A 72,089-nucleotide genomic window follows, 5' to 3' on the forward strand; every position below is an offset into this window, starting at 1 on the left:
TTTAAGGTCTATGACCCAACATTTCAGGGAAGCTGGCTAGCTTTCCAGGTATGGTTTTCCTCCTGTTTAGTGGGCCATACATTGAATTAAACAGTAATTGGCTATCATGCATCTATTTAGAATGAATGATTACTTTTTATGATTGAATTTCGCTGTAATATGGGATTTTTTTTCTTTAGGCTTTCAATTTGCTTTCTGTTATTCTAAACAAATATTCTTAACATATTCAGGTAATGAAAGACTTACTTTGTTGTGCATGTGTGTGTGTGTGTGTGTGTGTGTGTGTGTGTGTGTGTGTATGTGTGTATGTGTTCATTCATATATGTATATGTGTAGGAAGAGACCCAAGGTTGATTTCTAGAATTTTAATAATTCTTCTGCCTTATTCATTGGTTGAAGGTCCTTCAATCAAACACAAAACTAATAGACATAGCAAGTCTTTATAGCCAGCTTGGGGATTTATTGGATCCTGCTTCCAAGGCCTGAATTATAGGCTTACTGCCATGCCCAACTAGCATTCAGATGGGTTATAGAGATCCCAACTCTGGTTCTCATGCTTCAGTACCAAGGACTTTACCCATTAGGCTACCTATCTTACTTATCACTAAGGGTCTACACTTTTATATTTAAGAATTTCATATGTGCATATAATTTGTTTTAATCAAATCTTCCCACTTTATCCCTCCAATTCTTTCCCACCACCTCTCCCTTTAATTTTAAGTTTTTTTCCCTTTAAACACTTAGTATCCATAGTGCTTACCCTGTATGCATGGGTATGAGATCCTCTACCAGTATGGGTGGCCTCTCAGAGACTACATGCCTGAAGAAAACAGTCTTTCATTCCTCAGCAACCAACTAGCTTTCAGCTAACAGAAGAGCATCATGAGCTACTCCCCTATCCATGCTGAGACTGTTTTGACCTTATACTCTTATGTGCATGTAGTCACAGTCACTGAGTTCATATCTGTAATGGCCCTATTATATCCAGGAAATAGTGTTTTGCTGCAGCCACCACTTTCTCTGGTCCAAGAAGCTAATTTTTATTATTACCATTCACCAATGGCTTAATTCATATATTTCTAAACTTTCCTCAATTTTAACTAGCTTTCTTTAAGATTCTGATACATTTATTTCCTAAGATGAAATGATTTACGTTGGACACATGTCATAGGAAGTAGGAATTTTAAAAATTAAATTGCATTAGAATTTGAATCTAGAATGTCCCCATAAGCTAAAGTATTGAATATTGTTCCCCAGGGGGCAGTGCTATTTTCAGAATACATGAACCATTTAAGAGATGAAGCCTGGCTTGTGAAAGTGAGCATTGTAAAGGCTTTTTAAAAATTATACCTGTTTCTGTTTCTAGCCTGTTTTAGTTTGATTCCTGCCTTGTTTTTTTTTTTTTTTTTTTTTTTTTTTTTTTTTAACCGTCTTTTTATTTTTATTTATTTATTTTTTAATACATTTTTATTAATTTATACATATTACATCTCAGTTGTTAGCCCATCCCATGTATCCTCCCATTCCTCCCTTCCTCCCACTTCCCCCCTACTACTCCCCTCCCCTCCCCTAAGTCTGTGTCTGAGGGGGACCTCCTCCCCCTGAATATGCTCATATGGTATCAAGTCTCTCCTTGGTGACCTATTATCTTTCCTCTGAGTGCCACCAGGCATCTCCGTCCAAGGGACATGTTCAAATATGGGGCACCAGAGTTTGTGTGAAAGTTAGATCTCCTTCTCCACTCAACAGTGGAGAATGTCCATCGGCTAGTCCGGGTAGGGGTTCAAGGTTTTTACTGCCTATTTTTTCCTTGGCTGTCGCCACAGTTTGCAGAGGACCCCAGGGCCCAGACTCGCCTATAGTTTTCCAGGACCCACTGGATCCTTCCATTTCCTCTTTCTCCCAGGCTTCTCCCATCTAAAGTTTCAATAGGATGTCCTCCCCTCTTACCCACTATTCTGGTAGGTACAGTTTTTCATGGGGACGTACACCTTGGACTAGTGTCTCGATATAAGTGAGTATATACCATTTAGCTCTTTTTGCTTCTGTGTGAACTCACTCATTATGACAATTTCTAGTTCAATCCATTTGTCCACAAATTTTGGAAATTCCTTGTTTTTAATAGCTGAGTAGTATTCCATAGTGTAAATGTACCACAGTTTCTTTATCCATTCTTCTATTGAGGGACACGTAGGTTGTTTCCAAGTTCTGGCTATTATGAATAAGGCAGCTATGAACATGGTTGAGCATATGTCCCTGTTGTGTGGTAGTACATCCTCTGGGTATATTCCAAGGAGTGGAATAGCTGGGTCTTGAGGAAGCCCTATTCCCATTTTTCTGAGAAAGCACCAGATAGCTTTCCAAAGTGGTTGTACTAGTTTGCATTCCCACCAGCAATGCAGGAGTGTTCCTCTTTCTCCACATCCTCGCCAGCATGAGGCGTCAGTTGAGTTATTGATCTTAGCCATTCTGATGGGTGTAAGATGGAATCTCAGTGTCGTTTTGATTTGCATTTCTCTGATGACTAAGGAGGTCGAGCATTTCTTTAAGTGTTTCTCAGCCATTTGATATTCCTCTGTTGAGAATTCTCTGTTTAGCTCTGCGCCCCATTTCTCAATTGGGTTATTTGGTTTGGTGGAGTTTAATTTCTTAAGTTCTTTATATATTTTGGATATTAGACCTTTGTCAGATGAAGAGTCGGTGAAGATCTTTTCCCAGTCTGTAGGCTGTCGCTTTGTTCTCTTGACAGTGTCACCTGCCTTACAGAAGCTTCTCAGCCTCATGAGGTCCCATTTATTAATTGTTGATGTTAAGGCCTGGGCTGTTGGTGTTCTGTTCAGGAAGTTGTCTCCTGTGCCTATGAGTTCCAGACTCTTCCCCACTTTTTCCTCTAACTGGGTTAATGTCTGTGGTTTTAGGTTGAGGTCTTTAATCCACTTGGACTTGAGTTTTGTGCATGGTGACAAATAGGGGTCTAATTTCAATTTTCTACATGTAGACATCCAGTTAGACCAGCACCATTTGTTGAAGATGCTGTCGTTTTTCCATTGAATGGATTTGGCTTCTTTGTCGAAAATCAGGTGAGCAAATGTGTGTGGATTCATCTCTGGGTCTTCAGTTCGATTCCATTGATCCACTAGCCTATTGCTGTGCCAGTACCATGCTGTTTTAATTACTGTTGCTCTATAGTACAACTTGAGATCAGGTATGGAGATTCCTCCAGCGGATCTTTTATTGTATAGGATTGTTTTTGCTATTCTGGGCTTTTTGTTTCTCCATATGAAGTTGAGAATTGTTCTTTCAATATCTTCAAAATATTTAGTAGGTATTCTGATAGGGATTGCATTGAATCTGTAAATTGCTTTTGGTAAGATGGCCATTTTTACTATGTTGATTCTTCCAATCCACGAACAAGGTAGATCCCGCCATCTTCTGATGTCATTTTCAATCTCTTTCTTCAGAGGTTTAAAGTTTTTTTCAAATAAATCCTTCACTTGCTTGGTTAGGGTTATTCCTAGATATTTTATATTGCTTGTGGCTATCGTGAAGGGAGTAATTTTTCTAATTTCTTCCTCTGCCTGTTTGTCATTTGTATATAGGAAAGCTACTGACTTTTTTGAGTTTATTTTGTATCCTGCCAATTTGCTGAAGGTGTTTATCAGCTGTATGAGTTCTCTGGTGGAATTTTGGGGGTCACTTATATACACTATCATATCATCTGCAAATAGGGATAATTTTACTTCTTCCTTTCCCATTTGGATCCCCTTGATCTCCTTTTGATGTCTTATTGCTCTGGCTAGAACTTCAAGAACTATATTAAAGAGATATGGGGAAAGTGGGCAGCCTTGTCTGGTCCCTGATTTTAGAGGGATTTCCTTGAGTATCTCTCCATTTAATTTAATGTTGGCTATTGGTTTGCTGTATATAGCCTTTATTGTGTTTAGAAAAGTGCCTTGTATTCCCGATCTCTCCAGAACTTTAAACATAAATGGGTGTTGGATTTTGTCAAACGCTTTTTCTGCATCTAAAGAGATGATCATATGGTTTTTCTCTTTCAGTTTGTTTATATGGTGGATTACATTGATGGATTTCCGTATGTTAAACCATCCCTGCATTCCTGGAATGAAGCCTACCTGGTCATGGTGAATGATGTCTTTGATATGCTGTTGTATTCGCTTTGCGAGTATTTTGTTGAGTATTTTTGCATCAATGTTCATAAGAGAAATTGGTCTGAAATTCTCTTTTTTTGTTGGGTCTTTGTGGGGTTTAGGTATCAATGTGACTGTGGCCTCATAGAAGGAGTTTGGTAATATTCCGTCCATTTCTATCTTTCGGAATAGCTTGAATAGTATCGGTATTAGCTCCTCTTTGAAGGACTGGTAGAATTCTGCGCTGAAACCATCTGGCCCTGGGCTTTTTTTGGTTGGAAGACTATCAATGGTTGCTTCTATTTCTATAGGCGAAATAGGGCTATTTAATTTGTTTATCTGGTCTTGGTTCAATTTTGGTAAATGGAATCGGTCGAGAAATTTGTCCATTTCCCTTAAATTTTCAAATTTTGTGGCATAAATGTCTTTGAAGTAGGTCCTTACAATTCTTTGTATTTCTTCGGTGTCTGTTGTTATGTCTCCCTTTTCATTTCTGATTTTGTTAATTTGAATAGCTTTTCTTTGTCTTTTAGTTAGATTGGCTAACGGTTTGTCTATCTTGTTAATTTTCTCAAAGAACCAGCTCTTGGTTTTGTTGATTCTTTGGATTGTTCTCTTTGTTTCTAATTTATTAATTTCAGCCCTGAGTTTGATTATTTCCAGGCGTCTACTCCTCTTGGGTGTTTCTGCTTCTTTTTTTTCTAGGGCTTCCAGTTGTGTTGTTAGGTTGTTTATGTGGGATGACTCCATTTTCTTTTTAAAGGCACTTAGTGCTATGAATTTTCCTCTTAGCACTGCTTTCAATGTGTCCCACAAATTTGGGTATGTTGTTCCATCATTTTCATTGAATTTCAGGAAGTCTTTTATTTCTTCCCTTATTTCTTCCGTGACCCATGTGTCATTAAGTAGAAAGTTGTTTAGTTTCCACGTGTTGGTATGCTTTTTGTTATTTCTATTGTTGTTGAAGTCCAGCTTCAGACCATGGTGATCTGATAAGATACAAGGTATTATCTCAATCTTCTTGTATCTGTTGAGGTTTGCTTCGTGACCAACTATGTGATCAATTTTAGAGAACGTTCCATGGGGTGCTGAGAAAAAGGTATACTCCTTTGCGTTTGGGTGGAAAGTTCTGTAGATATCTGTTAGATCCATTTGATTCATGACATTGGTTAATGAGGTTATTTCCCTGCTTAGTTTTGAAATCAAAGTCCTATCCTTGAGTGAAAGTGGGGTGTTGAAGTCTCCCACTATTAATGTGTGGGTATCGATAAATGGGGCAAGCTTTGTTAATAACTCTTTTACAAATGTCGGCGCCCTTGTATTCGGAGCATAGATGTTCAAAATCGTGATGTTTTCCTGGTTGACTTTACCTTTGACCAGTATGAAGTGACCATCCTTGTCTCTTTTGACTAATTTTGGCTGAAAGTCTATTTTATTAGATATTAGAATAGCTACCCCAGCTTGTTTCTTGTGACCATTTGCTTGGAATATTTTTCCCCAACCTTTCACTCTGAGGCAATGTCTGTCCTTGTGGTTGAGATGTGTTTCTTGAATGCAGAAGAATGTTGGGTCGTGTTTATGCATCCATTCTGTTAGTCTGTGTCTTTTTATTGGAGAGTTGAGACCATTAATGTTGAGAGATATTAATGACCAGTGATTGGTAAGTCCCTTCATTTTTGGTATTTATAACAATCGAGTTTTTGTGAAGTTGTGATTTTGCAATGGTGTAGTTATTTATTTCTTATGTATTTTTGGTAGTAGTTTGACCAGTTGGGGTGGAGTTTTCCTTCTAGTAACTTCTGTAAAGCCGGATTTGTTGCTAGGTACTGTGTGAATTTGTTTTTGTCGTGGAATATCTTGTCTTCACCTCCAATGGTTATTGATAATTTTGCTGGATATAGTAGTCTTGCCTGGTATCTGTGTTCTCTCAGCGTTTGCAGAACCTCTGTCCAGGCCCTTCTGGCTTTCATGGTCTCTGCTGAGAAGTCAGGAGTGATTCTGATAGGTTTGCCTTCATATGTTACTCGTCCTTTTTCTCTTGCCGCTTTTAATATTTTTTCCTTGTTCTGTATATTTTGTGTTGTTATTATTATGTGGCGGGAAGATTTTCTTTTTGGGTCTATTCTATTTGGTGTTCTGTAGGCCTCTTGTATGTTCGTATGCATCTCCTTCTTCAAATTGGGGAAATTTTCTTCTATTATTCGGTTAAAGATATTTTCTGGGCTGTGGAGTCGGTTGCCTTCTCTTTCCTCTATCCCTATTATTCTCAAGTTTCGTCTTTTCATGTTGTCTTTTATTTCTTGAACGCTTTGTGTCAGGAACTTTTCAGATTTAGCATTATCCTGGATGATTGTTTCCAATTGTGCGATTGTATCTTCAAGTCCTGATATTCGTTCTTCCATTTCTTGCAATCTGTTGGATAAGGCCACCTCTGAGATGTTTGCTTTCTTTTCTGATGCTTCTCGATCACGTTTTTCTTCCGTGCGTTCTTTTATGATTTCTTCCATTTTTATCTTCAGGTCTTGAACTGTTTTAATAATTTCCTTCATCTGGTTATTTGTGTTTTTCTGAAATTCTTCAAATGCCTCTTTATATGACACTTTTAAGTCATCAGCCCTCTTGTTTGCTTCCTCCTGCATTTGTTTACAAAATTTATTTGTTTCTTCCAATATCATCTTATTTAATAAGGATTTGAGGTGGTTTTCATGAATATCCATTGTTGTTGGGTTCTCCAGGTTGTTTCCATTAGGATTGCTGGGATCTGGAGATGCCGTCCTGTTTTGGTTTTTGTTAGCATTCTTTCGTTGTCCCCTTGTCATTTTGGTGACTCTAGTGTTGGGAGGTGTGAACCGTCTTTTTAAATGAGAGGCCAGCTTAGACCACTCCAAAGTCGCCAGCGCCAGGCGTCCGACTCGGAACCGGCGTCTGCTCCAGCGGCGCCGAGCCTACTCGCAGCTCCCCTGATTCCTGCCTTGTATCCTGTGAACAAAGCTCCCTAGAAAGCTTCTGCTACCAAGGACTGATCATCTATTGCCAGAAATGGTTGTGTCTGTCTGAAGACATGAGCCAAAAAAAATGTTTACTCTTTTAAGCTGTTCTGTAACATGTCCTGTCACAGCCACTAGAACAGAAACTAGTACGTACAATTTTTTAAATCATGAACTATGTTTTATAGAAAATATTGATATGAGCAGTATAAGAATCATAATTAAATTTATTAACTGAATATTCTGCTATTTAGCTAAAATTTTAGAATTTTAGCCATTGTATCTATATTTTGTCAGTTCCAGAAGAAGCATCAGTGTTTAGTTGAATGATAAAAATTAGGTGTCAGCCTTAGGCAAAGCTGGTGTGTCTCATTTACTCCCACCTATTACCAACATTTTATGTTGATCTAGACACTGTCACTTAACAAGGCTAAAATTCAATCAGAAAATTAGAGGGCATGTATGCGAGGGGTCCATGAATGCTCTGTTCAGTGCTGCATTGTCCTTAGTGCACCTGGTAACACTGCAGCAAAGTGCTATTCAATTAGTTAGAAGTGAACCAGGCAAACAGTTACAGAAATGGGTAAAATCCAGGCAAAAGCGGACGGAGCATTTATCTACTACTCTTAGAGCACGATGGGACTGAATAGCAACAGTCTTCAGAGGCGCAATAAAAATAATTTCGATTGACATTCTTTTGATTCATGTGGAATATAATAGTAACTTTGGTGTGTTTACATGATGACAGAGGAGGAGGTAACATCCCCTACCTGGTATATTTATGAAGGTTAGTATATTGTAAATGGGCCAAAAGCCTACGCCACATTGTTTTAATCTTATTTATTTTTCTAAACAATTAATTTTCCCTGTTTTATTTTTAAAAGTCATCTGGCACCTGTCAGTCTTTCTGTTTTATTTCTTGTGGTTCTTAGTGACCCTGTTTCATGAAAAATTTCAATTTTACTAGCCTGATAATTTTTAAATATGTGTCTAAGACTTCAATGATTTAATTAACTCCACAGTATAAACTGTTAGCGACAGGAGCGATTTCCTTCATTTGTTCTCCTACAACCAGCCATTAAGTTTATTCCTCATTCCTGACATTAACAGTTACTGAGAATCAAGAGTTCAACTATGCTCCAAAACAAAGTGAAAAAAGAAAATCCACTGAATACTCTCCATTTTCTTAGTAGACACATTCACAGTTAAATAGACAGCAAACTGGAGTGGAATGTAATAAGCTCTACATTGAAATAGAGTTCAGAAAAGTTGGCTATTAAATTGATGAAAAAGAATATGTTGTTATGTAAAAGGAAAAACAGTGTTCTGGAGAAAAATAAGAAACATATATAAAATATTGAAGGTAATAAATACTCCCAAACTATTGGCAAGTAGCTTGCTTCATCCAGTATGCACAAAAGGTGGAGTTATTTAATGATACTAGAAAAAGAGAAATGTTTCTTGAACCCCTTTATGTGATGCATAAATCTTCTCCTGAAAAGATTTTACTTTTGTTATCTATAAAAATCTCTTTTGAAATCTTAATTAAGAGAAACTGTCTTTGAAAATTGAGAGTTGTAATATTAAATGCACAACAGAAGTTTTCTTTCTTGTGTCCTGAAGGATCTTTTTTAGTCATAGCCAAGCAGTAATTTTCTCTGGTTACAGTTTTTGTTTCTTTGTTATATTTAAAGAATGTTCTAGGTTTTTACACTGAACCTACATGTGACAGTCTTTGGGAAAGAAACTCTATTGCCATTAGAAAAATTATTGAAATAAGGCTACTAATGTTCAGATTGATCTTTCTAAATATGTTATCCAAACTTTCTCCATCTCCTGTGAAGCTCAAATGCACACCTGAAGGCCTTTTGTATGAAAGCCTTTCTTACGTGACACCAAGTTTTGCAATACTCAGATCTTTCCGCTGAAGGGAAAAACACAACTAAATGAAGATACTTATTTCTTCAAGTCCTCAGGACCATCAGCAATATTATTAACCTTTATTTCCCAGTAGTACCTAACCCAAATACCATCCTGTTATTAATTTCACCACAAGCTGCTGGCCTGTGTAGTGTTTCTTAGCTCGACTCTTCTCAGTACTTTTCCTGCACCCTTCATGAGTCAGGAGAGCAGTCTATCTTAACAGCAATGACCTTGACACTTAGCTAAATAACTCTTCCTTTTTCTGTCTCTATCTAGACAAAACAGACAGTTTTCTGTTCTGATTTAGTGCTGATACAAATGGTGGGGAATCTGAGCTATTTTCTTTAGAGATCAAATAATCTTTTAAGTAAGGTTTCTATTCATTTACTCTCAAGGAATATAATGTTTAAGAAGGCGTGTTACAATGATGTTAAACACAGGTGATTTTGTAGGTGTGAACCACGCAATGAGCAAAACAGCATTTCCTGGTAATAAACGTCGACTATATAGACTCATTACATATGATAGGTATAAAACTGATACATATTTAATGGAGACTGTGAAAACTCTTTATAAATTAATGAAATCATTAGGAGGACAGTGTTTTTCCTGGAAATACCTAAGTGAACAAGTATCCTGCAATCTCAGCACTAGAGCAGGTTTTTTTTTTCTAGAAATCCTTGTACACATATGAAAGAATTGTACAAATCTTCGAGTCTAATTCAGTTCTTTTGGAAGCACCAAAAACTATCACTTAATGAAAAAAGCTGCAAACCTGCACCTCTTGTTTACTCAGGTAATTAAGTTTTGTTCCTTATCAAGTCTGTGATGGGATTGAAGACCAGATAGTTTAGTTTCACAATTAAGCTTAGTTGTTTTGGGATTAAGATGTTTGTAGGTCTAGATAGGTGTTTTATGATAGATATTGATTTATATTCAGAATTTTAGACTCACCAAGATAGGAAATATGTTTTCTTCAATGTTTCCGAATACAAATAATCAAAATACTATGAATGTAACAGTTATATAATTCCTGATTGTTTTGTGGCTCTTCTTGTTGGCTGTAGTACATTGTTATGTGTAAAAAGTTTTAAAACGCACCACTTAATAGCTGCCAAATTGACCAGGGTGAAAAGCTTATGAATTTTTTTTTTACTAGATTGGCCACAGTTATAAAACTTGTCATTGATTCTGCTAAACTAGTTCTGAATTTCCAGTTGGACACTCTGTTCCTCCCTAACTACAGACATCACTAGTGACTGAGGAACATGGATGACAAACATCATCCACTTGACTGAACTTCTGTGAGATTATGTTACTCTTTTCCTGTAGCATGAACACTCATTGTTGCATCCTAAATTCTGCCACTCTTTCCTTTTGTTAAATGTCCTCTTTATATGTATTGAAATGACACTGTGTTTTATTCACGGTGTGTGCCACTTTGATGGCTAATCTTAGTTGTCAACATGACTGCATCTTGAGTCAACTAAAGTCCTAGCTACTACATACTTTCCTAGGGAATTTTCCTGACCAGATTATTTGTAATAAAGAGACCCTCCCTAAGAATGGTGGCAACCTTCTGTTGCAGAAATAATGAAATGACATTGAAGAAGGTTACTTCGATTCTTTTGTCTCCTTGTTCTCACCTTCTTCCCTACTCCAGTGTAGACAGAAGATAAGCAGTTCTCCTGAAATTCTTCAGGTCTCTGGTACCATATTGGGATTACTGAAAATCTAGGCTCATGGACTGAATAGTTGGACTCTCTGTCTCCCCACTGTAAGACAGCCAATGTTGGCCTAACCCGACTGCATCCTATAAAGAAACCAGTTTAATAAATCCTATTAGCTCTAAGAAAACACTTGTTGATAACCATTTGTATTGCTATATATATATATATTAAAACTTCTTTGCATGTTAGAATTAATCTCACTTGTCAATGGTAGATAATATCTTTAATATGTTGTTGAATTTAAGTGACTAGTATTCTTTTATTTTTAAGCTTGTTATTGATTCTTTGTGTGTTTCATATCATGCACCCTGGTCTCACTCATTTCTACATTCTCTTATATCTACCCATCCCTATTGTCCCAGGAAGTCCCCCAGACCAGAAAATCCACATTTTCTTTAGCAATCTTATGAGCCATTGGACATAGACACTAACCCTTGACGTCGCATGGCAATGTACCATCTGTGGCAGCATGTATGACATAATATTAAGTTTTGTCTCTAAAACTGATGACATACCATTTAGGGACACCAAGTATCAGTATCTGGTTGACACTCTCTCTTGAAACAATATAATTTCTCTCCTTTCTGGTCTAGAGTAAAATCTCTCTAATAACATTATTTGGTTGGCACTTAGGTTTCTCAGAATCCATCATGTTTTAGAGTAAACTCCATAATAACGACCCACCCATTTTTGTATCACACATACATACATTTCACGGTTTATTTTTCCTCTCCAAATGACAGGTTGAAATGGTGATGTTATTAATTTTTTAAATCTCAGATGCCCATGCTTGTGAAGGTGATAAACACATGTTATTCCTTAATATATTTTATCTTCACCACAAGCTGTAAAGGTTCTCTATGATATAGTGATGCACTGTTACCCATGATTCATTTATCACTTTAGAGCTACATGTTCTAATATTCACAATAGCTATATATAATAACTCTGAAACATATGCTTATTGGGTTTTATTGTATCTACCATTTCTAATTTTCACAGCTAGACACTATGAACAATAGGAAAGAAGACTGTAGACTTTATAAGCTTCTGAGTTCCAAAGAAGTTATATATATATACACTGTGCATAAGTTTTGAGGGTATTTGATAATTTCTGAGGGTCAGAGAGCATATTTCAAGAGGAAATAATGGCATTGTCAATAACTAGTGAGGTCAAAAATGGTAGGAGAGTGTGTTTCTACACCATGCAATAAAATCAGAAAACTTGAATGTTATACTTAGTGACCTATTTTCTAAAAACAGTTCTAAAGAATATAATGTTGGAAATATTAATGTTCTGGCTATGGATAATATGCATTATGACAGGTTGGCATAGTAATAAAGTAAGAACATGTGTGTTGGATTGAAGGATGGTCTAACAGTTTTTAGTCATATTAATCCAAGTTTATTACTATTTTCATAATGTCTGTAATGATATAACATATCTTATGAGTTTTTATGTAGATTCTAGTTTTGAAAACAATATAGCTTACTTTTCATAGAAAAATAAACATATTTTAAATAAATTAACATTATGTGAGTTACCTAAATCTATAATAAAATTGAAAAGAATAATTTAAACAACTGCATGTTTTAATTTCAGAAGACAGAAATGTCATCTGAAAAGTCAAGTGTCTGTGTTTTTGGAAGGAAAAATAATCAGTTAAATGAAGAATGTCTAAAATAGATTACTCTAGGTTATCTGAAACAATAGATGCATCTGAAGTTGTGATTAGAATTTCAGAGGTTGGAAAGATTAATAATTTTTGGAATCTTATTAATATAGACTACCATTGAATTTATACATCTCTATTATATTTCATAGAGACTGACAAGGTGAATTATATTCATTTTACTAAGCATTAATAGGAGTTTTTATACTTAATAATTATTATTATCAAATGAGAATATTTGGCCATTTGACAGCAGCCATCCATGAAAAACAGAAGTAACTAAATGAAAACAAAGAGTATGAAATTTATATATTGGAGAAATGTTTTTATACTACATATAACATTTTTTCATGTATTAAATATAGTATAGGAAAAAATCCTTGACAAAGAGAATAGTTCTAAGTTTTCTAATGGATTGCAACAATTTCAGAGGTCAATGGCTACTATTTCATAGTCATGTATATGACAGAAAATGAAATGCATTGAGTAATTATGAAGCCATTGCTTATTGATTTTTCTGACTGTCTTCATTTGACTTCGAAACAAAGTAAGAGGCCTTGAGAACTGGCCATGCAAATAGTTCTTGGTGTGCATGTCAACAAAGGCTAGAAGCTAGATATAGGAATACAAACTGTATCCCTCCTTATTTTAATGGTATCACATAATTTATGTACAATAGAATTTAAGTACGAAATATTCCTATTGTTATCATCATTTGTATGCTTTATCTGCAGATGGGGGTACTGTTTTGGGCAGCTATAGATTCCTAGGCAAGAAGGTGGATTGCTATAATTAGATCCTATGGAGCTATTGTCCTTGGCCCTGTTCCTGCCTTATGCTTGTCTTTCTTGCCAAGACAGAAGGTGTTTCAGCCACACGTTCCTGTCTCCATGTTTTTCAACCTTAGCACATGGATCCAAATGGCTAGAGATATAATTCCTTGAAAACATGAGTGCAAACAAATCAGTCCTCCTTTATGTTGTATTCTAACACTTTTTATCACAGGGACACAAAAGTATGACCTAGAAATTTGCACCAGACCAGTAAAGTTGTGGCTTAACTTGAGTTGGCTGGGTGGTACAAGCTAGTGTCCAAAGAGCTATATGTGTACAAAGCACAAACATAGCTTAGTGGGTGATTCGGGCAGAAGCCAGGCCATAATAGTGTACTCTGGAAGAGTGTACATATGTTATGTTGGTACTTTTCTGAGGTTGTTGTTTCTTACTTATTCAAGTAACTTGCTAATGTTCTAAGTGGCTTCTCAGTGGGTCCATGTCACGGGTAAAAATAGGCAGAGCTGCCTGGCTGCTTTTTTGGAGCTACAGTGGAACAGTTTTTTTTACGGATGGGTATTAAGATTCTTCTCAGGGTTGTAGGTCAGGGTTTTGGGCCATCCACCCCGCTGAGGTTCTGTTAAGGTAAAAAGGCCCCCAGGGAAGGTCCAGAAATAGCAATGCCATGCTATTTGACAACAGTGACTAATTGCTCATAGGACACTGCGTTGTCATGGTCTCAAGATAGACTCTATGTGCAGAACATTGTCAGTGGAGGCCACAGTGTGACTGTGAATTTTACAGGACAATATACTGGTATGAATTTCCTAACAGCATCTCAAAGTGACACAGGATATTTGAATTCTTTCCATAAAAATACATTATGTGCCTGTGATTCTAAAGATACTGTAGAGAGCCTCCTGTTTACTTATTCTTTACTAAGGACAGGGTAGCATTTTTTTAATGTTTGATCATAACAGCAGACATTTTGACTGATGTTTTGTGATTATCCCCTTTCCCTTTAAAAGACCATCAACTATCTCTCTGGCCAGTAGTATCTCTTCCATATCAATATCACAATCTGGCACTATGCCTAGGATTCATCATTTGAATAGTCGTTGTTTCTTCCTTGATTTGATATTCTGTGAGCAACTTGATTCAACCATCACATTGACATCAAATATATTTCTGTTTAGCTATGCTATTCTTCAGCTGCCCTCTTACTGCCAAGTATGATCTTCCCCAGTTTGTCATTATTGCTTTCAGAAAGCCGAAAGTTGGCTGATAATGCTGTGGGTTGAAGAAAACAGGCTACTAGGTCAATGTATTTTTTGTCTTGTTTATTTAACTTAATATTAACGTGGTCATCTCCAGCTGCATCCGTTTTCCTTCAAGTTATATAACTACATGATTCATCAGGGCTGAAAAATTCCATTGTGGGTACATATCATATTCTTTTTAAAAAACTGTTTTTAATTTTTGAGATGATAAACAGTTACCATTCTCCATTCTCTTCCATCTAAACCCTCCCATTTATTTCTCCTTGTTCCTTTTCAGATTAACGGTCTCATTTTTGATTGATTGCTACTTACATATATGTATATATTTATACATTCCTAAATATTAGGTCCTTAAACTGTATAATGTTACTTGTATGTATTTTTTTTTAGAACCAACCCTCTGGCATTGGAGATAACAAGCTGCCGTGCTCTTCCTTGGGGAAGACACTTTTTCTTGCTCTCAGCATTCCTTATGTTGCCTGTAATTATTGTTGTAAGGTTGAGGCTTCCTTAGGTTGTTGGAAAAGCAGTCATCTTAATTGGCCAGTCTAACCATAGAGTAGACTCTGTCTTTATTTGTGGCCAGCTTCTTAGGAATATTGATTAACAAATGGAGATGAGAAAGTTGCTGTGACTTCATTGACTTACCTAGGTGCTGGGGTCCAGTCCCAGGGTAAGGTGTCAGAGCCTGAAGAAGCATGGTTGCAGAGTGGTGAAGGAGATAAGGAAGAGAGGAAAGGTAGGAATGAGCCAGGCATGAGCACTGGAAGGAGTTTTGCAGTCTGACTGACTGGCAGTCGGAGTGCTTCTTTATTTATACAGAATGCAGCAGGCAGAGATAGATGGGTGTTGTTCTAGAATACAGATCATATCATGTTTGTGCCTGAACACATGCTTTAAGTTCTGTTTGGTTAGAAGTTAAGTAAGTCATCATTGATAAACCATAACAGAACAGAATTATCTTTTACAATCATTTCCCCCCATCAACCCCACAAACCAACTTTTAACAATATTGAAATTTCAAGAGCATACTGTATCAAAGATGACAACCTCTTCTCAAGCTGGTAGCTCTTGCAGTTTCAAGGGCACTACACAGAAAGAAAATCTTCAAGCCATCCTGGGAGGATTGTCTTCTCCCAAACAGTATATTACCAACTTTTAAATTTAAAGATTCTTTTTTTTTTTAATTTTCTTTTTTTTTAATTTTATTTTATTAATTTATTCTTATAACATCTCAATGGTTATCCCATCCCTTATATCGGTCCCATTCCTCCCTCCATCCCTTTTTCCCCTTTCTCCCCTCCCCTGTGACCATGAAAGCGTTCACTTACCAGGAAACTGAGACAGAGGGGAGGACATCCTATTGGGACTCTAGATGAGAGAAGCATGGAAGAATGGCAAAGTAGAAGGATCCAGAGGGTCCTAGAAACCTACAAGAAGAACATTATGATAGGCAGATTTGGGCCCAGGGGTCCTGCTCAAACTAGGGCACCAGCCAAGGAAAATACAGTCAGTAAACTTCAAACCCCTACCCAGATCTAGCCAATGGACAGGACATTCTTCACAGTTGAGTGGAGATTCGGGTACGACTTTCACATGTACTCTGGTGCCTCATATTTGACCATGTCCCCTGGAGGGGGAGACCTGGTGGCACTCAGAGGAAGGATAGCAGGCTACCAAGAAGAGGCTTGATACTCTATGAGCATATAAAGCGGGAAGAAGTCCCCCTCAGTCACAAGATTCTTTGACAACAAGACAAGTTAACTCCTGGCAACACCCAGCCTACCTCAAAGAAGAAGTTGAGCATCAAAGAACTTCCTTGTGGAGTTGGCTTCAAATGTGGCAAATGAGCCACAGGGCAAAAAGTCCTTGTTTCTGCCACAGATAGAGTTCTGGCTAAAAATGGGAAAGTTTAGATGCAGACAGAGTCGACAGCCATACTCTGCCAAGACCAGTTAAGCAAATACTCAATATTCCTGCCTTGCAAATATGTCTGTCAGATATATGGGCCACAAGGCTGAAGATGATTCTCCAGTGTTATAGAGAGTGTTCAGTGATTGTTGAGGTAGTAAACTGTCTCAGTAATTATTTTTTTTGAAAGCTGCTAACCTGCACTGCGGGTTCACTCAGGTATTTAAGTTTTATCCTTCTCAAGTCTCTGATGGGTTTGAAGACCAGATAAGTTAGTTTTTCAATAAAACTTAGTAGGTTAGGAATTAAGATGTTTTTAGATCAAGAAGGATGTTTTAAGTTAATAGAGATGAGAAGTGATAGATTTTACTCTCCACCCAGAAATTTAGACCCAACAAGATAGGAAAGATATTTACCTCAAGTTTGCCAAATACAAATGGCCAAATCACTATGAATGTAACATATATATATATATAATTTCTGATTGTCTCATGGTTCTCCCTGCTGTATATAATTTATTTTACCCATGTGTAATAATATAAACATATATGTTAAAAAGAATCATAATTAAAAAAAATAAAAATAGTCAGAGAGAAAATTGTCATTAGGCCCAAGAAAAGTCTTCAGACTAAAGCTGTTGCAGTTATTATTCAATATTTTAGCATAACACAATTTTTACATTTTATATATTTGTAGAATTTATTTATATGTCTAATTTGCTTATATTTTGTTCCTGGGTTATATGACACTTCAGTAACCCCGTATGAGTTCTTTTTTCTTTTTCTTTTTTTTTTTTTCTTTTTTTTTTTTTTTTTTTTTTTTTTGGTTTTTCGAGTTCTTTTTTCTATGAAATGGAGATCTTAATATTTTATTCTTTATCCTTTGTACACCTCATTCTTCGTCCATTAATATAAGGAAGAGGCTTTTAATTTGATATGTTTCCAACTCTAGCCTACTGAAAATTGTTTACCCTTTTAAGTTTCCTTTGTTTTGATGATATTATTGCTGAGTAAGGAACATCCTTGGAGAGGGCATGAATTATGAATAAGAAAATTTCCTCAGTCCAATATCCCCAAGTTGTACAAATAATAAAAGTGCCTCAATCATGCAACACATAGAGATCAAGGCCAAAAAATGGGGGACCATACCACAGTGATTACATCACTCAGCTCAGCCTTGCTGGAGCTATGCCAAACAACTGTGCTGGCTTTGTGACTTTTGCTGTTCCTATTAGATATGGTTGTATCATTTAGTAAATTAGGAATTGTTTTTAACTTTCCCATCTCTATTTTGTGTATATTTACTCATTGGTTCTCTTTGTAGCAGTGATTTTTATTTAGTTTCTGTAATGGTGAGTACACAAATGATGTGTTATTTAGGTATTTATAATTTATCTATTCTATAAATTTCTATGTTCCACAAAGACTTATTGAGTATTTGGATTGCCGAAAATATCTAAGCTTAATTTTACTTCTTAATTAGAAAAATGTATCTGTTTTTTTTTTATCTTAAATATTTGACAGTTCATTTCAGCCACTACAGTATGAATTGCCTCTGGTAAAATCCTGCATGTGCTTGAAATATCTATATTGGCCCATTGTTCTTCTTAAATATTCAACCATTAATTTCAATGTGTTCAATATAAATGTCATATCACTTAGAGATTGCTGTCTAGCATCCAATATCTCTAATTCTGAATTTCAAAAGTACTTGTAAATAATCACATGTTATCATTTAAAGCATTAACAACTTCAGATTGCAGAGATTTGTAAGGTCTAAGGAATCAAGTGAAGCAGTTTACTCAGGAGAACCTCCTGGATAAAGAAAGGTTGTGTGATTTAGTGGTTTTCATACCAGAGGAAAACATCTAGGACACACTAAGAAGACCAGTCTTAGTTCAAAGAATTGACAATTACAGTACTATTTCCACTTTTTCCCCACTCTTCATAAAGCATACTGATTTCATCTATATTTATTTTGACAAACAGTGCTTTCCATGATTTTAAAATTCTGGTAGTATTTATGCCTTGCAAGAAGTAAACTCAGAAGCTTCTAGTAAAATATCACAACAACAATAACAACAACAATAAGTAAAAAACCAAGAAGAGTTGGTGCCAGATTCTTCAATAGAAATCAAATCCAAATATACCAACACTAGAAAATAAGTATGCTTACATTAAGCCGGACTCCTCAATCTTCATTGTGAGTATGGCTGTAATTTATAGACTGACATCAACTTACATGTACAACAATGATCATTTGTATATTAAGTGTTACTTTTGCATTGAAGTCTGTTTCTGAACCTGCATTGCACAACTGGATGTGTCTAAAAAATACACTTTGGGATAATATCTTAATAGTCCACTTAAGTTAGGAGGTTACCCTGAGTGAAGCCATGTGACTCTGCCACATTTTTATGATGAATAGTTTATCTTCCCCACCTTTCAAACATTTAACGTTTCTGAATTACCTTGGTGTGCTGTTTAATGTTTTGACAAAACACCATATTCATTTGGGAGAGATACTCTCAACTGAGGACATGCCAACATGAGATTTATGTATAAGCCAATGTGTAGAGCATTTTTATTAATAATTGATATGAGTGATCAGTTCACTGTAGTTAGTGCTACCTCTGAGTAGATGGCTCTGGGTGACATAATAAAGTGAACTGAACAAACTATGGACAAAAGCCAATTAGAAGCATTCTTTCATGGTCTCTACTTCAGTTCTTGCCTTGTTGAGTTCCTGCCCAGAGTATACTCAGTGATAGTCTGTGATGTGTAACTGTAAGCGAAAATAAGCCCTTTTCCCCCAATTTGATTTTTGTTCTTTTTAATGGCAACAATCCCTTTAATGATGGTGGCTCCTCATTACTTCTTAAAGGTCCACTCCAACTCTGTATTATTACAATAGGAAATGAATATCAACAAGGTTTTTGGCAGCAGCAGTGTTCAAACTATATGACTTGATTATTGTTAGCACATAATTTTCTGTAGATGCCCACACATACACTAATATGTCCATATTCTGCATAAGGTAAACAATAAATACTTTTATTATATTTATATATATATATATTTATATTATTCCAAATATACACAATAAACCCTCTATAGCAAGAAGAACCACGACACAATCAGAAATTTTATAAATGTTACATTCATAGTGTTTTGGCTATTTGTATTTGACAGCCTTTAAGAAAACACCTGCTTTTTGGTAATGGTATCTCATCAAGCAATGGAAGCTATAAGTAAGATACTTGATATTTTCTATACTTTCAGGTATCTGTTGTCATATCACTCCATCTTTGCACTTTAATAGTTTTTATTTTTGTGGTTTGTAGATTTCATATCAAGTTCAGATCTACCTCCTGAACTAAAAACTTACAACTGCTTTACCTGTTCAAACTGTACATATATTACATATAGAGAAATGTCTGTAAATCTATTAAATCTATTCACTATATATCTAGCATGTTTAAGTTTCTGTCTCTTAGCATGCTACATAATAATCATTTCTATACTAAAAAAATCAACATACCTTCTCTATTTATTATTTGTATTGTTGCTGTGATAAAAGTACCCTGAAAAAAGCAACTTGAAGTGGTGGCTTATTTAGGCTCATTGTTTCAAGGGTAGACTCTACCATGGAAGGCACATCATGGTGGCAGCAGATTGAGGCAGTTGATCCTATTACCCATGTAGCCAGGAAGCAGGAAGAGCCTACCTGGGACATGAACTCTGGTGCCTGTGTGATTTGATCACTTCTTGGTAGAGAGGCCATGTGGGCACACAGAGGAAGGGAGTTCAGGCTATCAGGATAAGACCTGATAGGCTGTGTTCAGCTGGAGTGGGAGGAAGCTCCCCTGTCAGAGGTCTAAGGGAGGGGGAAGGGTAGGAGAGGGAGCCAGGGAGGGTGGAAACAGGAAGATAAGAATGAGCGGATTCCAATCGGGATGTAATATGGATACATTATAATTTTTAAAAAAAGAGAAAAGAAAGAAATTTAAAAAAAAAACTGCGCTCTCACTTTAGATTGCAAGCTTCCTCCACTCAAATTAAATATCTCTGTGTATAAAAAATTATGGAACCAGCATAGCATTTGACATGGAAAATAATAAGATGGAAAGAATGTTTATGCAAGAGTAGTTAGGCATGGATAGAAAATAAACTAATACATGGACACACTGACATTTTGGAAGGTCAGAGGGTCCGTATGGTGAAGATTTAGAGAGATGTCTCCTCTCTACACATGCTTTTACACGTAACACATTGGAGTTCCACAGCACTCAGACCTGCAGAAACACATTTTCCTTCACAGTGAGCACAATAAACGCTTGGTTGGTGGTGCACATTGTGGAGAGACACTTTGGGAAGAAAGACTTACATACCTGAATTTCAAACACTGTCGTTGCTTTTATTTGACCAGTGTATGTGGGGGGTGGTAAGCATCTGGTGTGACTCTCCTAGGTCATGGACACAGAAGGTTTAATTTTTTTTGTGTGTGTGATCTGACACTCATTTCCCAAGCCTACTGACTACCTGGCTGCTTCCCTTACAATGTGTACCGCTCATTAGGCCTTGCACACATAGCCCCTTCCTTTCTCTCATATGCGACATTTTCTACTAGCTTTGATTTTTGTCTCTGTGCTGTTCTGCCTGCCTCAGTCTGGCCTGCCCTCTCAGTGAGATTCTTGGCTATCCAGTGAGCAGGCACTACACCTTCTCTTACATATTAGAGTCTACTTTGAAAAGAAACTTCTTTTTCGGGTCTGGCTGGCCTTAAATATACGGTGCTCTTCCTTTCTAGAGTTCATCTTAGAACATTTTAATTCCACTTTTATCTTTTTACATACCACTCAGCAGGCAGAGGACTTCTGCTAGTTTGAGTTTGGATTTTGTCATTCTTTACACCACAGCTTTTTGGTAAGTTCCAATTATAATCATAGTAAAACCAAAAAGGCAATTGTTATTTGGTCTTCAACTAATTATCATGGTCCACTGGCGGCTCTCTTTGGAGAGATGACTTCAAAAAGATGTTCTTATGCCCAGTTATAAATGTTGCCATCTATTTTTCTTCGGACACATTTTGTTCAGATATGCACATCTCTCTGCAACTCATTTGCTTTACTTTTATTCTAAAAGTATCTGGAGGAATTTTCATGGATAATGAATAGAGTGTAGACATTGCTGTGGCCCCATGCCAAACACACTGCCACTCCCTTTCTATACACATCACTTTATGTTTGCTTCAGTAATTAATAATTAGCTTTACACTTTTGTTAAATTTTGTTTCTTTGGTTATCATTTATACAATTTCACTTTATTAATTGCCCATTAGAGTTATTCCCTTGTGTCTAATTTATCTACAATATACCACCTTATATCAACTGTAATGAAAACTTGTGATGTATTTCTCTGAAAACAATTTAAGTGATGTTAGTGCCTTAATAATCTTCTAAATTTTAGGTGGCATTAATTAAATGATGCTAAGGTGAGTTCACGCCTTATGAATAAGCCTGGCAGAGACATTGGGCTAGAAGACCAAAGATGAGGCACCAACATTATAGAGAGTGTTGGGTGACTGTTCAGGTAGTAAACTGTCTCAGTCATTTTTTTTTTCATTTTGGAAGCTGCTAAAATGCGCTACTGGTTAACTCAGGCATTTAACTTTTATTCCTTCTCAAGTCTCTGAGGGGGTTTGAAGACCAGATAGTTTCGTTTCAAAATCAAGTGTAGTTATTCAGGGGATAAGATCTTTTTAGATCAAGATAAAATATTTAAGTTAATAGAGATGAGATATGATAGGTTTTGAATTTTATTCAGAAATTTAGACCCAACGAGGTAGGAAAGATGTTTATTTCAAGGTTGACAAATACAAATAGCCAAATCACTATGAATGTAACATTTATATAACTCATGATTGTTTCATGGTTCTCCCTGCTGCATGTAGTTTGTTTTATTCATATGTAATAAAATAAATATGTATGTTAAAAATGATGCTAAGAGGAAGGATGACGAGTCTACCTGGCCATGTTAATGATTTTTCTTTTTTATACTAGAGGCAGATTCAGGGCCTTTCTCATCCTAGACAAGTTCTTTTTTCCTGAGAGCTTTCTTAAGCGCTATGCATTATTTTATGCTTTGATGTTACCACTGTTAATTAACTGATAATAAGTATGTAAAAGCAAATAATTAACAAGAGATAGGGAGTTTTGTTAATAATAGTAGATACATAAATAAAAAGGAGTTTTATATCTATGTTTGCCTTTAGTTAAAAAAAAAAACCCAACTACATATCTGTTGCAAAGTGAATTGTATTTTATGCTGTAAAATATGTACCTACATATAAATTGAAAATTTTTTCCATTATTAAAATATGTTTCTGAAATGTCAGAATGACTTATTAGGGACCTCAATTTAAGTAGATAATGGTATAAGAAGGATGCTACAAACAGAGATACCTGGATAATAAGAAGAACAGTCCTGTTCAATGATTGTAGATCTTGAAAGCAAGTACTCAAATGTGGCCAGTCAACAAGAATATTTACCAAATCAAGCAGTTATTATAGCCAGGCAATAAAGACATAGCTATAGCTACTTCATTAATTATCGTGCAAACTCCTTTGTTTGAGATAATATGGACTATGTTGCAGATAAGTATTTATTTTAGGTTATGTATAATTTGAAACAGAATGCAATAAATAAAATATGCACTTACTGCAAAGAAATTATTATTTAAATTTTTATTTAATACCACAGTATGTTATAGCCAGGTATTTTAGAATTTTAGAGTTATTCTTTACAAAAATGTGATTAAAGTTAGATGTTTTTAACCTTCATTATTAAAATAAAGTAGTTCTATGGCATATGTCACTTAGAAGAACTTTAGACACAATTGAAATTGCAGAAAACAGTAGGTGCTGTAGCTTTAAATGTTTGGGGTTATGAAAGTTGGAAGAGAAAATAGTTATGTTGCTTTCAAATGTACTTAGGATTTGTAGACAAACATATTTTTGAAATAATATCCACATTGGTTATTAAATATAACAAGCTACAGAATATGTGGTGTGAGGTACAAAATTAATTTATGGAGATTCAGAAAATTCAGATCTTAACCAAAATTACATAGGAGTTGTCTAATCTGAATAATTTGTAAATGAACCAGCATCCAGTGCTTGGAGAGACTGACAGGCATGCAATTATATTTCAGGAGAGGTTGATTGGCACTAAAAAGTATTGCAAGTACATAATGAGAACAAACTTCCTTGATGAAATAAACAAACGATACTTAGTGTCTTTCAAGACAATAGGATGTCTAATTGAATGATGTGCTGTTTCCTGTGGTAGACTATATGAGCCGGTACAAAAGTTTTCTCTTTTTATGCATCAGAATTAGACTTCAGCTGCGTATTCTTAGTGGATTAATGCTGGATTAAGAGGAAAAAACTCAGGGGTTTAAAACATTTCTATCATGGAAATAGTGTAAGTCAAACAAAACTATGATTAATAGTAAGTAATTCCCTCCTACATGGAATTGAAAAATGAAGTATAAAAGTACCTTCTATATTTAACAAGGAAATATGAATTTAGTAGATATTTGAGTACTTGAATTGACAAAAGCACTTCAGGTTGTAAAAACTTACTGGTCAAGGAATTGAAAAGATGATTGTTCACAGTCTTTTGCCTTGTAAATATGTATGAAATGACATTAGATAGAGGAAGTTCAGATATGAAAGTATCTCCTAGCTTAAAAATACCATGACTCTTAGACTTATTGGACAATAAGGACATAACTAAGATGCATGCATCTATATGTTTGGAATACAAGAAGATCAAAAGTTTTATATATATATATATATATATATATGTGTGTGTGTGTGTGTGTGTGTGTGTGTGTGTGTGTCTCAAAAAGTTGTTAGATGATACAATTTTTTTCAAACAGTTGTCAATTAGGCAGTGCGTTTTCTTCATACCAAAATACTTGTCTACCTGTCTCTTAATCCAGGAATTTCCCTCTTATGGTTAATAGCGAAATATGTAAAAATGATGCGAAACAAAAGCAATTCAAGAACTCTCAGACAACGTAATGATTCACATTCCATCTGACAAATGCATTATGTGGTCATATACAAGTTAGAAGGCATAACAGGAAGTAGAGAGAATGTGGAGTAACAGAGAAGAGGAAGGGCTAGAGAATTTTTTTAAAAAATGCTGAATGATCTGAAATGCTATTCAGTAGTACATTAATTTTAGTGTCATGTTTCAGGGCAGAGGGAAATGAAGGCAGTATATTAGAATCTATAATCCATACAGTTTTGTACTCCCAGGCATGTGGCCATGAAGCAGTTGAAGGTAATGTTCTCAATGTCTTGTAAGCATTTAAGTTCTGCATCAATTTTACCCATTAGGAATGCATTCCACTGAAACCGTCACAAAATCTCAAGGACTCTTTTGTGCAATGAAGATCTGATATTAATGGTATATATTTTTGTCTTCCTTATATTTGTAGTTCTTTGTGGTAGAAATAAAGCAGGCTGTGTTTCCATACTTTGAATTTATCTTCCAGTCAACAACAACAACACAACAACAACAACAACAACAATAATAATAATAAACTTTCATGCCTGTCAGACTTGTTGACTATCAAATTACTTGGAGGTATAGGAAACACGTGGCTCATCTTTGGCATCTCAGCATCTGGCTCATCCTCTGACCTTTAGTAAATGCTGAGTTGATGGTGTTTACCATCCAGTTCTATTAAAGGAACAGTACGAATACAGAGGGCTCAGTTGTGTCACACAAGTAGCATTGCCCATCTCTCCTTTCCTCTCATTTTATTGATTGTTCTCTGAAACTGTCATACGTGGTAATGTGCACTTTGACTATTAGAACAACCTCAGGCTCCCTCTCACTTCTATTAATCTCCTTTTCTTTCAATACAAGTATCCTTCTCACTTTTATGACATCTGGGTGCCAATGAGTTTAGAACTAGTCACTTACTCCTTTCCCAGAATCCATTGGTAGCCAATAGTTTAGCAAGGTTGGTAGGGTCCTAATCAGACCTTTCCTGATCGATGACTGACCAAGGATAGGCCTAGTCGGCTATGGGTCCTTTGTAGTCGGCCTCATATGGAGTGAGATCACGATTGCATTAGCTCTATCATGCCTAGAAGATAGCATTTCACATTTCTCCTCCCTCCTTGTGTTCTAGCTCCTTCTCTCTGCTTATCTTTTGCAACATTCTAAGAATACAGAATACTGACATGCACTCTCTTCAAAGTTTCACAAAACCACATAAACACATTTTTTTTACACTATTCATATAGCAAAATAAGCAATACAAATCAAATGCCTGGTTGAGTATCTGGGTATAATATGTAGTTATTATTATTAATATCATTAGGTTATTGCAAATAATGGTACAATACGTTAGTTTTTATGATTATCAACCTAATTAACTCAAAGTATGCATTATTAAATCTAATGGAAGTTCTTCAATTTTCTCACTGCTTTCTTTACATCGTTACAATGAGAGGCATCTAATGTTCCTCAAAGCCTGTCCTATATTGACTTGTAGCTTGTATTTTGGGCCCCATCTATACTTTCCACATTGTTATTATGTCAGAAGCTTATAAGAGTGGGAAAAGAGAGGAAAGAGAGACTACTTTGGTTTCATTTTTTCTAACTTCTGAAGACAATCTATATTTTTTTGAGCCAGGAGAGAATGTGCGAACAGTCCCTGAACAAAGGTGAAGGACCAGGGCTACTTCTGAGCATCCTGCATTTCAGAGAGGTTCTCTTCATCAGTCTAGCCAAAAACACCAGTGGCACAGATTTTGTCAAGATACAGTACTGTCCTGGACTCTCTTGTATTTAAAACATATTGAGAAGTTTGCATTGGTTCATCTCTGTTTTTTTAAAAGAAATTTTGTCTCTATGGAACATTTTTAAGCAATAAATATACTACCTCATCTCATTTAAATTTCTTAGTATCAGCTCAGATGGCATATTTTGAAAATTCTATATATCTCTCCTTCACTTTATATCATTTGAGTTACATCATTTTAACACACTGAAATATACTGAATTTGAGGGTGCATACAATTCACAACGTTATTATTGTTAGTTTTTTTGTTCTATTCTGTCCCTAGAAATATGAGTTCAACTGATATCTCTTTTGGTAGAATCTAGAGCATTTAGAGCATAGTAGATTTTTAAAAACATGGTGAATGAATAATAAGGGAAAGATGAGTTGTGTTCTCATAGTTAACTGATCCCAGTGATTGTCCTGTATCTATATTGTCATATTATGATGTTTTGAGGGTTTTATTTTTCTTCATTTGACTTATACTTCTTCTTGCTTATAGTTGTTCTTTGGAATATAGAATACCTGCATTTCTATTTTCACTAACATTGCCAGTATTGGTGTTCATAACTTCAACCACTTAAGTAGAAATGAATGCTGCAACACATCCTCTGTAGTTTGTTATTATGCTGCTGCATAAAGCATCAGTAAAATTACTCTCAACTATCAAGTTTGAATCCTGCTTTGGATATTATTTTCCGGGTTGACTAACCCTTATACTTTATGTCAGCATATGGTTTCAAAATAGGGATATAACATTTTTCTTAAAATAATAATGGGCAAAAGTTTGACTGTAAATATAAATTCAAATTATCAAGATATCGTCTTCACATTGAAGAAAATTTATTCGGACATATCTCTTGGGATGTCAGTTAAATTATATGGGCCACAAAAATTATTTTTTTTCTCAGATATATTTTGTTTTTAACTACTTGATTTAGGAACCCAGAATTACATATTAGTTAATTAACACTAAATGTTATGGTTGATAACATGGGTAGAAATTGAGAATCTTAATCACTTTGAGATAGAGAATAACACTCAACTTCTGGAATGTGAGTTTATACAGGAAGATAATATGAAGTTTGGATCCTTGGCCTCCTTGGTGTAGACAAACCTTAACTTCTGGGAGTTGGATAAAAATACCAAGGCAATTTTAGGTCCTTATTCTCATTTTTGTGAGTATTATACATATTGTATGTTTATATATGTACATGTAAATGTAGGTGCATAAATATTCTATGTGCTACTTAGAGCTTGCTTGTAGTTTTCCTTTAAATATCTTAATTATATTTATTACAATAAGATCTCGAAATTTAGATAAAGTACACTTATTCAGGATTTAAATGTTCCATGAGTTCAGCATGTATTTCTCCCAAGGGATACCTTTGTATAACACATAGCTGTGAGCATTTTTTGGAGTTTTAAAGAACTGGTATAATTTTATATTTTTACATTTTTAATTAATATTAAATTACCATATGTTATTCTTACAGTAATGTAAAACTGTTTATATTCATGGTTTCTACCTTTGTGGTTATGTGATGTCTCCTGCTTGAATTTTCTGCAGTTGCTGATAAAAAAATAGTCATATATTGGCATATGTCATTTTACTTATTCCCAGGAGAAAAGGTCTGTTACTGAACTGGGAAGCTTGCTGTTCCTGGACTGGCTGCTGGCTGCCCAACCTCATAAGCCTTTGTCTCCCTTTCTACACTCACCACATTGCTGGGGTTACAGGAGCACAGTCAGCCTAGCCTTTTATGTGAGGACTGGGCATGTGAAGTTAGAGGTCCTCATGCTGGGGGGAAAAACACCTTACCACCTGAATGGTCTCAGAGTTTGGGTATGATTACCAATTATCCTCTATAGTATTTCTCTAGTTTGCACATTTAGTGCATTACCTCAAAGCACACTACCCAATATCTTCAAGAGTAAGTTTATATTAAACCTGAAATAACATATCATAGACCCATAAATATGCTCAACTATAAAGATTTTATAATTAGGCAATTCCTACGTAAATACTTTTTGGAATTGTAATTGATATTGATTAATACCTAAAAATTCAATTCAGTCTGTTTTTGTAATATTATATTTGTCAATATATAAATATAATAAAGTTCTACTTTTTTATGTCTTTATGAATGTATCTTTTTAGTGCTTTTCAAGTTTAAATGACAAGGTTTTACTTATAGTTAGCTGGATACATTATTTTAATTTTTAAAACTGATATGTCACTGTATTTTTCTTTTATTTCCTTGTTGTTAGTATGTAGAAATTTAAATGAGTTATTAAATCTGCTATCATACCATTTTATTAAATTCACTTCTTGAAGTAATTGATTAGTTTGCTTTTGTAGAATATTAAGAGCACAGTAATATTGACCTTTGCTTGTATTATAAACCCATTTATCTGTTTTCTATGTAGTAGTCCTTTGGCTACACATGCTAAAGTATAACACATTCATGTTCATTTGTATTTAATTAAATACATTTCTTTTTTTTTCCTGAAAGATTCTCTTTTGACTTGTTGATTATATTACAGTATCCTTCTTGCAAGGTTATGGTTGTCTGATGTCAAGCATTGTGCCATTGTGAAGAGGATGATCATATGTATTTATATATACTCTCTCAACTTTTTGTATAAGCTTTGTGAATTAGACTATTGGTTTCTCTTTGAAAGTCTGGAGTCCAGATGCATTTAATCTTCAATTCTGAAGATCTTCCTGAGTCACCGAATTACAAACAGTCCTTAAATTCAGAAAGTTCTACTTTCTTTCCATTAGAGTTTGGCTAATATTATTTAGATTTCTGTAGGGTACGTTTTATAGACAAATTCATTCTTAATAGTGGATACATATTTCTCCATTCATTGGCTTATTTTATGAACACAAGGGGTTAATTTTGTTGATGGCGCATGAGCAGATAATCATACTCTTTCATGAATTTTCTGTGTGTTCTATTAGCAAATGAAAAGAAAATGTTAGCTTAGCAACTAAACTTTGCTTCTTCTTTCAAGCGAAGTTTTGTCTTCAAGTATTTTAGTGAGTATTCTTTTTATTTTATTATGTTATAATTTACTTATATTACATCATGACTGTTACCCCCTGTCTTGTGTGTTCCACTTTCTACCTTCTCTCCCTCTTCCACCCCATTCCCATTCTCTAGACCCCACCAGAGACTTGAGGAAGATTAACGCTGATTACCTGAGTATACAAGGAGTGCAGGTTAGTGGCTTTCCAAACGAGAAGTTGACAAGAGACAGTTTGCTACCTGAATAGTCACCCTATACTCCCTATAATGTTGGAGCATCATCTTCAGCCCAGTATATCTGACAGATATATTTATGAGGCAGGAACTATTGAGGACTTGCTTACCCTGTCTTGGCAGAGTTTGGCTGTCGACTCTGCATGAGTCCAGGTTTACACATTTTTAGGAAGAATTCTGTCTGCGGTAGAAACGTGGACCTTTTGCCCAGTGGCTTATTTGCCACGTTTGAAACCATCTTCATAAGGAGGTTCTTTGATGTTCATCATCTTCTTTGAGGTAAGCTAGGTGTTGCCAGGAGTTAACCTGTCTCATTTTCAGTGAATCTTTAAAATAATAAAGAAAAATTTAAATACCATAGTTTGTATGTCTCTGAGGTTTTTGAAGACCTTGTCTAACTATTTTACCTTATATTTCTATAGAATCATATCTATCTGTTGCAATACAGAATTATGTTCAATATGCCAAGTTTAAGACTATGTTAAAGAGTTTGCTAAGCTGCATGTTATTGTGATAGTATGCTTAACTGAAAAGTCAACAAATTTAACCCTTGTGTTGATAAAACAAGCCAAGAAATATAGAAACATATATACACTATTAAAAATGAATTAGTCTATAAAACACACCCTACATAAATCTAAATAATATTAGTCAAACTATAGTGGAGAAACAAAATAACACACATCAAAGAAGAAATTTTAAACAGTATAATAAAAAGCATTGGTAATGGCAAAACTGTATTAAAATACTCCACATCATCTTTAATTAAAATTATTGATAGCATGTTGATTCTTGGTAGTGGATGAAGTCTCATTAAGTAAATCTAAACATTTCATAACCAGACACACTAATGTTATATATGATAACTTATGTAAATCACCCATGTAATTACAAAAGAAATCTTGATTTTATCTTCTATATAACTAATTCCTTAATTTGGAAACTTACAACCCATTTTTTTGGGAAGAGGAATGTTGAAGTAGATAATCAAACTAGAAAATGTTGGAGTCACTTGGGAATTCCTTGTAAATTCCTTCTATCACAAGGAAGGGAGAAAAAGCATTTTTCTAAATAGGGAGGATATTTTAGCATGGAATATAAAACATAAAGACATATAAAACAAAATATGCTACACTATTTGTTTTTCTAAAACATCATTGTCTTTAATAAGAGTATTTTAACACAATAATAATTAGGCATATTGAGAGAATAGACTTTTTATGATAGATCAGAATGATCAAAATAATAATTAATTAAATGTCTCTAGTGCATAAATATATTTTCACAAGTATTTCAGGTCTTTAGAGATAATGTCTTGATTCACTGAGATCTGCTTTTAGAAGTCAGAGCTGTTTTACTGAAAGCAGCCTGGAGTTTCAAAAGCTTTCTTATTCTGAAATTAAATATATATATACATATATATAATTATATAATTTCCTCTCTTATAAACTTTCTGTTTCAGGTGTGTGTGTGTGTGTGTGTGTGTGTATGTGTGTGTGTGTGTGTGTGTGCATTAGTGTGTAAGTACACGCATGCTTGTGTGTGTGTGCGTCCCTAAACACATAAGCATAAACTTCTGAGTCCATACAATATTGCCTGTAGTTGCATGATCTCTGGGGTGATCACTTGGTGTTAGGTAATCTATTGGGCATCTTTTTCCTGGGGTAATACAATTTATCTTGCTCTTATATTTCCATAGTCACCTTTAGTTCTTTGTCTAGGATTGAGGCACTGTGAGCTTTCTGCATTCCATGTTTTCATGTCCATTGGTCCAGTGACTGTGAGAGTAACAGAGAGGAGGCTTACCAGGGTAACGTTTTTTTGTTTTTGTTTTTGTTTTTGTTTGTTTGTTTGTTTGTTTGTTTTTAGGAAAAATGTAAGTGGGAAGCTTCAGTTAGTGAATGGGGAGGTAAAAAGCAGAAATAGGAAGAAGGAGATTAGAATAAGAATAAGGTGTCTGCTCACAGGGTATTAAGTCTCTTCTTGGTAGCCTGTTATCCTTCCTCTGAATGCCACCAGGTCTCCCCCTCCAGGGGACATGGTCAAATATGAGGCACCAGAGTGAGTCCTCCTCAGGCACAGTCATAGGGGAGGGGAGAAAGGAGAAAATGGGAGGGAGGGAAGAATGGGAGGATACAAGGGATGGGATAACCATTGAGATGTAACAAGAATAAATTAATAAAAAACATAAAAAATAAAATAAGGTGTCTGACAAATAGGAAGGAAGCATATAATCATTTATCTACCTAAAAATAATATATAATACATACAATTATTTGTGTGCATATGAATACATTTTTATATATGCAGTTTAAGTGAAATGTTGACATCTAGTCTAACAATGCTCACCCCAAGAGCCATGGACTACTTAGGATTGCCTCCAAAACACACACACACACACACACACACACACATACACACACACACACACACACACACACACACACACACACACACACATGCAGCAGGCAATGAAAGCCCTTTTGAGTTGTTGGTCAGAGTTCTGAAAGACACTCCCAAAGCATTATAATGCACTGAAGTTGCCGCTGGTTGGCTCACAAAAGTGGAAGGTAAGTTCCTATTGCTGAAGACACATGCCCTTCAGACACAGGACAAAAAGGCCTGAAGTTGGATCTGTCCTCAATTCCATTTTTAAATGTGTCAGTGTCTCTTTTGAGAATGCCAGAATTGATGAATGCAAATGGAAATGAGAAATCATACACAAAAAGCAATAATCTAGCAAGTGTACTCATATATATTGGTTCCTAAATTGTTTTCAAACTAGAAATCTGATTTTCTTAAAATTGTCATTTAAAAAAAAACATGCTCTTTGTGTTCTCGTGCTCTCACAGTTTTTGAAAGGAAGAGGCCACAAATAGATGAGAAAGTAAGATGACCCCATGGATTATTCAGTTTTGTCATTAAGAATTGGAGAATATGTCTTATTATACAGCCCTGGCTGATCTAGAACAAACAATACGTCTCTTTCGGCCCCTGAGTGCTGGTTATATATATTTATATGGATATTACTCTTACATATAGGTCTTTATTGCCACATGACTAACTCTTACTAATCAAGTCCATTAATTACTCATGGGAAAACTAAAAAGGGATAAATGATAAACCTTGTTTATATATTTAATAACATTAAATTTTTTATTTGACCATGGAGGGTGAGGAAGGTATGTTCATTAATTAATTCATATTTTTTCCTGCCTTGTCACAAATCCTAAAATGCTGTAAGCCTAGTGTATAAACCAAATAACTTCTAGTAATATACACACGTGAGCTAAGATGATGACCATTAATTTGGTCAGATTATCAAAACATTTTGATCATCTATGGATCTGTTGAAGAACAGTGCTGACCATCTACTTGATCAAAACACCCTACTTTTCCATGCTGCTATCAGCATATGTTACCAGAGTACTGTCATTTAGTTATGGATATTGATTATTGTCTGATATAAGTGTGTGAAGTGTGGTAACTCTTAGTAGATCAGGTTATACAAGTGATATATGAAGAGAAAATAAAAGTTCAATGATGACAGTGTTCCCACATAGCTCACAAAAATCAAATTTTTTAGTATCAAGGAAAATATCTTACTTATTGTTTAAGTGTTATTTATGAAAGAATAAAATTTGGTGATCATTTTAGTGGTTTTTTTTTGTGATAGAGTATCTTCTATATTGCCTGGTTTGTCTATGACTGTTTGGGATTGTATTGAGATGATCATTACCTATGAGACAAGGCCAAACTTTTTTCTCCTTTCAAATCACAAAATGGAAATTATAGATTTTTAAATATTTTAGCAGAAATGCATTTTATAAATTTAGGAAGGGGAGAACAGTTTTCCCACATGGTCAAGTTATAGATAGGTGTTGAAATTTTATAAACCATTCTTTTGTGATAAAAATAGACTAGCAATTGACATGACCATAATTTGATCAACTGACAATTAACTTGTATAGCCTATTTATCCTACACAGCCTGCAATAGCACTTTCAAAGTATTGGAAGTACACCTTGTATTATAATTGAGTTAAATGGGTACAATACATCATATTAGAGTAGAAATATATATAATGTATGTGAAGAATAATCTTACATTTGAATTCTATACCACTGTATCTAAAATTAAAGTTACTTTGCATCTATATACAAAATTCCATACCAGTGAATTAAAAATAACCTTGTGTGTGACAACTAAAGCACTAAGTCGAGGAGTAGATTCACTTATCTACTTTTTGTTCTAGTTTTCCTATATAATTCTATATTCCCCCTTTTTTCTTTTCAACCCCTATCTCCAAACCTAAGAATGGAAGTTAAAGGAAAAGAGACACATCCCTGAATTCAATTTCTTTTCTCTCTAAATAAAACCAACAATAACTTATAAAAATTGTTTGTTTCTAATTCTCCCTATTTGTCAGATTTACGTTTACCATAATGGGTAAATGAGGTGTAGCTCAGGAACATTAGGTCATGTGGGGCAGGTTGCACAGCTTTTTAATCCTTCTGCATATTTTAGTTCTTAGTGAATGACTCAGTTCGGTTTTGTTAAAAGGATAATAAATACAAGAAATAAGCAGGAACATACGGCACTTGGAGCAAATGGTATAAATAAGTTTAAGAGTAAATTAGACATTTTTATTGCAAGTGAATGTTTCAGTGACAGTGGATTAAAGGAACAAGGAATTAAGGCAGGACTTGAAGCTGATGAATCTTGTGGGGACAAGTGGCCATTTTCTACCCTGCTGTTCCTTATGTCTGACTGGAAGAACCTCTGCTTTACAATAATTATGTACAGTCAGAGAAATGGTAACAGCTGCATTTTGGCAACTTGGCATGCAAATTACTAGTTCTATTCAGGTCATGTAAGCTTGCGTTGATGAGATATGTGGGACAGAATGACTGTCAACAGCTTCTGGTTGAAAGATCTAATCAGCATTGTGGAAGTTAATGAAAGTATGAAGACTTAATGCTGTCTGAAATGGCTCCAGGGTTTCAAGTCCAACGGAACTAGGAAGTTAAATCACACTCACGAGATAACTCAGAGGACACCTATCTATAGGGAACATGGCATCATTACGCAGTCTGATTTCTCAAGCCAGTCATATTTTTAAGTTTCATTTAGTAGAGCTAAGAACAATCCAAATGGAAACAGCTGCAAATGGTATATAATTGGGTCAGAATGCTTTGTTGTCTGGATTCTCAGTTGCTTGCATTGGCTTTTGAAAAGGTCATTATGAGAAAAGGGATGTGAATAGCAAAGAGACTCCAGCTGGTTAGCTATTATTTTAATTATGTAATGGAATCAGCTATTTCTCTGCCAGTAGCTGAAGTTACTTATGGAAAAGTTATTCAAAGACTCTGAAGATACCCATTTTGGTTTTATTTTCACTGTATGTCAAAGATCTCTTTACCAACCTTGTTGTATCTTTTAAACTATTTATTTTTTAAATTAAATCTATTCCCATTTGTATTTCTGTTAGTAAGCCTGTTGCAATAGGCAACCATCTCTCTCTCAAGCTCCAGAAGGAAGAAGGATGAAAAATAAAATCAAACCAATGATTTCCTTTAACATATTTAACAAGAATTTGCAAATTCTAATAAGATTACACATTTAAAATACACTGGTAACATTCATCATCAATGAAGGTGTACGGCTTTTTTTTTTAAGGAGTTGCATTAAGGATGGCAGAAGAAATTATTATATTTTACAAATCAATTCAGTATGTAGCTAATTGTTAAGGGAGGCCTGACTTTGATGACTGAAAGGTAAGTTAACAACTGCATTGTGAGTGGTAGACAGAGCAGAAAGTAAGATTGGTCTTTGCAGAGGGACCTCAGTCCAGCATCTTTCACTGTACCACGAAATTGCTTTGGGTAATTATAACAGTTTGACTATGTGGCAGCATTAGGAATAATAAGATTAAGTAATGCAGTAAGAGCCAGCTATTTCCTGTTTTAAGATATTGGCTACGAAATAAGCATTTAACCCCAGGGTTTTGGAACTAGAATCCTCTATTCAGATGAATTTTATCTTTTTGTCCTCTTCCCATTTAGTACAAACAGCATTTCTTCACCATTTTGAGGTTTTACGGTGGCCATAATTACATTTCAATTATTTTTTGCTAATCTAAGTTCTTCCATGCCCCTGTGGACCATCTTAAGTTGCTTCTCATACATCAAGCCCTCAACCTGCGGCTGTACTACTATCTTCATGTGGATCTCTACTAATTTGCCTATTTTCTCAATAGTTCAAGCACAGAATACAAATATACAGTTAATTTAAAGATGCACTTTTTTCCCAGCTTTATATTTTTGTCTGTAAGGATTTGATTTGGAGATATAACATCTCTATAAATATGAATATATTTGAATAATTAACATAATTTTGAATAATTTCTACAAATACTGTTTATGTGTATGTACATATTTAGTCTCTTGATAATGTAGTCAATGATGCTTATAAACAAGACCCCAAAGACCATTAGTATATTTATATATATAACTATGATCCATCACTTGTGAACCAATGATAAAATTTCCTGATGAATGTTGATCACTCTGAAACTAGAAATATTCATTTTGATATGGAAATTATATGAATCTAAGTGGAATATAGAAGTTAAATATCTTCATGTTAAATAGCTGGACCAACTGCTTCATCCAAAATTGTATTAGATCTTGACAATGACTCAAGAAACTAATCTTTAAAATTATTATTTTTCCTTGAATATAGCCTCATCAAGAGCAGCTTTAAATTATGTTGTTTTGCTTTCAATGAAAATGAAATGAGAAAACGTTTATTTGTTTTTTTATATAACACTTTTATATATTCATTGAGCAAATATACACAGAAATTAATTAAAAATCATTTTATTATTTGGCTGAAGTTTTAATATGGGGATTGTTATAATATATTTTATGTAGTGTATGTGTATATAATGTATATATTATAATACACATGGATGCAAAGTATAATCAGTCAAAAACTACAAATATACTCAGGATATTTATATGATCAATATTTTATCACATGATATGTCTATGCATTTTCCTTTCCCTGTAACTTATCAGAGTAATATGAAGGGCTTTACTACTGAATTCAAACAGGGAAAAAAGTAAATGTCTGAGTTTTATTTTTTGTCTCAATATATAGGCATTAGTAATCCCAGTGGGGGTGGATACTTGCAAGTGCCATAGATCACAGCCACTTCTATTTAATTCTTGTTAATTTAATTTTATCCTGAGAGCTGTTTCTTCACAGATTGTTTAGAAATATATGGATATGTGGGAGAGGACAGAACTTCAGAGCTATAACATTAAACATGAGCGTATACATTTGCAGAACCTATAAAGCATAAAATGTGTTGAAGCAGCTGGAGTGTTCTTTTTTTTTTTTTTTTCTGATAGCAGCTAGAAGACAGGAAGATAAGCAAAACTGGCAGTTAGATGATAAAGTAAACAAACAAACAAACAAACAAACAAACCAGCAAACCGTACAAAGAATTCACTGTTAGTAGATCTGAGACTGATATGAGGGATCACATATCAACTCCTTTGGTAGGCAATGCTGTGATTTTGAAAAAAAAATATATATATATATGTATGTATGTATATGAAAGGGATCTACATGAAATCCACAAATACCAGGAAAACAGAGTCCCAAGCAGCCACCATTCTGAACATCAAAAGGCAGAGGGAAGGATAACAGAATGAAAAGGAATGCTCCACACTTCTGGTCTTCAGATTCAAGACTTACCCAAATATATGCATAACTCTTTCACCAAAATATGTAAAGATAATCATGAATGGATTCGAATCAAAACCATGACAAATACTGAAGTAATTGATACAGAGATGACTTATTTACACAGAAGTGTGTTCTGAAAATGAGTGTACATGTTCTCATTTTGGAAAATATATAATTAGTTTATTACTTAATTTATTTTAAAGTGCAATAGTTCCAGCATAAAATAATAGAAAACAGTACAAAAAGTCAGCCCATGGTAAAGAGAAGTAGATAATCTTCCCAATAAATGAAAAAAAAGAAAAGATATGCATGTTGGAACTTTCCAATATGTTTCTTCTCTGAATTCAAATCATGATTTCAAGTAGGTTTTGGACCAGACCTCAGCTTTTTGTAGAGTCTCATAAGAGCAGACTGTGAGCCAGACACGTGAGATGTCTTTATGAGATTCAGCTGGTCTGCAGTTTCTGTCTCACTTGCTTTGTATCTTTGTAATTTTTCACTCAGCTTCCTTAAAATATGCTTTTTCCAATGAAATGATATTATTTTTTATTTAAATATATCATCATATTTCAATACTCAGGAAATAGATTCAAAGACCAAGAAAATAAATTAGGATGGTGTTTTTACTCACCTGGCCTATGATTAGTATTTAAAAAACACTTGCTTATCTAGTGTAACTTAATTGGTATTTATTATTATATATTTAAATTTTTTATATTCTATATTAAACCTTGAATAGTATATGGGGCAGTATTCCAGGAACTATTTCTATTGTGTACTTGATATCTTATCTACATTATGGATTTTAAGTTCTGCAGTGAAATATATATCAATTACTCCTATTTTAGTTTAAGCTTAATGGTCATTTTAATTAAGTAATTGAATACAGGTATTGGTGAAATTGAAGAAATAGGCCTGGAATGTTTCCTTTATTTTGTTTCCATGATTATGGTCCAGTGGAATAAAGTTTTTCTTTTCTCTTTGTAACTTCTATATTTTGTATGTTTTGGCATCTCATGCTACTTTGAGACTGGGAAAACAATAATCGTATTCTAACTTTTATGAACATGTATTCATTAAAACTTGCTATAATGATTCTATTTGGAGATACAGTGTACTGATTATTCTCAAAGTGCCAAACTCCACATTCTCTGAAGATCCACATAAGTGAGTAAACTGAGTTAGGGAACTCATAATTTAAGCAAAGACCCAATTTTGATTGGCTAATAGCAATTTAGCAGACAAATGGTAATTACATTTTTTAATAACATCAAACTCATATTATACCCAAGTGGGTAAGATCATTAGATCACTTTCTTCTCTCTAGCCTGATCTTTCTCCCAGCTACATAGAGAAAAATAAAATAATCAAATTTCAGGAATTTGTTTCAATTTTTCAAAAGTCCTATTGTATATATTAATGAACTAATAAGTACCCTAAAGGGGGATTTGGGTATGTTTCCTAATTTTAAGTTTTCAATTGTATTTTTAATTAAACCAAAAATTAAATTTATACATATATTGAATTATATTTTCCCCTCCCCCATGTACTTCCAGATCCTCTTCATCCTCAACTCATCCAACATCTGCTCTTTCTCCAAAAACAGACACTAAGTAACTTTATGTTATTTGGTCAACTACTCCTCAACATGAGACCTGTCCTGGTGTTGTTGATATATTAAGTGCCAATCTATTGGATAAAATTGATTTTTCTTCTCCCTCCAGGTAAAAATGACAGTTCAGTGACACTTTATTTTAGTGGCTAGGTTTTTTATTTATTCATTCATGTTTTAAATATATCAAAAGTATTAATATAAGATCCAACAAAACCTTTTACATTGAAGTTGGATAAGACAAAATAACAAAAGAAAAACTTAATAGTTTTTGGCTTTACATTAAATCTCTGGGCTATCTAGTACCAGGTTCTTGGTCTCCCAAGCAGTGTCAGGTATGGATTCTCTCTCGTGGAACCACCTTAGGTCTAACCAGTTATTGGTTGCTTACTCCCACATGCTTTGTGCCACTATTGCTCTAGCGTATTTTTGCAGGTGGACAGCATAAACTTGAAAGGCAATTATCTGATTTGTACCTAAACTAGTTGTAACATAGAGCATAGATCACTAGCTTCTAAAAGAATGGAAAACACATGTAACATTGTTGCTTAATCAGGAAATACTTTATATCTGTTCTTTAAGTCAGTACTTTTAAATCTGTTCAACAACTGACCTACAGGTAATGCTGATATGGTAATCTGATTATGGTGAATAAGTATTGACAAAGGCACCACTGATACACATCTTTTCTGTACCTTAACCGCACCGAAGGAGACTTCTACAAAGTTACCTGTGGGTTTATACTCTCAAATATATTCGGTTCTCTAGAATCTGAAGAGAAATTTGGGAAATAACATTTTTTCCAACACTCAGGGATACAGAGGCAACCAGGTCCCTGTGAGTTGAAGGCCAGCCTGGTTTACAAAGTCAGTTTAAGAAAGTCAAGGCTATACAGAGAAACCATGTTTCAGAAAGGAAAAAATTATAAAAGAAAAAGAGATGTTTTGATTACCAAGCTCCATCATTGGCTCACATATAATCTATGTGATCAGCACATTCTTCAACATAACAAATTAATTTTGCATTGATCCATTTTATTCAAGAAAAATTCTCCCAATTTCCTGAACGTTGCTTCCTATCAGTACACAAAATGTAGTCACCCAATTTCCCATTCCTGCTGCCAGGCCGTGCCCTTCTTTATAAACTCCAGGCCTCAGGAACTCTTAGTCAAAACTCACTGTTTTCCTTAAGTTGCTTTAGGTCATACTATTTTACTACATCAAAAAAAAAGTAACAAATAGAATCACTCCTTGATCATAATCAGGACCAAATTGAACTTTTTAATGCATTGTTCTTTTGTGCTGATGCCTTTTAAATAAACTCTACCATAAAATATTTAATAAACAAAACCCTTTGTTAAATTGTGACATTTATATTTTTCCAGCCATTGATTCCAATTTCAATTCCAGTGCTTTAGACAGAATGAATGAACAATTAACGTTAGGTGCATAAGCATAAAACAAGGATGCTGACATATCTCACCATTTTGTTAAAAACAAATGAAGTGTTTTATAGTAATTTTATGTTCTTACAAGGCAACGCTTACATTTTATAGAAGTCTTAACAAGTACATATTTTATCATTTTATTTCTGTTGGTTATAAATAGAGAGCATAACAGTTCAGATAAATATATAGCTTTTATGCAGATTAATCTAAGATATTGTTTTTATCTATAATGCATAAAACAAAAATACATTTTTGCATAGGAAAGGTTATGCCATATAAGCTCTTTTATACAAGCAAAATACTTTGCTTTAATTTTCTTCTGCAGTCTCCAACATAAGTGAGATTACTGTAAAACACACTTACAAGCAGCATTCATAGAAAAGGCTTACCTAGTTCTGAAATAGGCATAGATAATGAATATAGACCTACGAGAAGACTAAGGAATACAAACAATTGTAAATTTTTTTTTGTATGGGGAATCCTTTATTGTCAAAAAATTTTGAGGCCCAAATTTCATATTAAAAATACATGCCCTTATATTTTAATAACTTATACTTTACTACCTGAGAATAGCATGAATTATTAGTGAAAGTTTCCCACAATTCCTACATGCCTTTTTGCTTAGGATTAATTGTGCTACTAGAAAATATGTCCAGAATCACCACAGTAATATCTCTTTTAATACCTACCTAAAATCGCATTTGCCTGTGTTTCTCTCTTAGCATTCAGAATGGCTCATAAAATCCAATTATGACATTAGACTTTATAGCGAACTATAAAAATGTCTTTAGTTAATTCAAATTATATTTCAAACCAGTGATAATCTTACAAAGGAACCACATGCTTTTTTAATCAGTATATTTTATGGGATTTTTCATCTCATCATAAGTCATGTGTCTTGTCATATGTTTTAAAACATTAAAGTACCTTTTTTGTCCTATTATTAGGGAAAATATCTGCATCAGTACAGTTAGTTATTGCAATTTCTAGTCATTTTTCACTTTACTGTCAAAAATTATATTTTATCTCTGTTGGATACAGCTGTTTTCAAGCTTTCTTTCTATTATATTTTTACAAGTGATTCACTGATAAAAGAAGTAATAATCATGAACTTGCATTATTCATTCCATAAAACACTTAAGAGAAAATAACCAATAAAGGATGCAATGTATAATTTGGGCATATTTTATCATAAATTAATAGTTTAAAAATATTTTCAAATAAAATAGACACTGAACCACAAGTAAGGAAGCAAGGAAGGGAGAGAAACATGGGAGAGAAAGACATCAGTAGGAGACATGGCTTGTCCATCAGCTTTGCACTTACTCAGGCTTACAAGCTTTTCACTTCAAAATACAATGTGTGCACAAATGACTAAGAAGCTGGAATTTTTATACCAAAACTGCAACTTCTGAATTACATGCAAAAGCAGAAGATCAACATTAAGAATTCAAATATGTGTTCGATAATTTGTAGCATTAAAAGTTTGTATTCCTATAGTGTTTTTCTTATAATGAAAGTATTTAACCATGGCAGTACTTCTCTGACTGTACCAAATGAATAAATGAATAAACTCAAACAGAAAAAAGATGAAGCAATTTAATAGCGTAGAATGTAGAAAAAGACACTAACATAGCATGGCTGAATTTACATTTTTCCATTTTTCATAATCCTGAATGATTTTTTTTGCATTGGCTTTAGATCACACAAGTTAGCATATACAATAAATGGAAAGGGTTTGATGTAGTTTATTTGGTTCCCTTCTCCAAAGAGTGAAAATCATTTAATGAATACAAGGAAAAATTAATGCTTACTTGAATCGGAATCCCAGTTAGAAACAATCTTATTTCTTTATCATTTTTATTAATGACCAAGGTAGGAATGATTTGTTTTAAAAATATGTTAATAAAGCTCAAGAGCCATTGTAATATCTTAAATTGTTAAATGTTTTAGTGACATATCTTTATACTTGTTAGCATTATCTATGTATTTTTTCCTCATTATATACAGAATTAAAATATTAACAATGAAAGTGTAGATGACAGAAGGTATTTCACTTATTTGAATGGTATGTAAAGGACAAAACACTAACAAAATTTAAATTTAAATATGGACATACTGATCCATATTCCAGTATGGGGTGGAATTTTGAAACTAAGTTGGATGCAGTGATTCAGGTTCATGTTTTCTGGTTACAGTCCATTGTTTTGCTTATTTGTAAAAACATTAAATCATCTCTTCTCATCTTTCAGCAAAGATTTCCATAGACATATTGCTTCAAGTTATCCAAGACTTATCTGCACAAGCTAGCTCTAGGGCTTTCTGCTATTGCTCAAGTTCACAGTATGACAACCGACTCATGTAGATAGTCATTTGCATGTGCTGTTCAGAAATGAAGAGATAAAATGTTTTATTTCCTATCTATACCCAACAATGACCAGTACAGCATATTATAACTTCACAGCCATCCTTACATGGTTATACTTCAAAATGCTATTTAATTCTTTCAAGCATGTTCCAGTCAAATAAGAAAAGACATGTAGCAGGAATTGGGACAATGACCTATTAAAATCAGAATTTCTCAGGGGATAATGAAGTGGCTCTCAGTTGCTGCTTTAACTCCTTTTTTCATACTTTTCCTTCACATTCTGCCTGGGCTACATTGGCTAATCATGTTTTTTCAGATATGGGTTGAAGCTCAAGTTCTTTGTGAATCATATTACATTATAGTCAAATGATCTTCCATCTACAAACCCAGAATTTGCATAGTTCAGTCTCTTACTTTATTAAATCACACAAAAGCAGGTAATTATGTGGGCCTTCTTGATCTATATACCCTATACTATAATATCTTGTCCTCAAGTATAAAATAAACTTCTTCATATTCCTATTTATACTATTACTATATATATCAAATAGTAATTATAGCCTATTTTATAAAGTGTTGATTCTTTTTTAATATTTAACTATTGTATCTTATTAACTCACAAGCACTCTCAATACCCCTGAAATTTGCAATGAGATTTTATATACTTTTCTAAAAGAGTAATAAATGCACTATATCTTTAGAAGTATAAAGCTATGTGTAAAACATAGACTGAGAGTAAATAAAGAGAAGATTATACTATGATTATTTCTACTACCATTATCAGAGTGAAGGTTTTTCCATATTTAATTGTTTCCTTCACTTATGTCCAATTTTACAATACATGCTGTTCTTGATAAATCAATATAAGTATTAAATATAATTTGAGTATGCTTTCATGGTTTTACATGTAGATATTATGTCATTCACAGAAATTATCAATATTTATTTAAGTACTATATTAATTCAGAAATATATACAGACTTAAAAAATAGAAAATTTAATTAGAGTGTCTATCCTTAATTTATTGGAAGTAAGATGTTTGTATAAACATGTGTATGCATGCATGTGTGTGTGTGTGTGTTGATGATAATTTTACAAAGTATCATTCTTCATGATTAATTAAGTTGAATTTCCCTGCGTACAACAAAATGCAGTAACTGCAAAGGGGAAGAATGGCGGGCAGAGCCAGGTAACTAGAATTGTGATTAGGACACATTGTTTCTAACTTATTCTCCTATCCTGTATGATTTTCAGATAATAACTGATTTTATACATCAAATGTTGCTTCCAGTTCTAGCTTTTTCTGTGGTATTTAGGTGCAAAGGCATAGAAATAGGCTGTTTGATAAATGGAATCCAATTGAAGACACAGAAATAAACCCACACACTTTTGAACACTTCATTTTTAAGAAAGAAGAAAAAAACCATACAATGGAAAAAAAGATAGCATCTTCAACAAATGGTGCTGGTCTAACTGGATGGCTACATGTAGAAAAATGCAAATGGTTCCATATTTATCACCCCTCACAAAACTAAAGTCCACGTGCATTAAAGATGTTAACATAAAACCAGACCCACTAAGTCTGTTAGAAGAAAAAGTGGAGAAGAACCTCGAATTCATTAGGACTGGAGACAACATCCTGAAGAGAACACCAACAACTCAGGCTCTAAGATAATTAATTAATAAATGGGATCCCATGAAACTAAAAATCTCTGCAAGGTGAAGGATACTGTCAGCAGAACAAAATGACAGCCTATAAACTGGAAAAAGATCTTCACCAACCCCATATCTTAAAAAGGGCTATTATCCAAAATACATTTTTTAAAAACTCAAGAAATTAAAATACCACCAAACTAAATAACCAAATTTTAAAAAGAGGTACAGAGATACACAGAATTCTCAAGAGAAGAATATGGAATGGCTGAGAAACACTTTTTAAAATGCTCAATGCCCTTAGTCATCAGGGAAATGAAACTCAAAACAACTCTGATTTTCCATCTTGTACCTATCAGAATGGCTAAGATAAAAAAAACAAAAAACAAAACAAAACAAAACAAAAAAAAAAAAAAAACTCAAGTGACAGCACATGCTGGTGAGGATCTGGACAAAGGTGAACACTTCTTCAGTCCTGGTGGGAGTGCAACCTTGCACAACCACTTTGCATATCAATCTGGCACTTTCTCAGAAAATTGGGAATAACGCTACATCAAGACCCAGCTATCCCACTCCTGTCCATATGCCCAAAGTGGCTCCACCATAAAATAAGGACACTTGCTCAACTACGTTCATAGTAGCTTCATTCGTAATAGTCAGATTCTGGAAACAACCTATAGGTCCCCCATGCAAATGGATAAAGAAACTCTGGTCCATTTACAGAATGGAGTACTATTCAGTTATCAAAAACAAGGAAATCTTGACATTTGCAGGCAAATGGATGGAATCAGAAACGATCATGCTGAGTGAGGTAACCCAGACCCAGAACAACACCCATGGTATAAACTCATCACTTATAATTGGATATTAGAACAACATAGATGTCCTCTGAGAAACTCCGCCCAATAAGTGATGGAGGCAGACACTAGGACTTGCAGCAGGACTCTGAGGGAGGAGCTGCAAGTTGTATGAAAGAAATGTCGGATGGGAAGGAAAGGGGTCGAGAGATGTGTCAGGAGCTCCACGAGAGGCTATCAAGGCTGATGGATCTGGACCAGGGGCCTGCAAGGACTGATACACCAACCAAGGACAGTGTAAGCAGAGGACGTGGACCTCTGTAAGGATGTAGCCAATGGACAGCTCATTCTCCACAGTGGAAAGGAGAGGAGTGGAGGACTGCCTCTGACAAGACCCCTGTTGCCTGGCATTTGAACACTCCTCCTTGGCTGAGAGGTCCTGTGGGGAAACAGAGGAGGGAAGGGTGCAAACTGTCTGGATGAGACCTGATAATCCATGGTCAGACAGACAATGAGGGAGGAGGAACCCACCTATCAGAGATATAGGGGAGGGAAATAGATCTGAGGGGTCGGGAGGGTGGGAACAGAAAGATAAGAGTGAGGGGATTATAATCCATATGTGATGCGAATAAATTATATTAGTAATTAAAAACAAAAAGATACAATAAAATTGTGGATGAGTTATCCTTCTCTCTCTTGAAATGTTAATGGGTACTTTTTCATAGTAGTGTGTGAGCCCTGGAGAGCCAATTCCTCATATATGCTGGAATTTTGGCTCTCTTGATCTATTGCTCCACCAGCCAAACTCTACCATTTTAAAAGCTTGATCTCTGGGCTATGCAGCCTCTGGTTCCTGACTCTCCAGACACAGCAGCCACACCTGCAACACCTCCACAGTGGGAACGAGTGACATTACATTTCAAAGGTAAGAGTTTTATCATCACTTGGCAATAATGAAAAATATTTAAATGGCATGTGCACTTGATTTTCAGATTTCCACAATCATAACTGTTGTTTCTGGTGCATCATGTGGCTTTATTCCTGTGATAATTAATGATATTTTCTAGATTTTAAGGTTTATACTGTACTTCAAAGGCTAAAATACTATATATAGAGATGGACATTTACCTTTGGATGGACAAACTATGTTCTCACAACCTGTGACCTTGTTGTGTTGCTAGACAAGAAAGAAATAGTTACAAACTATTTGCAAATCTTTATTCTTTTACATGTACATTTATATTATTACACAATAATACAATAACTCCCTATGGCAGGAAGAACCACAAAACAATCAGGAATTATATAAATATTACATTCATAGTGTTTTGGGTATTTGTATTTGGCTACCTTGAAAAAAACATCTTTCCTATCTTGGTGTGTCTAAAACTCTGAATATAAATCAATCACCATCACATCTTGTCATTATCAACTTAAAACATCTATTTAGACCTAAACATATCTTAACCCCTAAACAACTAAGCTTAATTGTAAAACTAAACTATCTGGTCTTCAAACCCATCAGAGACTTGAGAAAGAATAAAATTAATTACCTGATAAAACAGGAAGTGCAGATTAGCAGCTTCCAAAATGAGAAGATGACAGAGACAGTTTTCTGCCTGAACAGTCACCCAAAGCTCTATATAATGTGGGAACATCAACTTCAGCCTTTGAGACAAATATATCTGACTGACTGATATATTTGTGAGGCAGGAACTATTGAAGATTTGCTTGCCCTATCTTGGTAGAGGTTGGCTGTTAACTATGCCTGCATCCAAGCTTGCCCATTTTTAGGCAAAAATCTGTCTGTGGTAGACATGAGGACATTTTACCCAATGGCTTGTTTGCAACATTGTATCCCATAAGGAACTTCTTTGATGTTCATCATCTTTGAGGTAGACTGGGTGTTTCCAGGAGCTAACCTATATCACTGTCAATGAATCTTTAAAATAATAAAAACGTCTTTAAGTGCCATGTTCCGTATGTCTCTGAGTTTTTTCAAGACCTTATCAAACTATTTTATTTATCTTTCTATAGAATCATATCTATCTGTTATGCTTAGGATTTATATTCTTGTGATAAAAATTGACTAGTAATTGACATGACCATGACTTGATTAACCAACATTTAACTTGTATAACTTATAGCCTGCAATACCACTTTCAAAGTATTAGAGGTAAACCTCTAATTGTATTATAAATGAGATGTATAGGTACAATACTACATATTAGAGTAGAAATATATATATATATATAGTGGAAGAATAACCTTAAATTTTAATTCTATACCAATATATATAAAAACAAATTCATTTTGCATCTATATGCAAAATATTATCCCAATTAATTAAAAAACAACCTTGTGAGTAACAATTAAGGTGTAAGTTGAGGAGTAGATTCACTCATCCTTGTTTTGTCCTATCATCTCTATATATTTCTATATTGCCCCTTCTTTCTTTTCAACCCCTACCTCCAAACCTAAGAATGAAAGATAAAAGAAACGAGAGACATCCTGGAGTCCAACCTTGCAAATAGGCTATCTTCCCTAATTTTGTTAAGAAAACAAGACCTATATGTGCCCCCTCCAACCATATGTACAATCTAACCGTGCATGACTGGTCCAATATTCCTGCTTACCACTAAAATGAAATACACAACACCAAAAGAACACATAGAAGATCACCTAACCTGGGCTCATACAGGCTCATAGAGGCTGAACTGCCAACCAGAGTACGCATGGAAAGGACCCAGGCAGTGTGCACAGATGTAACAGCTGTGCAGCTGGGTCTTTACATGGGATTCCTAAAGCTGGAGCATGAGTTATTTTTTATTACATTGCCTGTCTACACCTTGCCTAGCCACACTAGTATAAGCTCTTAGTTTTACTATAACTTTAAAAAATGAATTGTGAATAGGGTAGATATTGAATAGCTTATTCAAAAAAGCTTTATTTCAATCAAATAGTGCATTTTATACTTCTATATATGACTCATATATGTATATATAACAATAATCCCATAACAAAAGTCTTAAGTTTATTTTTGAGCCTTCTATTCTTCAGGATTTAAAATGTCACACTTCTAAAGTTGTTTTTCTCAGGAAAGTGACATCCCTTCTTTACCTTTCCTAATGCTTGCAGTCATCCACAGCTACTGTAGATATGCCAGCTTCCAACAACTACGGTCACCATTGTCCTTCCTGTCCTAATATTTTAAAGCACATTGGTTGTGACACAAAGGTTGACATTGGATTTTTTTTCCCTGTGCACTCAGTGTCCATTCAGACAGTATAGAGTTGTCCTTGTAGCTGGAGGAAGGGGAAATAACTGAGTTGGCATGCTGGTTGTAGAGGAGAGAAGATTGAGTATTGTAGAGGCTGACGAGAAAGGGTTTTCCTCAACTCACTGTACTCGCTGCTAGGGAAACCAAGAAGAGGGCAGCCGGATAATTATCATAGAATAAAACATGGATCTGGTGAATTTTCAGTTAAATGGCAAATACGTATATTCTAACAATATAATTGACTTATTTGCATTAACTTATTCATTCTATATTGCATCCCCAAATATAAGCCATGTTGTCTTTGTCACTAACTGAAGAGATTGTAAGGCACTTAGTCCTGTTGTGGTATTTAAAGACTTTGACCTGAAAATCAGATGAAAGCTGTCACCTGACACAGTGAGTTACTGCTTTTTATTTCTTTTGCCTTTTAAAAAATTTCCTCTTTTATTAATTTGTTCAGATTACCACTCAATTGTTATCCCATCACTTGTATCCCCCTGTTCCTCCCTCCTCCCACTTTCATCCTATTCATCTCTCCTAGGTCTATGACCAAGGGGGACCTCTTCCTCCAATATATGGTCATAGGCTATCAAGTCTCATCTTGGTAGCCTGCTTATTCTTTGTTGAGTGCCCTGAGGCCTTCTCGTGCAGTGTGTGTGACAGTGGAACACCAGAGCTCCTGGCCTGGAGAGTTACTGCTTTTTAAAGTAAATGTCAAACCTACTTTTCCAGTTCTAATCAGATATAAAAAATAAGTGAATACTAATTTAATTTGTACCTTGATAATATTCACCTGCAAACTTTATAGTTTCTGGGGATCACAAGTCCAAGCTGTAGGGAAATCCTAATGTATACATATACTCGGCTTTTGTCTTATTATTTGAATACTGTTAGTATTTGGAGAGCCCTTTTAAAAATCTGGTGGTCTTATTAGTAAGCCAAATCATAATCAGAACTCATTTTGAAAACTCTGTTGCCATAGAAACATTGTCTGTCCTATTATTTATAAGACAGTTTTAGTAAGGGAATTGACTACACATAATACTGAAAATTATTTATGAGACTAAATTCTGAATGTCAGTCTTGAAGCACGTAGTAAAGATCACTGGGAAAGGTAAAGGTTTGTGAGTTAGACATGGGATCCCACAGAAATACTTTACTTGAACCTTGCAGCCGTTAAGAAAATGAGAGATGTATTCTTATTCCCAAGGTCTTACACAATTTCCTTTCCATTAAAAACAATGTTCTTTGTTCTTTAACCCAAAGCAGATAATTGGTTTCCCTATTTGATTCTCAAGTGAAACTCTTGAGAATAATCCTCCAGTTTCATGATGCACGCCGTGTTTTTAGTGCGGCTTCTGTGCTCTGCACACATCGGTGACCTTCTGGAGTGGGGTTAAATCCCCACTGAGCAGCAAGTGTCTGATCATTCCTAGGAAGCTTATGAGGATTACAGAGGAGTCTGGGCCAGGAAAATTCACTGTTACAAATGACACCATTTCTTAGAAATTTCTGAAGTGCAACAAATAGCTGAGACAACTACTAAGTCCTGGTTTCTAGTCTCCTCCTCAGACTTAACAAGAGGATTTCGCCTGTCATGGGAAATACAAAGTGGGACAAAAATGCCTTTTCCAAGACTCCTTTTAAAATAGGATATATATAGGCTTTGATTCAATTTTATTGTCAAAATTTATTTAATAAGGCTTCCCCAAAACATCCTCATTTGATTTAATTTCATATAAAAACAAGCATCTTTGTTTCTTCCTTGAAGTCTTCTTTACTGGAATACAAATCATGACTGGAGTACTACCTAAGACAAACAAGCCCACCATGAAAGCAGCATCATTGCATCAGCCCCTTTCTGCTCACTGCCTGGCTGCTTAACATAACAGAGGAGTGAGCAGTACTATTTCATTCATTTACTAATTTATTTATTTTTACTAGAATATGAAGAATATTTTGCCAACTGATATTGCATAAGTGGAAATGTGATTACAATTTCTGTTGTTATTCCATAACTTTTGTACTCTGAGGTTTGCAAGAAGTTATTGTCACCTATTGCCTGGCATGTTCTTTGATTGCTTGCTCATATTTGAATTAGATTATTATTTGATTTGTATTAAAGACATAGTTCTTATTTTTCATAATATTTAACATTCAAACTATATTTTGTAAAATAAATTTAGAAAGAGGTAAATGATAGGGAGGATGAGGTGAGAAAGAAAGAATGGAGCAGGTAGAGGATAGAAAAAAAGAAAGTCAGTCAAATAATTTTTGACAGACAAATAAAAAGTTCTTACCACATACCAAGTTCACCACAAAGGGATATATGGCATCAGAACAAGACACTTGCATAGTTTCAGGCATCAGTGGGGGTTTTGGAACATTATCTCCCTAGATAAGAGGGAGGACTCTGTTTGATGCACACATGGGCTTCGCAATATCACTATAACACAAGGCAAGTTGCAATGAGTTTAGATTGTCAGATCATATCCTGTGTGTCTTAGGAAATCTGTAGGCTTGTAGAAAAGAAAGCCTGGGTATAGGGGAAGAGCTGCTCAGTGACGTATCAGAACATGCACAATATTTATCATTTTAGATGAATAAGCTTCATGGTATTTGTACATCAAGGAAAGTTAAATAAGAATCGGATGCAAAGGTAGAGAGACTGTGAGTCAAAATTAGCCTGATGGGATCATGGGGGATGGGCGTTCTAGGCCAGCCTGAGCTACGTGAAAGGATGCTGCCTCTAAGGAGAGATCACCATAGGAGATATCATGACAATAAAAAGGTCCGAGTGTTACTGTTACGTGCTACTGAATTATGGCACAGACGCTTCTTGGTGGCAAAAATAAATAGTGCAAAATCTCTGGATTGGACTAAGATGTAAAACTATCTTCTCATATTTGGAGGCCGTAGAATTGACTTCTGAATATCTGATGCTGAGTTTTATTTGTTTGTTTAATTGCTCATAATTAATTAAATTTAGCTTTAATTCATTTTTGAATCCATTCATTCATCTCTTCTCCACCCAAGGTTATAAAATTTCCACAATCCCTTACCTACTTACCCACTGTTGTGTTCTTTTTTAAAAGCCCAGCAGGACCAAGTTGTGCTTTCCAATTATGCTTGGGTATACGATCTCCTTTTGGATAATGATTGACTTCTCAGTGACTACATCCTGGGTGAAAACTGACTCTCTATCTTCTCACAGCTATAAATTCGCAATAGCTGCAGTGAGTGCTGGAATATTTCATGGCCACCTATCATCTCTGTGCTTGAATTTAGGCTGTCTTAGGCTCATAGCGATTTTGTTCATGCTGTCACAGCCACTGTAAGTTCATATGTAAAGCTTCACGCCCATGCCCAGAAAGAAGTAGCCTTCCACCACCTCTGTCTTTTATAACATTTTACCCTTCCTCCACGTAGATCTCAGACCCTTAGGAAGTGGGTAAGAGATGCTGCTGAAATGTTCCATTTAGGATTGAACACTTTTCAGTCTCTTATTCCTTGTACTTTGGCCAATTTGCTAACCACCCTATGTGTACTAAAAAGCAGATGCTTAAATGTACACGTGAACTTGTGTTATTAATTTTGTCACTCATTTGACTTATTTTAAATATTGATATATTATTTCTGATTTTATATGCAGATATTTTTAGAAAAGTCTTTAAAATAAATGTCATGTATGTATGTATGTATGTATGTGAAATGAGGGTTGATTACAAAAAAGCTATGAAATAATTTTATGATGTAGGTATATAATTCTGGATGCATCCATAGATGTTTCTTTCTCAAAGTAGTGTTCTGAGAACAGACAATGGATAGTGTAATTTTAAATGTCAAAATTTTAATACACACAAAATTTACTATGTGAATAAAGTAATAAATTAGTAATTATTGAAGATTATATAGCATGATGGTTACAAGGATATTATTTAATTAAAAAATTTTATGCTTATATACATATTTTATATATGAATTCAAATGTAGAAACAAGGAATAAATTATTAAGGATATCAAATACAAAGTCAAATGCTTTTCTTTTTATTGCATGAGCTCCTCTTTTTAAATTGATTATAAAATCAAAAGGGCAATTCAGCAGTAGGTTTTAAAATTATTCATGTTCATCAATTAAATATCCATACTTGCTGAAATGTGTTTTTTGGGGACCTTGGCATCACACTAACAAGTCAGCAACACCGATTTTAGTGGAAACATATATATTACAGATGGAGTAAACAATGTAAAAAAAAAAAAAAGGTTTGAAACTCAAAGCAACATTTTAAGAGCTGAACTTGCAAACCTAAAAATACAAAGTGATGACAGTATTATCAGAGACAGCTTCAAAACTTTAAAGGAATTTAAGTGTGAAGCCTACTGTTTGTTTTGACAGAGCTGGAGAGCTGATAATTCCTTCTTGCTAACCCATTTTCCTAAGGAAATATCTGTCTAATAAATCCTTGCTGATGAATCACATCAGGAATATTTTATTTAAGGAGGCAAAGTAATGTAATAACCAGAAAGAGAGGTTGTTTAGGCACCATTTGATGATGGTTAGATGAGAAAGTTTGCTATACCTACTTATAGAGTTTTACTAAAAATTTACAGACACACCAGACACACACATACACACATACACACACAAGCAAAGGTACATATATTTCACACATATACACACTTGTGCATACAAACACAAAGGCACACATTCACTTACACTATGCATACTTACACACATACAAAAAGGTACACATATGTACTACACAAGTGCATATGCATGTACACACATATATGTACATTAAAACAAACACTTGCACACACATACACATACAGACATATTCTGCACACACCTACACACAAACACATTCAGACATGGACACACAATTGCAAGCATATACCGCACATACATACACATACATATAGCCATACACAAACACTCATACATGCACACATATACACATACAAATACACACACACATACACACATTACACACCTAGTAGTTTTTCTTGAGTATGATCTGGAGACCATATTTAGAAAATTTTTATCTATTTTCTAGAGCTTTGAAATTTGGGTCATTAGAACATACTCTTGATATGATGAAATCAATAACCATTAATGTCCTTTATTTAATAATAAGGAAGCAAATCAGTTGTTTGAAATTCTCAGTTTAATGTGTAGGCTCAGAAATTTTACCCGCAACAGATCTTAGTCTGCTGTAATTCCAAGAATATTCACTTAATACGTAATCTCTTAGTTCAAAGGCAAATGACTCTACTACACACCATTCGATCCCAGCCTATAAAGTCTCAGAATCTGACCTAAATTAAGTGTAGCCTTTAATAAAAAACTAGTAAAACAACTGCAATTGGAATAAAATATGATGCCTCATTAAATAATTATTTGATTGCTTTTGTCTTTATAATATTTTTCACAATTGAAGGGTTTAAAACATTTTTCTCTTCTTGTAGTTTTAGAAATTAAACTATGGATTTAATTTTTTTTATTTTTTATCTTTTTAAAAATTTTATTTTATTAATTTATTCATATTACATCTTAATGATTATCCCCTCCCTTGTATCCTCCCATTCCTCCCTCCCTCCCATTTTCCCCTTACTCCTCTCCCTTATGACTGTGACTGAGGGGGACCTCCTCCCCCTGTATATGCTCATAGGGTATCAAGTCTCTTCTTGGTAGCCTGCTATCCTTCCTCTTTAATTTTAAATCTAGATATTATCTGACCTGCCTTTAGGTTTTGCGCTTTTTCTTCCATTGGAAACTTCAAGGGGCAACTCTTATTTCTGCTCTTGTTGCTTATTTTATCAACAGCATTGCTTCAACCACTGTTGTCATTAAATTCTTCTTTTCTCCAACTTTGACTTTCCAAACTACACATGCCTTTGTAAGAGGAGCTTTGATATCCTTGGGCTCACACTCTTAATCCAGAATAGTCTTTATTTTCCATTGAAATAGTTCTTAATTACATCAGATAAGTCTGTCTGGACATTGGATTGATATATTCACAAGCTAAAGAGATTATAAGACAGATTTATTTGTGGTAGGTGGCCCACTGTTCTTCCTAATTAAGAAAGGTATGCATCTTTGTGGTCACAAGAAATAAGACTAAGATAAAATATAATTTTAGTTGGATATTTTCTGCTTTGACATGTGACGAAAGTACTAATCTTCTAAAAATATATGCCAAATTGGAAACAATAAACTTTATGAACTGGACTAAGCCACTTATAGAGCAGGGGACAAACCTTTCTGTTGTTTTCATGAAGGGTGTGTTATTCATCTAAAAGAAAGTGTTAGAATGGTTTTAATACACTAGTGAAAAAACGTTCTGCTGATGAAAGCACAGTTGACCTTAAAGCAGTCCAGCATTAAAACTTTAGAGCCTGGCTTACTGCTTATGTATTTCTCAGATTATTTACTAGTATTCTGTTCACAAGTTCAGCATTTGAAGCTCAAATTTGAAGACTATATCCCATTCCAAAACTTGATAGTCATTTCAAAAGGAGGAAGAAGCAGATGAGCTTCCTATCAAAACATGGTAATGTTTTGACATTACTATTTACTCTGAAGTCAAAAGATTTCAAAGGGCATGCCCTTGGAGCCTCTTTCTGATGTCACGGTGTGATCTGGATGAATATTCATGCTATCTCGTGTCTGCGATGCTGTCATGGTCCCATCAGTTATTAAGCAATGACAACATGATGTTGTTTTGATGATTCTTGTTTTATTATTCCTACCAAATGCTGTACTTTAGACATAAGCATCAAGGTTCAATCTCCAAACTAATGCTGACATTATTTTAATGGCATTTAAAAATAACATGCAAATTGTGAAAAAATATAAGAAAGTATAGCAAAGAACTAACAAACAAGCATCTTTAATAACTTTATGTTTTTCACATAAATGTCAAGGCAAGTCTTATTGATATGCTTAATTACTATGCATTGATTATATATAATAACATCACAGATAAAAATCTTAAATATGGTTATGAGTAAAGCTTTTACATTATTAGAATAATAAGATACCTCCAACACACTAAAACTTTATCAAAATACATTTCCATACATTTGAAATTTAAGTGGCTATCAGATCCCTACTTTTATATAGTGATTCAATATTAAATATATCTAATTGCCCTTCTCTTCAACAACTACCAGTGTCTGCTCTACTTTCTCTTCCAACCGTCCTCCCTAGGGTCCTCCTTGTTATCTATCTTATAGATACAATCTGTAGATTGTAGTATGGTAATCCTGTATTTTAAAGCTAATATTCACTTATAAGTGGGTCTTTCTGGATCTGGATTACCTTAGGATGATCTTTCCTAGTTCCATCAATTTGCCTGCCAATTTCAAGATTTCCTTGTTTTTGATACTTGAGTACTAGTCCATTGTGTAAATGTACCATAATTTCTTTATCCATTCTTCAGTTGAAAGACATCTGTCTTGTTTCCTAATTCTGGCTATTATGAATAAAGCTGCTATGAACATAGTTCAGTGAATGTTCTTGTTGGACAGTGGATTATCTTTTGGATATATGCCCAGGAGTGGTATTGTTGAGTATTGAGGAACCTCTACACCCGATTTTCTGAAAAGGACAGGAGCCTACCGTAGAGGTCCTCTGAAATACTCTACCCAGCAGGAAATCAAAGCAGAGATGCTGAGACTCAGAGCCATACTTGGAGCAAAGTGCAGGGGGTCTTACGGAAGAGATGGGGAATAAAAGGACCTGGATGGGACAGGAGCTCCACAAGAAGACCAAGAGCATCAACAAATTGTGACCCAGGGGTACCAGCATAGCCTCATGCACCAACCCAGGACCATGCCTGGAGAGAAACTAGATCTTCTGCTTAGATGTAGTCTATAGGCAGCCCAGTCTCCTTGCGGGTTCGATAATATGGAGAGTAGGGGCAGCCTCTGACATGGACTCTGGTGCCCACACATTGATCACTTTCCCCTGGCAGGGCCACCTTGCCAGGCCACAGAGGAAGAGGATGCAGGCAGAACAGATGAGACTTTATAGGCTGGGATCAAATGGTAGCAGAGGATGGCTCCCTGTTTCTGAGGAGTAGCAGAGGAGGAGAGGGACTAGGGTGAAAATCATGATGTAAAGTAAATGAAAATAAATACATTTAATAAAAATATATTTCATTATATCAAATGAAATGTGAAAATGGTTATAAGTAAAAGCTATTTGTATCTTCTAGCTCATCAGGGTGTGTTTAGTCCACAGTGCAGATAACTAAGAATCTAAAAAAAAAAAATCACTGAAAATGTGGACATGTGTCTAGAGAGACAAAATGGCCTAAGTTTGAAATGCAAAGTACCATGCGGACAGCAGCTACAAGAGAATGTGAAGGACCTACAGAAGCTGTTATACATTTACAATCAAATGCTGACTGAACATTGGTGTGAGGAAGCTTACTGAGGCTAAAGAAATAGATGCTCAGGACTGACAGTAGCACTCCTACATGACTTTGTGAATAGTGATTGTTGCAAGTAAAAGCAAGAAACGATCCATTCAGAGAAAACTGAGAAAAATATACATAATTTAAGTTTCTCTTTGGAAGAAAATACTACATAACAAATCTTCAATGTTGGTTGAGAGAAACAAACTATATATTTGAAGCATTTGAACTTGAGATAGAGAGATATAAAATATCTACCAAACAAGTACTAAAAAGCACCACACTTGCCATTATTAAGCAAATCAATAAGGGATCAAATGAAAGAAATATACAGGAACTAGGGTTGATGCAATTAGCAGACAAAATTGTTGGGCATGTTGCAATTGGGCTTATTAGCATAAAAGTTATTTTGATATATGAAAAATAGATATGTTTGGAATTAATAATGGTGACAAAATGTATAGTACTTGCAGTAGCTAGAGGTATAATCGGAAGCTCAGAGCACTGGATGTTTCAAAGGAGGGCCGGCTTTGACTCTCAGTATCCCAATGGTGGACACAACCATTTGTAAATCCAGTATCAGAGGATCCAATTTCATCCTCTATTCTCTGTGGGCAATAGGCACGCAGATGGTACACAGACATACAAGCTGAAAAAATCTTTATACATATATAATAAAGTATTGTTAAAGTATAGTGTTGGAGACTATGTCAGAATAGATATTACAGAAGAATTAACAAGCTTGAATCTGGAAAATATAATTTTATTGAAGGAAATTCGTAGAACAATAGGAAATGACAACTATGAGAATACAAGCAATGATAAAGTTTGAAGTGATATAATTTACCTACAATTAGAGTCCATATAATTGAGATCAGGGGGGAACAGGTAATTAAATAATGACTTAAATTATTCTCAATTAGATGAAACTCATAAACATAAAATAGAAAATCATCAATGTTCTTTACGAAAATAAACACAAAAAAGTATCCCAAAGTCATATCATTTCTTAAGTTTCTTACAATTAAAAATGAAATAAATATTTTATAAACAGGTTTTGAAAAACTCCTGTCATCTAAGGAACAAATACTTTAATGGTGAAAAAGGAGAACAGAATGGAACATTTCTGATGCTCCTTAGGTTACAAACTTTCTGAAAGGAATTTACACTGAAAAACAAATTTATTAAAATGAGAAAATTATTGAGGCATCAAAAAAAAGTTCTATTGGGTGCAAATCACAAAAGTATTACAAAATATATCTTTCCTTTTGTTGTTTTTTAAGACAAAATTTCTCTGTGTGGCTCACTCTATAGACCAGGCTGGACTTGATCAACAACAACAACAACAAATATCTACTGCACCTACCTTCTGAGTAATGGGATTAAAGGCATGTACCATCATGTCCAGCTAAAACATATCTTTCTAACAGAAAGAAAAGGATTGTTGACCAGATAGTTTATATGATGGAACAAAATCATTACTAGTTATATCTAAGACAAGCGATTGATATCTGATACACTTTTTTTAAACTGCAAAAATTAAACAACAAAACCTTCAAAACTGTCCTAAAATGACCTAACAATCCTCAAAAGAGGAACCAAACATTGTATACATTAGTTTTAAAATATTAAATATTATTACCCATCACGGAAATGCAAGACTCAAATGGTATATACTCACTTATATCTGCATATTAGCCCAAGGGGCATGTCCCACGAAAGCCTTCACTTACCAGGAAACTGAGACAGAGGGGAGGACATTCTAGTGGGACTCTAGAAGAGAGAAGCATGGGAGAATGGCAAAGTAGAAGGATCCAGAGGGTCCTAGAAGCCTACAAGTAGAACATTATGATAGGCAGATTTGGGCCTAGAGGTCCCGCTCAAACTACGGCACCAGCCAAGGACAATACAGGCGGTAAACCTTAAACCCCTACCCAGATCTAGCCAATGGAAAGAACACTCTCCACAGTAGAGTGGAGAGTGGGATATGACTTTCTCACATACTCTGGTGCCTCACCTTTGACCATGTCCCCTGGAGGGAGAGACCTGGTGGCACTCAGAGGAAGGACAACAGGTTACCAAGAAGAGACTTGATACCCTATGAACATATACAGGGGGAGGTAATCCCCTTCAGGAACAGTCATAGGGGATGGGAATAAGGGGAAAATTGGGAGGGAGGGAAGAATGGGAGGATACAAGGGATGGGATAACCATTGAGATGTAACAAGAATAAATTAATAAAGGAGAAAAAAATTAAAATGTTAAAAAAAAAAGGAAATGCAAATAAAACTATTTGGCAATGCCATTTCATCCTAGTCAATATGGCTGTGTTCAATAAAACAAAGGATAAGAAATGCTATAAAGACTGTAGAGAAAGAAAAACTCCTGCCCTCTGCCAATAGGATTTTCAACTACTGCAATCACTAGGAATCAATGTGAAGTTTCTTTTAAAAAATAACAAAAATAAAATAGAATTGTTCTTTGCCCCATCTATAGTACCAACTTCCAGGAATATATCTAACTAATTGTATATATTACTATGAAGACACTTCTACATCTTTGTTTATTGCTATAATATTCACAATACCATGGAGATAGTATGATGCTAGATACCCATCAACCACAAGAGTAAACAATGAAAACTGATATATATCCAGAGTGGGATTGAACTCTTCTGTTAAGAAAAATGATAGTTACTGTGGTTGCTGGCACAAGATAAAGCTAGTCATGAAGTCTATTGCTAGTTAATATGCTATGGACAGTTGATGGCTTCTGGCTGAGGAAGAGTCAGATTTCAAGGGTGGGCTCTTAGTAGTTCAAAAACGCTCCTGACACAGTAAATATGGAGAGAGAGAGAGAGAGAGAGAGAGAGAGAGAGAGAGAGAGAGAGAGAGAGAAGAAGAAGGAGGGAGGGAGGGGGAGAAAGGAAGAGAGTGAGAGGAGAAGGAAGTGGCCGCATATCTAGGGAATAACTGGACGAGAAGGTTGTCTGATAGTCTGTAATCACTTTTAATACATTTTTATCAACAAAATTATTGATAATTATATCCAATTTTCAATTTAAACTAAGAAACACAAATTGGCACTTTCACTTGAGTATTTGGAGGGCATTATCGGATATCAAATGGTCTAAATTAGATACTGCTATGTGTGGAACAAAAGGTAAGCCCAAAGGGAGGGGGAAAGATGCTGTTAGGTGATACAGTTAGAATATATGCAGCAATGATATATTTTTCCATTTTATGCGGATAGGAGTTATGTTGTTGTCAATTATAGTACTAATGTCAAAGATTACCAATCACAGATTACCACAGTTTATGCAAGATGAAATGGCTTAATGTAGTGGCAATTACCCAGATCTGACAAAGTGAGATGAAATTATCACATGCTATTTGAATAATAGTATTAATAGAATTTTCTGACTCGGGAAAACTGCATATGTTCAAATGTTTAAAATGTATCTGCTCAACAAAATGAGGAATGATGCAACTGGATACGTCTGTGTTCATTTGAGTACATCAGAGATTTCTTTTACATTTGTCATGCATTATTTTCCTGCTGGAGTCCTCTGCTTTCTTATATCTGAGATTTATTTATTTTACTTTATATATTATATATATATGTATATATGTATATATATATATATTTAATTTTGATTCGTTCAGGAAAATACCTTTTTACCACAGACAGAATTCTGCCAAAAAAAAAAAAAAGTGCAGGCAGAGTCAATGGCCAAACTCTGCCAAGACAGGGTAAGTCCTCAATAATTCCTGATTCACAAATACGTCTGCCAGATATATTGGGCCAGAAGGTTGAAGAAGATGCTCCAACATTATAGAGAGTTTTGGGTGTGCACTTTCACTTAAATATTTGGAGGTCATTATAGGATATTAAATGCTATTCACATAGCAAACTGTCTCTGTTGTCTTTTCACTTGGAAAGCTACTAACCTGCATTCCCAGGATACTCAGGTAATCAAGTTTATTCCTTCTCAAGTCTCTGAGGTAGTTGAAGACCAGGTGGCCTAGTTTTACAATGAAGCTTAGTTGTTTAGGTGTTAAGAGATTTTTTTTTTTAATGAAAAAAAGAGTTTATTTGGGTTTACAGTTCCTGAGGGATAAAGGCACATAAAGGTGAGGAGTCATGGCAGGACGTGGCAGGCATAGCGGGAGCAGAAAGCTGAGAGATCATATTTTTTTTTATACTTTTATTGAATTTCTGTGATTTACACTCATGCACCAAAATCCCTCTCCTTCCCCCATTAAAATAAAACAAACTAAGTGTCTTGTCACAGAAGTTGTAGTGTATCATGTAGTATAGCTTTTTGTCCACATATGTTTACTTTCAAATGTTCATTGCTACTAGTCAAGGGTTGTGGAGAGCCACAGATAGCAGCGCCCCCTGCTGCTTCCCCTGCGCAATGCGCCCCTTAGCGCATGCGCAATGGGCCCCTTATGCACATGCGCAATGCGCCTTTGAGTGAGCCCCCTTATGCGCATGCCTGAAGGCATAACGTGAGGTGGCGTGATCCGAATGCACCAACCAAGAGCGACAACGTGGCAGTCTCTGATAGGACCAGACACACTATAAAGGTTCTGTGGGAGCTTTTCCTGGGGTCACTCCGGTAGTCAAAGTTCCTGAATAAACTGCTGGGAGAAGAGTTCCCGATGTTGGTGTCTTTCCTGCTGGACAGGGGCGGCATCAACATTTTGGTGGTCCGTACGCTGCGGAATCTCAGGGTAGCTAGCTGGTAAGTTCCCGGTCAGTGGGGAAGCTGCTATCTGTGGCTCTCCACAAAGGGTCTGGCTGAAGGCCTACACTATCCTTACAGGATTTTCACTGGGACTGCTGATTGTTGTCGGATATCCCGTTGTTGCTGTGTGTCAAGGAGATTCTTAATCTTTGGATCTGTAGGTCCAGGCCCTTCATGTGTTCCAGCAGGTCATACATGGCGTAGATGTTGGGGTGAAGTCCACTCAGAGCCCTGGATCAGTACCCACTCCCTTGTCCTCAGGGCAGGGCCAGCTGACCCACCCCCTGCATCCTCAGGGCAGGGCCCACTCTCCCACCTACGTGCCCATTTTATATGGCACAGTTTTAACTGAGTAACAGACAGTATACGGAGAAGAGAAAGTGAACAGTGAATCACAGTTCTATATGTCTCCAAGTTAGGCTTATCTGCCAACAGGACACCGACCTGTACATTTGAAAGAAAACCTCAGCTGAGGCATTGTCTAGATAACGTCAGCCAACCTGTGTTCTTTTCTGTCAAGGATCGATTTGGTTTTTTTGTTTGTTTGTTTGTCTTGTTTTTTGTTCTTTCCTTTAACGATGTGGAAGAGCACAGCTCACTGTGATCTCTAGACCAGTAGTCCTAAACTGCATAAGAAAGTTAGCTGGGTTGCAACTGGGCATTTTGGCGACTTTATTTGAGTTTCTATTTCTATCACCCTTCGCCTTCACATTCCCTGCCAACTCCCCAACACTATGAAGGCGAGGAAAAGGTTAGAAGGGACAGGGATCATAGGTCTCCTTAGACTCCTCCCTGAAAAATGGAGACATTGAGTTCCTTGGGGGTAAATCACATATTTGTAGTCAGAATACCAGCAATCAGCAATCCAGCAACCCTGCAACCCTGCAATCCTGCAATCCTGCAGTCCTGCAATCCAGAAATCCAACAATCCAGGTATCCAAATGCAAAAGCAGCGACTGGGGCAGAAGCAGGGGGCGCTGTAGCCTCCACTCTCTCTAATGTAAGATTTCCCAGAATTCGAAACATAAATCGTCTGCAGCTGGCAAAAATCACTCCCCTCCTAGAGCAAAAGAAAAATCATACTTACCAGATGTGGACAATTTAAAGCACCCCATATCCCAAACCAGGGATTAAAGCAAAACCGTACTCATAAAACAAACCTGGGTTTAAAAAAAAAAAACACCCAAATTCTCACTGTACTGGGTCTATTATGGTTCCCATCTAGCAAGCAGACGTCATCCGTGGTTCCTGGTGGTCCTAGTCTCTGAAGGAATTTTTAGATCAACTATAATGCTGAATCAAAGAGCAAGGTTGCTTCAGTTTTCATGATATGTAACACACCTTGTCTCTCCAAATGATTAACAGTACCTTTGATTATAGACTGAGTTTTTGTGTTACTTGTCTTCCCTTATTTGAAAATGTGTCAGTACTTGCTAATTATGTAAAATAATCCATTTCATTTCATTGTATCATTTTCATATATACATATGTTTCAATTAAATAAGTGTTATTATTTTTCTCTTTTGTCCCATTAGTCTCTTCCTGTTGATATGCTTCATTGTCTCTTGTCCTTTAATTATATGTGCTTATTATTCAAATTTTATTTATGTTTAGAATTTTTGTAAATATATATTGTATGTTAAACATATTTCCCATATATTGCTTTGTCTTTTAATCCTCCTCTCATCATTTTAATCTCTTTTGTATACTTGAAATCTTACTTTTACTTTCATGTCATATATTCAGAAATGATATTATATATGTTAAATTTCAGAACTGCACATGATAGAAAATACATAATTTTATTTTTTGTGAGACTCCCTCATTTCATTAGAATGTTTACTTACAACTGAGCATCTATTTTCCTACAAATAATATAATTTTGTTCTTATTCTTTCATGAAAAATCATTCAGAAATACATATGTACATATACTTATATGAATGAATGTACATATGTATGTATTGTGGGTGTATGTATGTATAACACAGAACACTTTTTTATTCACCTCTTTCTTTTTTGGACTCCTGTTGGTTCCATAACTTAGCTGTTGTGACCAGTGCTGCAGTAAACATCGATGTGCTAGCATCTCTGGGATAAGTTGAATTTAAATCCTTGGGGTGAAAACCCAAAAGCACTATGATTGTGTCATATAGTAGAGACATTTTTAGTTTAGTTTCTTTTTTTTTCCAGAAAGATGCCTACTAGCTTTCATGGTTGCTGGTCTGATTTATAGTCTCACTAGCAGTATATAAGATTTTCCCCTTTCCTTTTTCTCACCAACATTTGCTGTTAGTTGGTGACTATCATTCTGAGTTGTGGTTTTGAATTGCATTCCTCTGACTGTTAGTTAGGGTGACCTTTTTTACATGTTTTTTGTTCACATGTATCTCATCTTTTAAACTCTGCCTGTTCATTTTATTATCTCATTCATTTCTTGGGTTTGTTTGATTTCTTTGTTGATTCTAGTTACTCAGAGGTTCAAGTTATACGTTGAGGTACTTGATAAATTTAGAGTTGACTTTTATGCAGGTTGAGAAGTAAGGGTCTAGTATCATTTTCCCACATGTGGATAGCCAATGTTCAGGGTTCCCTTTGGATGGGTGTCTTTGGGCTATTTTTTGCAGCATAGGGTTATAGATGCTATTCTAAGTAGTTAGTGGAATTTTAGAGCATGATCATCCCAACTTTGGGCATTCTTAAGGAATCTGTATATGAATACTGGTCTCATATCTATATGATCTTTCCATATGTTCACTGTGATGCTTGTACACTAAGGAGAAGTTCCTTTTGAAATATTCTGTCTTTGGATAACTTTATACCTCCCAGAATAAGAACAGTTTTGCTTTCAAATATCCTACCCACGGGCTAACAATGTTCTACTGGCCAGGTGTCAAGATGTAGTCCCCAAATGCTTTCTGTGAATTTCCCAAGAGCATGGCTCACAAAGAGTCTCTGGCAGACAAACTGCTGACTCAGTAGGATCTTTTAAAAATGGTGCCCATGCAGCAGCTCCTGTCATTGCTCAGAGCAGAGAAATGGGGTTTTCCCTGGCATCTCTTTCCTTTGCTACTCTTGAGGCTGTGCACCTTTTGTCTGGCATTTTCTGTGCTTCTGCTCTTTAAACTGTCCATTTCCTAGATTAAGGAACAGATTTTCTAAGCCTCTCTGTTTTAGCCATGATCACTCTCACCTTTTGATGATACTTTTTTTTCCTCAGAGACAAAGAGGTCCTAGGACAAGCCAATCCCTCTGGATCAGACTTGTGGCTTTCTCATCTGGTTTATAAAACTTCTCATTTTACCTTGCTTTTTTAAAAAAAAGATTTATTTATTTATTTATTAATGGATACAGATCTTGTTATAGATGGTTGTGAGCCAACATGTGGTTGCTGGGAATTGAACTCATGACCTTTTGAAAAGCAGTCAGTGCTCTTAACCTCTGAGCCATCTCTCCAGCACTTTATCTTGCTTTTAAGTAACATATAGGGTATTCAGGGATGGCTGAGCAGCAAGAGTGTATTCTTCGGTTCTTCTTGCTGTAGATAGTTTATTGTATATATGTATAATAATATAAATAGATATGTAAAAATAAAAAATTAAAAAGAGTCTATTATTTATCCAGACAGCCAGAATTCAGTTCCTAATACGCAGGCCAGGCAACTCACAGTCATCTCTAACTCCAGATCTAAAATATTTGATATATCTGACCTCTGCAGGCACTTGTATTCATTTAAATACTTCATCTCCCAGCAATTGCAGTCAGCATAATTAAAAGTAGTTAATGTGTGTTTTAAAGTTAGAGATATCCAGGATTTTCACACTTCTTCTCATAGAAATTACCAACTTTCTCTCAGTTTATCTCATGGAGACTTTAGAAGAACATGCCTAAGTGTTGCCCAGCATTGCCCTTATTCTCTGTTTTACTCTGGTTTAGGATCAGGGATCATCTCCCAAATATCTGCATACCTCTAACATCATCACACCATAAAATATTTTCAACAAGGGAATGGGATCAGCAATTCCGTCTGAAAGATAGCTGTCACCTGCTTCTCTTGGCCATGATTGTCATCAATGATTAGATGGGCTTTGACTTCTTAGCAGTCTCACACTATTTCTTCAGTATAGTCAAGTTCTGTTTTCTACCTATGAAAATGGAGAGAGATGTGACCCTCTGTCTCATAAGAAGCAACCACAGTTCTTTTCGCATTGGCATTTGGTCTTGGCGTAAACATAGAAATAATTTACCTTTCCTCAAGAACAAAGAATGTGCCTATGTTATGGATTTAGTAGTAATTTCCACTCATGTATCAGAAGTAAATTAATTTTGTTCAGTTTTCTCTACCAGAAATGATGGCTTCTTATGAGTTTAATGTTTAATGACTTAGCACTTATACATGACTTTTTTCCCCCTCTAACTTACTATTAGCATAATCCAAATAAGCAAGTTAGGCTTTACTATCAACTTCCAGAAGCACCGGCTGATATCCTCCATGGTTATGACACCAGCCTGTGCTTTCCTCAGATCACTCCCTTTTCATATTTTTTACATATACATTTATATTATTCCCCATATATGCAATAAACTACCAGTAGCAAGAAGAACCATGACATAATCAGGAATTATATAAATGTTACACTCTTAAGGTTTTGGCTATTTGTATTTTACAGCCTTGAAGAAAACATCTTTCCTGTCTTGGTGCATCTAAAATCTGAATGTAAATCAGTCTCCATCATATCTTGTCATTATCAATTTAAAACAGCTATCTAGACCCAAAAGTATTCATTGTAAAATTAAGCTAACTGGTACTTAACTCTATCAGAGAATTGAGGAGTTCTTATTTGGAAAGCTACTAACCTGCACTCCCAGCATACTCAGGTAATCAAGTTTACCTTCTCATATTTTTTCCAGTAGGTATATTGAGTGGATTTGTTGAAAATATATAGACATTAATACACAAAATTCCTTTGAGTCTAGTACTCTCAGGGTATTACATACTAATATGTAAAATTTACACTTAGTTTTCTTTTTTTTTTTTCCATGTTTTATTTTATTTTATTTTCCTCCTTTATTAATTTATTCTTGTTACATCTCAATGGTTATCCCATCCCTTGTATCCTCCCATTCTTCCCTCCCTCCCAATTTCCCCTTATTCCCCTTCCCTATGACTGTTCCTGAGGGGGATTACCTCCCCCTCTATATGATCATAGGGTATCAAGTCTCTTCTTGGTAACCTGTTGTCCTTCCTCTGAGTGCCACCAGGTCTCCCCCTCCAGGGGACATGGTCAAAGGTGAGGCTCCAGAGTATGTGAGAAAGTCATATCCCACTCTCCACTCTACTGTGGTGAGTGTTCTGTCCATTGACTAGATCTGGGTAGGGGTTTAAGGTTTACTGCCTGTATTGTCCTTGGCTGGTGCCTTAGTTTGAGCGGGACCCCTGTGCCCAAATCTGCCTATCATAATGTTCTACTTGTAGGCTTCTAGGACCAGGGTATTACATACTAATATGTAAAAATTTACACTTAGTTTTCAAGGATTAAAAAGAAGAATCAAGATGATTTTTATTTTTTTATAGTCACAGTGATTTAGTTTTGCTGTTAATGTTACATAGTATGAAAACAATATAGTTCTTTCACTGAGAGGACGTTTATATCTTGAAATAGGCCTGTAAAATTTTTCTTATTGACTTAAGGGTGGGGTGTTTTGTAGATTGATCCTTTTTTTTTTTTTAGTTTGAGGATATATTTATTTATTTTACAGGAATTTTTTTCTTAGAAATAGAGCTCTTTAAGGATGTTAGTTTTATTTGTACTCATTTACAAAAGAACCTATATATGGAAGAATTTCCTCATGATTTTTGGGCCAAAAAGTACATCTTCATTTTCACTGAAATTAATATTACTAGTTCAGATATAAATTAGAGTAGAAGAAATATTGACTCACAATTGTCACATTTTCTGACAGACGTACTTGTTACATAGAAAATGCAGTAAGCTTGATGTCTCCATATTCTTTTTATAATTAAATGAGAATGACCCTTAAAACCAAAGGATATCAAATGTGGTCTTACTAAAATTACACACAACTCAAATTTTCACTATTGTATAAGCAGTGTTTCTTTGCTATAAAATGTTATTGTGATATTTAATGGGCACTGATAAGAATGCTGTACATTTATTTAGAGAAACGAAAACATTTGAAATTCTCAGGAATGTTACTGACAAGTACTACCACATAGCTTCCATATATTTAAGCATGGCAGCATATTAAACATTAAGAAATAAAAAAATATTTTACTCAGAAGGAAACATAGTTTCTACTCTTTTCAATCCTGTCTTAGCCTCATCACTGTAAAAATGACAGTATTTTTGAATTTCATCTAAAAGGAAAGACAAGTTAGTAGCCTAGCGTTAAAGATTTGTTAAACATATATTTTTCATCTTTGAATTTATTCAGTTTTTCAATAACAGTCATTTTGTACCTATTGCCTCTTCTTTGTATAAGATCTATATTAGTTAAAAGTACAAAACCATATAGAAAAATATGACTTATCTGTTTACATGTGTCGGCCAGCCTGGAGGACAATATGCACAATAGTCTGATATACTAAAACCTAAAATTGTGACCATATTTGATCACATGGAATCAAGGACAGAAATTGGGTTACTCAGTGGGGAAATTTAAAGAAAAACTACTTACACTCTGGGTCATTCAAACAATATGCATTTTTTAGGTTCTAAAAGATACACAATATCAGGAAAGACCTCTGATTATCATTAGAAGGAAGGAAATACCATTTTGAAACATAGGTTGTAATTTTCTATATTTGTATGAAATACAAAAAATTTTTACTGAGTGGAAAAATTGATCAATAACATGTTCAAGGACAACCATGATGTCAAGAAGTGATCCGTATAAAAATAAGAATTGTAGATGTGCATAATAAAGTGGTGACATCTGAAGAACAATCATCCTGGAAGACCACTGATTATTTGCATTTCCAATAACAGAAAGAATGCATTTCCATTAATTGTGCAGTGAAGTGATCCACTTACAAAATGTAAAGTAGCAGTGGTCTTGGGAGTCTTCTGTGCACTGTGTAATTGTTATTATGGTCTAGTGATAACTGAGTCTCAAGCAATGAGGTACCTGCAACAGCAGTGGTGACGCCCTAGCAGTCACAGTCCTTGACTCAATAAAGTTACACTTGCTTCCATTTGATAGCTAGCACCATGGATTATCAGCTGACCACTGAATTCAAGAAATATTCCACCCTGTTTAATAAAGATGATGCTGCCACTATCACAACCGAAGAAGTTGGGACTGTCATGTGGTCATTCTGGCAGAACCCAAAAGAAGCTGAACTGTAGTATATAATCAACGGAGTGAATGATGATAGGGTTGGCATGATTGACATTTCAGATGTCTTGACTCAAATGGCTAGAAACATGAAAGGTCCAGATAGAGATGAAGAAATCTGAAAAGCATTCTGAGTACTTGACAAGGATGGAAATGTTACATCAGGGCAGCAGAACTATGTCACACCCTGACGAACTTAAAAGGAAACTGAGTATAATAGAAGAGTTGATAAAAGGATCAGAGAAGCAGCTATTGATTGAGACTGGCAAGTCAACTCTGAAGCATTTCTAAAGATGACTGCAAGAAAGAAAAGAAAGCAAAAAATAAAATAAAACAAAGTCCATTTGTTCATTCTCCTACTCTCTAGTGAAGCAGAATGTCAAATGTAACTTTTGCCTATGCACAAATCTTATATAAATATATTAGGTGGTGATCCTATCCTCTAAAATAATCAAAACCCACATCCGTTTTGCTGCATAAATACTCCCACACCTTTAGTAACAAGGACGAACTCACTGGGTTTTTGTTGTTGTTGTTGTTTTGTTTTGTTTTGTTTTTGGAGTCCCATTTGCTAATGATCAGTGCATTAGGCCGACCAGTTTTGCATGTGTGAAGCTTGATGAGTAGGCACAGTAAGAATTTGGTATTGAAATAAAAGTGAAGAAGGCAAATCCTAAAGCTGCTTGCTCATATGGGTCTAGTGTAATCTGTTTGTATACATTGTCAGTAGCCAGTTTACCAGCAAACAAACACATGTGAAATGAGTTTCCTTGAGAATGCTGTGCAGAAAATGGGTGAAGGCTAAGCTTTGAGACACAGCCCCAGAAGCAGAATGGTGTTCTTGTACTTCCAAGTATCTCAACGTCATAGTGACAGTGACACCCTGGGGGCGGGGCGAATATGTTTTAGTGTGTGTGCTTTGTGTTAGTGTGAGGCTATGACAAGGTGGTGAAGAATCAAACAAATTTAAAATAAGAATTCTTTAGGTATGGGTATTGGAGTGTGGTTGTCCTGTGTTATGTGGCTAATATCCGCTTATAAGTGAGGTGATAGCCTATGACCATAAACTGGAGGAGGAGATCCCCTTTGGTCATGGGGGAGGGGAATCGGGTGAAAATGGTAGGGAGGAAGGAATGGGAGAATACAAGTGATGGAATAACAATTGAGTTGTAATATAGATAAATTAATTAAAAAAATAGGTGAAGATATACAATGTGTGTCTTTCTGGGTCTGGGTTACCTCACTCAGGATGAGCATTTCTAGTTCCATACTTTGCCTGCAAATTTCAAGCGTTCCTTGTTGTTCATAGATGAGTAGCATTCCATTATGTAAATGTGCCACATTTTCTTTATCCATTCTTCAGTTGAGGGACATATAAGTCATTTTCAGATTTTGTCTATTGTGCATATACCTCCTAGGAACATAGTTAAGCCAATGTCCTTGTTGTATGGTGGAGCTACTTTTGGGTATATGCCCAGAAACTAAATAACAAAGAGGACCTTAGGGAGAATGCTTAAGTCTCATAAAACAGACATCAGAATCAGTTGAAAAGAAGAAACCAGACAGAAGCCTACCAGAGAGGTCCTCTGAAAGACTCCATCCAACAGGGGATCCAAGCAGATGCAGAGACTCACAACCAACCTTTAGGATAGAGTACAGGGAGTCTTATGGAAGAGTTGGGGAAAAAGAAGGACCTGGAGAGGACATGATTGCACAAAGAAACTAATAGAGCCAACAAATTCAGCTGGAGGATGGGAGTGTTTCGAAACTGGTGCACCAACCAAGGGCCAGGCATGGTGAAGACCAAGACCCTCCGCTCAGATGTAGTTGATAGGCAGCATTGTCTCCCTGTGGCTCCCATAATATGGGGAGTATGGATGACTTCTGACAGGGACTCAGGCCTTGTCACACTGATCACCTCCCCCTGGCAGGACAAGCCTTGCCAAGCCACAGAGGAAGAGGAAGATACAGGCAGTCCAGTTGAGACTTGATAGGCTGATATCAGATGTTAGGGGAGCAGGGCTCCCACTTTCTGAGGACTAGGTCATGGAGGGAGAGGGTATGAGGGAGGGAGTGTGGGACATGGGGAGGACGAGGATGGGGGCTACAATCAGGATGTAAAGTGACCAAATTTTTCAAAAAGTTTTAAAACATTAAAAAATAAGTAAAATAAGAGATCTTACAAAGGGAGCATCTTTGACCCTTGCTTTTTAATGCTCCAAAGTGTGATTTGTAGCCTGCAGAGTAGCTGTGGACATCAGCACAAATGTTAACACTAGTCTTTGAATAATTATAATTTATTTACATTCCATGTTGTAAATGCTAGTTATATATATATATTTCTCTTCAAGTTGTTGAATCTAATTGATTTTAAGTATCTTTGAGGCAGCTTCGGGAACTTAAGAAACCTATGTGAAACCTCTTGAGTACCACTGATACTCTGCAAATGAACATACTTTGTTGTCTCGCAGGGCCTTGCCATCCTGATTTTTAAGGTAATGAATATGCTCTAGTGTATGCTCAATCTCTGTCTGCCCTGCTGCTATTAAAGTGAGGAACACTATGTTATTGGTTTCATAGGAAACTACCTCATGACTTAGAAACCAAAAATAAACATTCTATGCTAATAATATTGAAATTATAATTTTAGTAGATATCATTATTGGTTATTAAATAATATTGATTAAGATATTGACTACCTAACTTATTCTGATTAACAAAAATGAAGTACTTTGATAAAATTATAGATGTTTTTTGTAGATTATGTAAATTTACCAAAAAAGAACTGTGATGTTTTTAACTCAAAAACTATGATAATACAAATCCTTTCACTAAGTTTTAAAATTATTCATGAATGACTGCCTTATTGAAAAAGAAAGTATAATGAAATATAAATGAGACAATACCTGCATTAGTATGTTTTTTTCTTGTTCTTAGAATTTTAGACAAAGATATGCTTTACCACAAGAGTTCAGAGTATATTCCTGCTCTTGTTGGTGCTTTAATTTTTAAGGGAGAGAATGAAAAAAAAGAGAAGCTTGAAGATTATTATTGAATGTTTTCCCTGAAGCTATAGAGT

Source organism: Acomys minous (genome assembly GCF_964271855.1).
Source record: "Acomys minous genome assembly, chromosome: 11".
Taxonomy (NCBI): Eukaryota; Metazoa; Chordata; class Mammalia; order Rodentia; family Muridae; genus Acomys; species Acomys minous.